General features: G+C 44.0%; 1 long non-coding RNA gene across 1 annotated transcript; it reads right to left on the bottom strand.

The window, feature by feature from the left end:
* Positions 1-11,805: 11,805 nt before the first annotated feature.
* LOC115078148 lies at positions 11,806-63,502 on the bottom strand. The gene is made up of 3 exons (XR_003853080.1): positions 63,223-63,502; positions 16,975-17,326; positions 11,806-16,432 (listed from the first exon to the last, which is right to left on the bottom strand). It is a non-coding gene; the product is annotated as an uncharacterized LOC115078148 (long non-coding RNA).
* Between the last annotated feature and the right edge of the window lie 8,587 nt (positions 63,503-72,089).

Genomic DNA, 72,089 nt, shown 5'->3' with positions numbered 1-72,089 from the left:
AGGTCCCGGGGTTTTTGGAAGGGGGGCGTGTCGGGGGTGTGTCAGGGGTGAGGCCCGATGACACTGCGTTTCAGGGGTGGGGTGTTTCGGGGCGGGGCCGGGGCGTGGTGCCGGCCCTGGGGCGTGGTCCAGGCCTCCGGACCAGCCCCCGGGTCAGAGGACGGCGCGCCAGCAGTCCGCTGGCGTGCGTAGATTTACGTCTGCTTCTCGCAGGCGTAAATTTACGGACAAAGGTAAGGGGGGGGTTTAGATAGGGCCAGGGGGTGGGTTAGGTAGAGGAAGGGATGGGAAGGTGAGGAGAGGACGAAAGAGAGTTCCCTCCGTGGCCGCTCCGATTTCGGAGCAGCCTCGGAGGGAACGGAGGCAGGCTGCGTGGCTCAGCGCACGCCGGCTGCCCAAAATCGGCAGCCTTGCACGTGCCAATCCAGGATTTTAGAGGATACGTGCGGCTATGCGCGTATCTTATAAAATCCAGCGTACTTTTGTTTGCGCCTGCTGCGCAAACAAAAGTACGCGATCACTCTGTTTTTAAAAATCTATCCCCGTGCTAATTGCCACGCCATTTTACTGTGCCCCCTGTGCCACCTGCTGCCACCTGCTGCACCCGCTCACTGTATTATTTGCTATACCATCTCTCGTACCAACACACGGTCCAACACCAGCCCGCTAACCTACATTAATCTCTCCACTCATACTCCCCCCCCCCCGCATCTCCCTCCTCTCTCTCCTCCTTCTTGCCCCTCTGCCCAACCTGCGTCCATAACTACCCAACCTGCGCCTGCAACTTCCACTCCCTCTCAGCCCGAAACCTCCTCCACGGTCTAACCCCCTCAGCCAACTCTTGCCCTTTTGGAATGGCAGCATACCCCATCCCTCGCATCCACCATTCAGGGACATTGGCCCTCGAGGAGCAAGTACCGGATCCCGTCCTAGCAATCTGAAATCAAGAAGAGAGAGAGAGCGGGGCCCCTGAGGAGCGGGTACCCCTGGTAAGGTGGTGGAGGCAGAGCAGCGGAGAAAGATTCCCCTTGCTAACTTGATTCGTAGTTGAAGGCAAAGAACTTTTAAAGTGGAAACGGATGATGTCACTACGGGGGGACGCCCCCGAGGTTCGCGCCCTTGCCGATACAAACTCTGGAGCACGTGCGCGCGCCTTCACGTCCTCAGGAACAACTTACTGTTTTTTTGCAGCCCTCCGGCCATCAGCAGGAACAGATCGTGGCTCCCCTGCCTCCCTGCGAAGATGGATGCCTGCACGGGGGAAAGCGGCCCCTGTGCGTGCAATTGGCCGCTCAAGACGTGACGTCACGACGTTTGGCATCACGGCATGTGACGTCACGTCTTGAGCGGCCAATTGCACGCACAGGGGCCGCTTTCCCCCGTACAGGCATCCATCTTCGCAGGGAGGCAGGGGAGCCACGATCTGTTCCTGCTGATGGCCGGAGGGCTGCAAAAAAAAGTAAGTCGCGCAGCGGGAGGCAGGAGAGGTCAGATGGGGGCTGCAAAAAGTAAGTTGCTTCGCCGCTTCACACTGTCAGTGTCTCTTTTTCCCTCCTCCCGAAGCAGGGCGCGAAAAGCATCCTTGTTCTGGGAGGAGGGAAGAAGGGGCTGGCAGTATGAAGCGGCGATGTGACTTACTTTTTGCAGCCCCCTCCAGACATCGGAGGGGGCTGCAACATTTTTTTCGCTTTTTTTTTTGCTTCGGGAGGAGGGGAGAGGACTGGGGCTGCCCCGGAGACCGGCACCCATGATCGCGGCCAGGGCAGGTGAGCGGGGGCTTGGGGAAAGCTTGCCGCCTACCCTTACCCCTGCCTCTACCGCAGGGGTAAGGGTAGGCGGTAAGTTAGCAGGTTAAACGCGCGACAAAACGGCAGGGAAAGATAGCGATAGTCGGGGCGCGGGTTACGGGATGCTAGGGAATAGCTAATTTGCTCGTTTGCATGCAATATACATGCCGCGTGCGGAAGGGGTTGCCCGGGGATTTTAGGACGCGGTAGGAGTAGGTTAAAGGGGATTCGGGATCGCAGGAAGGGCTAATGCGGCCGGAAAGTGAGTAGAATGCGGGTTAGGAGCGGGGGTAAACGTGGCCGCACTTTACTGGATTGACCTGTAAGGGAGATAGTTTCTTTTACTACCTTAATAGGGGAACGGCCATCCAGCACCTTCAAAAGGAGGGGCTGTACCAAATGGGGCTAATTATAGCCTGTACTGTTCTTGCTAAAGGAGTTAACTAGGGCGTTTTAGTAATGAATCATTGGGGATCATTACACCAGCATTAGCATTATTATCTTTTCCACAATCACACCTAGACCATCTCACTTAAACCAGCATGATGACATCCTTACCCTCTCTCCTGTGGAGTACCATAAAAATCTCTGCTATCACCAACTCAGTTAAATGTTTACATGCTCACCATTTGCAAACTCACCAGGAACTATCAGATTGCCATATTGTTCATCTGTTGATCCCTCTTGCCCCAAATCCAACAAAGTATTTTTCACCTGAAATAACTGCTTAGGAGAAATCTCAGACTGGCTCTGCCAAAACTCACAAAAAAGAGAGGTACTGTGGATTAGTGAAAATAAACAAACAACAACAACAACTCAGTCATATATACTCAATGGTGTCCCTCAAAGGGATAAACCTCCCCTTCAGTGTTCCATACTGGACTCACAATTTACCATCAAATCCCAAATCCTAGCCATAGACAAATCAGACTTTTTCCATCTTCATTAACTCTTTCCTTTCTTTGATTGCCCTGCCATTACAACTGTTATCCAGTACTGTGTAATCACCTGCTTGGACTCCTGTAATTCATTTTACACTGGGATGGGATCCCAAATGATCTCACATGAACAAAAGTGATGCTACAACTCAACACTGCATTGTGAATGATGCCAAAAATAAATACATTTGATATGATGAGATGACTCCAATCCTAAAAACACTACATTGGCCACCAACACCCTACCATTTAAAGTTTAAAATCCTAGTCCTAGTTTACAAAACTCTCAAATACTATCTCATCCCATATACACCTTATAGCTCTGTATGCTCACTATTTGTTTATTTATTTATTTAAAATTTCTTATATACCACACCCTCCAATGTTTGGGGTGGTTCACAAAGCACTACCACAAGACTGTTTAGTTGTGCTGGCTCACAAGGAGATAATACATTATCTGCACCAGAAAGAGAACTTTCTCAGGATCAATCCCAGCTCTATATAACACTTTGCCACCTAAGATAAACCTAGTTTCAGATCTCTTAGTTTTCAGGAAACTACAGAAAAACTTGGCTTTTTAAGAAGTTTTCAGTCCACAATTATAAATTAAGCCTCTTCACTGTGAATCCGCCAGTCATTAACCCTACTATCAAAACTGCTATATATTCTAGAGATGTGAATCGTGTCCTCGATCGTCTTAACGATCGATTTCGGCTGGGAGGGGGAGGGAATCGTATTGTTGCCGTTTGGGGGGGTAAAATATCGTGAAAATCGTGAAAAAAATCGAAAAAAAAACCGTAAAATCGCAAAACCGGCACATTAAAACCCCCTAAAACCCACCCCGACCCTTTAAATTAAATCCCCCCCTCCCGAACCCCCCCCCAAATGACTTAAATAACCTGCGGGTCCAGCGGCGGTCCGGAACGGCAGCGGTCCGGAACGGGCTCCTGCTACTGAATCTTGTTGTCTTCAGCCGGCGCCATTTTCCAAAATGGCGCCGAAAAATGGCGGCGGCCATAGACGAACACGATTGGACGGCAGGAGGTCCTTCCGGACCCCCGCTGGACTTTTGGCAAGTCTTGTGGGGGTCAGGAGGCCCCCCCCAAGCTGGCCAAAAGTTCCTGGAGGTCCAGCGGGGGTCAGGGAGCGATTTCCCGCCGCAAATCGTTTTCGTACGGAAAAATGGCGCCGGCAGGAGATCGACTGCAGGAGGTCGTTCAGCGAGGGTTTCCGGCGCCTCGCTGAACGACCTCCTGCAGTCGATCTCCTGCCGGCGCCATTTTCCGTACGAAAACGATTCACGCGGGAAATCGCTCCCTGACCCCCGCTGGACCTCCAGGAACTTTTGGTCAGCTTGGGGGGGCCTCCTGACCCCCACAAGACTTGCCAAAAGTCCAGCGGGGGTCCGGAAGGACCTCCTGCCGTCCAATCGTGTTCGTCTATGGCCGGCGCCATTTTGGAAAATGGCGCCGGCTGAAGACAACAAGATTCAGTAGCAGGAGCCCGTTCCAGACTGCTGCCGTTCCGGACCGCCGCTGGACCCGCAGGTTATTTAAGTCATTTGGGGGGGGTTCGGGAGGGTGGGGGATTTAATTTAAAGGGTCGGGGGTGGGTTTTAGGGGGTTTTAGTGTGCCGGCTCACGATTCTAACGATTTATAAACGATAAATCGTTAGAATCTCTATTGTATTGTGTTCCATAACGGTTTAAGACGATATTAAAATTATCGGACGATAATTTTAATCGTCCTAAAACGATTCACATCCCCTAATATATTCTGACCCCTAGCAGACCAATTCATGTGGCCCTCCATCAAATGTGTCTACTTCCTCAATATATTTCTCTTTGTTCTTGCAGCTGGTCTTATGTGTGTTTCTCTCAATAATAAACTATTGGACTTTCCATATTACATTATTTATTTCACTGCTCTATAGTTATTTATGTATTTAACTTCTATTTGTCGCAATCCTATTGCATTTTTATTGTACCTTATTTTATGTTAATCCCTATATCTGACTTGAGACTACACTCTGTAGTATACTATTGTGAAGGACCCTATGGCCTGGTCTGGGCCCTTCCTCTGAAACTCAGCCAGTACTTTCTCTAGCCATGTATATCCTGCAGGACTCAAAAAAAATGCTATGAAGCATAACATGACATAGGGCCAAACTTTAAAAGCCTGGTGGCATGTAAAAACTGGGAGATACGCGCTTGGTCGGGCAATATGGGCGCCGGAGAGCATTTTAAAAATGACCTGGCCATGCGCATATCTCCTGATATGTGGCAGAAAATGCCAGCCTCAATGAAAGGAGTGGGCCAGGGGGGCAGGGCATGGGCAGACACCAAGCCAGGACAGGGACCATTAGGCCCTGTCCCGGGGAAAGCACGTACCCATAGCCGGCCAGTGCGCGAAAATTACACCTACTAGAGGAGCTGATAAGTTTTAAAACAAAAAATTCTAGGATAGATAGGGTATAGTTTAGGGGGGTCAGGGAGGGAGGGGGGGGGGGGGAAAGGGAGCAAGGGTAGTTAGGGGAATAGGGAAGTTCCCTCCCAGTCCGTTCCTTAATTGGAGCAGACTGGAAGGGAACTGGGGAAGGCCTTATTGCGTCACCGCATTTTTCTATAGAAAATTTCACCCCTATTGTACATGTTAAGAGGACACCCACCTCCACATGAGCGCAAGCAATATTAAAATTGGGCATACATGTGCGTGTAGGAATCATATTTTATAACATGCACATATCGCCGCACGCATATTATAAAATTGGTGCGTCCATGTGCATGCACCAAGAACCGTGCACACATGAACAAGTGCGCCTTTTTAAATCTAGCTATAATACTCAAGCAGTGCTTAGTGGAAGGATGTCCTGCTGCCCTAGGTGGTGATATTGTCAAGTGATCTCTCTCTCTTTCTCTCAAATCAGTCACACATAACAAATGACCCCAGCTCCTCAAAGAAATAATTGTCCCAAAACAGAAAATGCCCTCCATCTCTGAACCTCACTTGCGCCACTTCTCATCTCAACTGTTCTTTCAAATCTCCCACCCTTACCAGCTACACTGCTGGCCTGCCCACTTCCTGTGCCCTAGGCCACTGCCTACCCTGCCTATGCTTCCATCAGCCCTGTACTTAAGGTGTGGTTGTACATAGATCTATCATAAGATTCAAAAAATAAGGGCATTTAGTGAGAAACAACCATAAAAATAAATTATAAAATGTTCTTCATTCAAAATTTGCAAAGTGTATGTAAATATTAAATATTCATTCAAACATCAATAAAAATTCATATATATATTATATATAGATAGATACCCCACAATTTTTCCTGAAATACACCAATTCAGACTATGTTTAATAGTTCCCATATAAAATACAGACTTCATTTAACAATTCTCCTATACAAACTCTAACATAAAACTATGTTTTACTTAATGACTGTTTTACAGGCACTAACCATATGGACACTACCTTATAGTGAGTATGCAATCCATTTGAAACAAAAACAAAAATCCTTACCTCATATCACATTTATTTATTTATTTATCTACATATTTACGTGTTTTGTATACCCGTCATTCGGTTTCGCCATCAGAACGTTTACATGCTCGTGAAATAATCTTGGTTACAACAATCAATGTAGCAAAAAGTATCTAGAAGGAAAGGTTTTGGGGTGTTGAGTGAGTTTTACCTCATTATCACATAAAACCATATTTATAAAATACCATTGGTCGCCCATCATCTGGAGAATCAAATTTCAAGGTGGCAATCTGGTAGTCAAGGGCATATAAAACAGCTAGCTTCAAAGTGGTTTAATTCCACCATTGAAGCTATACAGCCCTCTACCAGATGGCATGTCCAATTATTATTGGACATGCCATCTATTAACTGGTTATTACCTTTCAAGATTATGTATCTTGTTTAATTTTGTAAAATTGCATAAGGATAACATAAAAAAAAGAATTATAGTAGGCAGTTAATAAATATTTTGAATACATAAATAAATAAATGAAACATTCAAGTTAAAAATGAAAAAGTATAATTATTAGTCATGTCAGTAGAATTTAAACATATTACACATATCCTAATTACTTACATAAAAATGAATCACAATGATCAAATCTAACTAGTCTAATCCCAATCTTTTTCATTTTAGAAGCTCACACTAATACTTAAAACTAAAAATATACATCAAATCATTCTTTAATTCTCTGGTGCATATAAACCCCTCAAAGTTAACACCTACCATTCAATCATCTCAAATTCAAGGGAAAAACCCACAGGGATAGAAGCTTGAAAATGCAAAACTAGGCATATGTTGCACTCTCCACCCTAACCCAACCCATGGAAATGGCTCTGTTCTGTGTGAGTAAAACTACACACATTGTGGCACAACATACATACAGGGTGGGCAATTTTCAAAATTCCCCTTTTATGCAGGTAAATAGTCAATTACACAGGTAACCAGATTTTGAAAATTGCCCTCCCAAAGTGCAAGGGTGTTTATTATCTATGCCATATATTATTTGTTGAAAGTATGGAAGACTGGGTTTAGTACAGGGTGCCCATGTTACTAAATCTTTTCTCAAGAATTTTACCACAAGTATAATAATAGAAATGCTTATACATATTAATACTAGTAAACTGATTTTAATGCAGTAGAGGACTATGTTTATAGAATTCTAGCAGATTGTAAAATATCAATTATGATAAACATAAGGGCATTTGCAAATGATATTTGTAATGACCAAAACTTCCCTTTTGTATGTTTTTTTATAAATTATTTAGTAAGTCTCCCTACCAATAAATTGAAATTATGATCACCAGAATGATGCGATTAAAATAAAATAGAGTTAGATATTCATATTGTCGCTGTCATGCTTTGACAATGCACCAATTAAACAAACTTGCTGCTAGGAGTAAGTAAAACAATGAAGAATATGTCCTAATATATTTCCTCTTTGGTATCCCCTGTTAATAATTTTATGAGCCTCCTAAGCTTATCTAAGAGACGTTTAATGCACCAGGGTATATTACTAAACTTGTATTTTTGTCTTATATCATACATTTTAGTCATTTCACAGTGGGAACAATAAAATAACAGACCTCAAAGTATTAGCAACGCAAAGTAAATGTAATAAATGACTTTTAAGTTAGTAAAGTAGCAGGAGTTACCAGGAAACTGTAATAGAGATGTTGCGGACAGCAGCATTTTATGATCTAATGGTAATCAGTGGGCTGATAGCATTGTATGTGTTTGTGGGTGAGATACCAGCATTTTCCAAGGCCTGGATTTCAGTTCAGATAAATAATTGAAAGCACTTTTCGGACTTTTTCCATAAAATCTTTAATAAGAGATCAAACCTCCCTCCCTGTGACTGAAAATTAAATTGCTTTTTACCCAAGTCTTTTATGATGAAATTCTAATCTGCAGGAAAGCAGGAGTCTTTAAACATACTGTGGCAGTTGGGGGGGGGGGAAAGGTGTTTGATAGCGTGCTTCTCTGTATTCTGCAATCCTCTTGCCCTAACTAGGTGCTAATGCTTTAGAGCTCAATTTGCTCAAATAAAAGGCTTAGAAAAATGTCCAGCAGAAAGTCATTCATTGACTACAATGAGTAGAAATAAACACATACTATGTTAAAACAAACACAAGGAATAGTCTTCGCACATTTTGAGAAAACCAATAACTACCATTAAAATAAATGTAGGCAGGCCCTTACTCAGAATTGATAATTTCATTATTAAGGTCCATATTATTCAGTAGACCAGCATATGGCACAGTTATCCATGTTAACTTTCCTATATAATTTTAGTCAAACATTCAGTCTTCTGCTAAATATTATTGGCTAGAGTTATTCAGGTAACAAATAAACTTTAGCTTGTTCCTAAATATACATGAGTAAAGTTATCTAGGCATGTTTTTGTGAATAAATTTATACCTGACTGACTATAATCAAATATAGCCAGCTTACAAAAAAAACCCTTGCCAAGCAGGCCCAATTCTCCACTTCCCAAAAAAATAATTAAAAAAAAATACATCATGTTGTCCTTAGCCTCAGATCCCCATAATAACCAAAGCATGTGGTCCATTGTGTCCCAAGGTCTCCCATTCCCGATATTAAATTCAAAGCCCTGTCTTTGGGGCCCCCTCCTGCATCTCATCTCACCTAGGACAAGAGCCGGTGCTACAGGGTGTGCAAACCATGCATTTTGCACATGGTGGCAACTCTGTGGGGGCAAGTCTCATTCAAGAGTCGGGTTCAGTGCCATGTGCAATGGTGGAAGAACAACAGCTCCATTTGTTCCTCTTCTTACACAAAGCAGCATGGAGTAGCCGTGCACCACGGTAGAAATTTAACCTAGGTTATTGCCTTTATCTGTTGAAAGAAGCTCTCTTCTTGGGCGTTGAAAACTCTGTGGTATTTTAACGTCTCTGTCATGTCTCCTCTATCCCACCTAATTTCTTCTTGGGTAGGGATAGGCAACACACTGGTCTTTGAGTGCCACAACCAGGTCGGGTTTCCAGGATATCCATAATGAATAATATACATGAAACGATTTACATACAATGGAGGCATTGCATTCAATATATCTCATGTATATTCATTATGGATATCCTGAAATTCAAAGTTGTTTGCGGCACTCAAGGATCACAGTTGCCTACTCCTGCTCTAAGATATACATGTTTAAATCTTTAAGTATGTCTCCATATGCTTTAGAAAAAAACCACTCACATTTTTAGTAGTCATCCTCTTGGTTTATATCTTTTTGAAGGTGGCATTTTACAGAATTGTACACAATATTTCACATGAGATCTCACCAGGGACTTGTACAAAGGGAATATCACCACCTATTTTCCCGTGATCATTCCTCTCCTTATGCATCCAGGCTCAATATTCAAAGATATCCAGCTCTCGGGCCGATACAGTAAAAACGCGGGAGAGCGGGTGAATGCCCGCTCTCCCAGTGCACACACAGGCCACTCTCCTGTGTGCGCGATTCAGTATTTTAATTTATTTTAATTAGGGCAGGTGGTAAAAAGAGGCGCTAGGGACACTAGCACGTCCCTAGCACCTCTTTTTTGACAGGAGCAGCGGCTGTCAACGGGTTTGAAAGCTGACGCCCAATTTTGCCGGTGTCGAGCCCACTGACAGCCATGGGTTCGGAAACTGGACACCGGCAAAATTGAGCGTCCGGTTTTCAACCCGCGAGCAGCGGGCCTATTTCAAAAAAATTTTTTCAATTTTTTTTACTTTAACTTTCGGGACCTCTGACTTAAGGGGTAAAGCTAGCGCGTCCAAAATGCGCATCCAAGACCCCCCCCCCCAAACCAAATAGTGCCCGCAACATGCAAATGCATGTTGATGGCCCTATTAGGTATTCCCACGCGATACAGAAAGTAAAATGTGCAGCCAAGCCGCACATTTTACTTTCAGAAATTAGCGCCTACCCAAAGGTAGGCATTAATTTCTCCGACTTAATATCATGGTGCTTTTACCCCTTACTGAATAAGGGGTAAAGCTAGCTCGTCCAAAACGCGCGTCCAATTGCGAGGTAACAGTGCGCTCCACCGGAGCGCACTGTACTGTATCGGCCCATATGTGAGTTAGCTGGATAAGACTTAACTGTTCAACTCACAGGATATTCAGCAATAAAGCTATGCTGCTGAATATCTCCAAATAAATTGTTAGTTAGCCACATAAGTCTAACTTATTTGGTTGACATAGCTAGATAAGTACTTATCCAGCTATCTTACCCCTAGATTCACCATTATAATTATAACAGAATGATGAGCCATGAAAAAAAGGGGGTGAGGGGGGCGATAGTGAGCAGGCAGTCGTATCACGGCAGTGCGTTTTCACCTGCCATAGTTGCATCTGTGCTGCACACTATCACCCCCGTAGCACCAATGAAATAGCTGTAGCTATTTTCAGTGCTACTAAGGGCGATAAAGTGTAATACATTATTGCCCGCAGTGCTATAGGCACCTAATTTACCTGAACCTTACCCAAACTCCTCCCCTTTCCCTAATTTACATTTTCAAATAGCAATAACGGCCCATCGCAATTTGATGAATGACCACCTTAATCAGATAAGTGTTGAGAACATGGACCCCTAGTCTGAGGTGCAGTTGGCGCTACCTGCATGGAAGAACCCTGCAGGTCCCCACCATTGGTGGGAGGAGATAGCGGGAACAAAGGCCCAACTGAAACTTCACCAATACCAGCACACGTTTCCCTTAGGTTGAGCCCTTGAGATATGGGACTGGCTGGTCTTAGGTGTGTGCCTCTGTGGAGATGAATATCCATTGGAATTGAGTTGATATGGGCCAGCATGGAGGAAGAGGTGAAGTTGGGCAGGCAGTGATCTGGGCAGGCAGCAGACAGACAAGGTCAAATTCAGCCTGTGGTCGGTTCAGGCAGTGTTCAAAGAGTGCTGAGGTCCAGGCAAAGGCCATGGCAGGCAGAGGACAAGCAGATACAGTGAGAAGGCAGTGGTCGATTCTTATTCAATAAACATACACATGGTTAATGCAACTCCAACATTGCTCTATGCTTCAACGGCAAGAGGAAGTGTGGAAAAAAGGATTTGCATCCACATAAAAGCAGGGGAGTAGCTTGCTTGTTATGGCGGTTACTACCCCAAACCAAAAATGCCTGATACTTCACTTTCAATGCATATCCAGCACAGCTCTCTTCTTCAACAGCAGGGGAATGAAGAAAAGATTATTTATATTCAGACAACTACCAACGAGGTCTGAATTACATAGTCTGGGTAAAACAAATAAGCATGGGTGTAACTTGCTTGTAACGGCAGTTAATCAAGCCTGATACTTCACTTAGAATACATATCCAGCGCAGCTCACTGCTTCAATGGCAGGGGGTATGAAGAAAAGAGGATTTGTATTCAAACAACCAACAAGGACTGAGTTGCACAAGCTGGGTAAACAAGCGTGGGAGTAGCTTGCTTATTACGGCGGTTACTACCCCAAACCAATTAGCTAGATACTTCACTTAGATGCAGCTCCAGCACTGCTATCTACGATGGTGGGGGTGGAAGGGAAATCGAACCAAAAAAGTTATTTAAAGGGACAAGAGTAACAGAAAAGTATGAAAAAAAATACGTGTGAAAGCTTGCTGGGCAGACTGGATGGACCGTTTGGTCTTCTTCTGCCGTCATTTCTATGTTTCTAAGTTTCTATGAGATTAGGCAGCATCAGGGTCCAGTCTGAGGGTCAAGCCAGATATCCAATCAAGACAGAGTCAGAGCTAATCAAAGGTCAAAACCAGAATCCAATCCAAGGGGCAGAGAATTAGGAGGAAGACAGAGAATCATAGGAGCTGGTGAGATGTTGAAGATAGACAAGGAAATACTGACCACTGGGAGAAGTACTCAAGATGGACTGAATAGCCAACAGGAACAGGAACCAGAAACATGAATCCAGAAATGGAACATGGTAACAATGCACTTCTCAAGCAAGATGACCTATTGCCAAAGCACTGGAGCAGTTCATATAAGGCCACCATTGGAAACAGGATGCTGGGCTTGATAAACCCTTGGTCTGACCCAGTATGGCAACTTCTAATGCTCTTATGTTCTATGCGAACCTTGTCAAATGCCTTATTGAAATTGAAGCACATCTAGTGCTTTTCCATGATCCAATCAAAGAAATAGATCAGATTTACTTAATAAGACCTTTCTCTGGATTTTGCAATCCATTGGATTTCAGAAACTGCACTATTCTCTGTTTTAGCTACAATTTCATTTATTTACTCACTACAAAGTTCAGATTATCCAGCTTGTAATTCTCAGCCTCCTCCTTACTTTCTCTTTTGTGAAGAGTAATCATATCCACCTATCTCTATACCTCTGAAACAACTCCTGATTCTAAAGAAGCATTGAAAAAGTCAGATAACAAAGCTGCCAGAATTTCTTTGTTCCCTTGATACCCTTGGATGTATCATCATATGTGCCTCTGACAGATTTGTTCAATATGGCAGGTTATAGATAATCAGTGCCGAGGAAGGACTCAGACTAGCTCATTAGCAGTTAGGGACAAGCAGCCACATACAGCAATGTTATTTGAGGACAAACATTCCAGGAACGTACGCATTGGTCATGTGTAGGTGCAGGAAGTGCTATAGGTAGTGCGTACACAAAACATAACTGTGTGAATATGCGACTTGGTGAGGGACATGCTGCATTTGTCTCTGTCAATGTCCGTGTCTGGGGGTGCTGTTGCACTCGAACGTCCCTCCTTTGCCACAGCAATCCATACCTCAGAGCAGACAGTGTGTGAGCATTCATTTTGCATTTTGAAGAGCAGTGATTGAGTGCTTGCACTCTTGAGAATGGGCACCTCTGACAGTTGAGAATATAGCCTGTTGTGGGCTGCCTTTGGGATCTGGTTGCTACCTGTAAGGTAACCCTTACCTTACATGAAGTATTCATATCCACAAGCAATGCCAGTACAGGGATGGTAGTCAGTCAGTGGAAGTCTAACTGTTCTAATCAGCAGCAGCAGCCCTCTAGGCCCTATGCTCATCACTTGGGGCTATTGTGGACAAGACATTACTCCTTCACTCCTCCTCCCAATTTGTCACATATCAGCTGATACTGTTCCAACAGTCAGCAAGTAGAAATCATATTTGGTTTAGTGTGAAAGCTACAAATGTTTGATTACAGATAGCATTTCAGTCATGACAGAAGTAAGGGGTGCGAAGATTCAGCCTTGTGTGATGATGATTCTAACTTCCCCTTAACACCACACAAGTAATACATGTATACAACATATTGTGCACACCAACTAGCTACTGACCAACTCACATACAGGCCCATGTAAGCAGGAGTTAGCAAAGAGTATGCAGTGTGAAGGCGGCAAAAAGAGGAAAGATTGAAGGTCCCCAGTAATGAGCTTCTTCTTTATCGCTTACTGTCTTCCTTAGGAGCATACACCGAGTGTTCAATTGTATGGCCTAAACCATATAGTCTTGCTTGCTAGATAAGTGGCAACTTGGAATGTGCAAGGACATTCTAGCATGCAAGGTCATATGGAGGTCAAATCTTGTTCCCAGTGAACCATTAACACAAAAACATCTCAATGAAAAGAGCCAACCAGGAAGTCTTTTTCAAACCAGTGAACACTGTATTAGCGAACACATATAGTCCACTGTTTGAAATAAATTACATGTCTTAGGTAATCACATTCTGCAAGGACAAGGTATCAAATAGCACTAACCATTGTATATTGAATGAACAGCACATTCTGTGTAAACCAATTCTGTAAAGTGTGCTCAGCTGTACGCACTATTTAATATGGGTTTGGCTGCATATTTTCAAGGGGCGTCTATTACCCCTTATACTGTAAAGGGTTTATCACCTCAAAACACGTTGCCAAAACCCCTGAAAACTAATAGTGCACATCACATGCAAATGCATGTTGATGAGGCTATTAGTTAGTCACCTGGCATTTTGTAAGTAAAATGTGTGGCTAATCCCCTCATTTTATGAGCAGCCCAAAAAAGTGTATAGAAAAGCAAACAGAGCTACCTCTCCTGAGCCAAGGAGGCACTAGGGTTGTGTAATCATCTCTAGCACCTACTTTTAGCATGGCCCCTCAATTAAATATAGGATCACGCACCCAGGAGAGGTGACTTCACAAGTGCTGGGAGAGTGGGCGCTCCATACAGAGCACCCGTTCTCCTGTGATCCGTTCTGAATTGGCCTGATTGTTTGAAACGGCATCATTATATATACAAGCTTAGCATATTATCTTTTTGCCACAAACATGATTACAACTAAGAACATAGAAATTGGAAGTGCGCACACCCCCTTCCCCCCCAATAGGTACTGTACACCTTTAATGTTGTGGCTGATAGCAGCTTTGCAATGTGAATGCTAAGCAAAGGCCCCAGACAGTCCATGTTGAGAGATTGCACTCAAGGGGACAGCCGAAATGCCAAGTCAGCAGAGTTCAAGTAAAAGGCCCTTACAGTCCATGTTGAAAGTGTGCACTCAAGGGGACAGCCTAAGGGCCAAGGCAGCAGAGCTCAGATTGGAGGCAGCAGGACCAGGACCAAAGAGTTCAGCATGAAGGCTGCAGGACCAAAGAGCACAGCATGGAGACAGTAGGACCAGGACCAAAGAATGCAGCATAGAAGCTGGAGGCCCAGAAAGAAACCTAGCAGCATGAAGGCAGGAGGCCCAGGAGGAGAACCAGCAACATGGAGGCAGGAGAAGCAGGAGCTGAGATGAGACACCAGAGGCATGGAGGCAGCAGCAGCAACTGAGATGAGATGAGGCACCAGCAGCCTGGAAGCAGCAGCAACAGGAGTTGAAATGAGATGAAACACCAGCACCATGGGACACCAGCAGCAGCAGGAGATAAGATGAGATGAGACACCAGCAGCCAGAGCAGGAGATGAGACGAGGCAGCAGCTAGAGTGTGACTATAGCTGCTTCAAGGAGGATGGAATATGGCCAGAGCATCAAAGAGGGCTTTAGAGTTAGGCTGCTAGACATAAATGGTTGACAGTACACCATCCCTTCTGCATGCTGGCACTGAAATTCTGTAGTAAGGATGAGTCCAGCAGGCTTCTTCCATGGGCCCAGCAGGCATCTTCCATCTAGATGGCACATGAACTTTGTAGTGAGGATGGGCCCAGAAGTCTTCTTTCATCTAGATGGTTTGAGAACTCTATAGTGAGGATGGGCCCAGCATGTTAATTCCATCAACATGGCACAGGAACTCTGTAGTGAGGATAGGCCCAGCAGGCTTCTTCCATCTAGATGGCATAGGAACTCTGTAGTGAGAATGCGCCCAGTAGGCTTCTTTCATCTAGATAGCACACAAACTCTGTACAGAGGCCTAGCCAGGCTTGCCCTCCAAGACTTGTTCCTTAGCCTTAGAGGCCAGATGTTTCCGGTCTTCATGGCCTATTGCCACATCATGGTTTGCTATTTTGGGGAGGCATGGATTTTTGGGGCCTACTCTTCTGGCATCCACACCCTTCAGCCCGTGGACTACTATGGGGTGTGGATTCCAGTGATGCAAGGTGATGCATGATGGTGGCTCGGGCATCCTTTGTAGGATCTGCGTCAGAATGTTTGTCATGCTGTTCATTGTAGCAAACAAGGACATCATGTTCTATGTGTTAGCAGAGGTTTGCTCTTGGAGGACCTGATTCTCCCTGTTTATAGCCTTCCTGAGGCACAGTAGTTCTGCTCATGTGTCTGAGGTGTACCCCATGCCTCCTTTCCAGCTGGTCAAGCTGCTCATGCATGGACTCGTTTGTTGGTGGCAGGGATATTGATGCGGGTACAGGGGCTGGTCCCAGTCCTGGTGCTAGAATTTGAGCATCTAAATTTGGCATGACCGGGCTTGGGGCTACTTCTGCTGAGGGTGTGGTACTTCAGGCTGGTGCTGTGGTCTGGTGGCTCTAGGTTGTGCAGATTGTATAGGCTCCTACTCAAGGCTCTGTTCCTCCATGAAACCAGAGAGTATGAGGGACACATTGAGTGGACTGGGTGGACCCAGAGATTCCAGCATCACCAATGGCTCCTGAGCCGGTGCCTGCTGCTGTTCCTCCTCCTCGCTGACCTACATCTGGGAATCCATGAGGAAGGGCCTGTCCAAAGGGGGTGTTGTGCTTCCTGGCTGGTCCCTGGGCTTCCTGGCTTGGAACAGAAGCTTCATGGGTGAGAGCTGTGGAAACAAAACATAGCACAAGAGTATCGGAGATAAGTTCAATGCTCGATATGGAAATCAGCAAAAGAAAAAGAGCATGAAAATAATATGAATAGTCCTTACAAGTGTAATCACACAAGTTGTTAAACTTTATTAGTATACTGGAACTCTACAAGTTTTTAGTTAAAAATCTGTAAATCAGCTTGTCAGAATTGTACTTGATGGTCCCTCCCGATGGAGCCCATGGGGCGAAACATGGTGACTATGTCAGGGAACATCACTTTGTATCAAGTGGACCTTTTTAACTGAAAACGTGTGGAGTTCCAGTATACTAATAAAGTTTAACAACTTGTGTGATTACAATTGTAAGGACTATTCAAATTATTTTCATGCTCTTTTTATTTTGCTGAAACAAAACATAAGACATAAGTACCAATGGCAGTTACTATCCTTTTTTCTTTTCACATCAGAGGTGCACTTTGCTTCTTTGAATTGTTGGCATCTAATGCCGAATGTATACACCCATTGCTGCTGCCCATTTACAGGTGAGGTGAACTTACTGGCTGTGGCTTGACATGTTGTCCAGCTGCTCAGGAGTGCCCTCAAAGACATCCATCCCAGCCTTTCCACAAATTGCTCCTCCATGTGGCGAGGACAATGGGACTCCTCCTCCTGTCTTTCTCACCATCATCTTGGCTTTCAGCTGTGTGCCTTGATGTTCCAGTACCTGTGCACCACCTGCTTTCCCCACTTCATTGGACTCCACTGAGTATGGGTGATTCTCTATTCTATGTTGCTAAATTAGTCCCAACTTTAGTTTACTGGTTATTAATTACAAGCCTTCATTAACAAGAATGGAGTAAGTTGTCCTTTTCTCGCTGAGGGTCAGTCCTTTCGGCATTTGAATCAACGCTGTAAGACATGGAGGCAATGGGAAGGATTTAAAGCAGAACAAGAAGTGATGCAAAACAAAATAAACCTATAGGATATCAATGACATTTAAATAAAAGAACACCAATTAATAATTTCATTAAGACCATGAGGAGCTGCTGTATCCAATTAAAAAATCCAGAACTGTTCCATTTTATTAAAAAGTGCCAGTAAGACAGTTTGCACTCGTGGAGAACTAATTTCCAACATGAGGTAGGATTGCTGCCACTGAGAGCCTGTTAAAAACAAAGAGCACATATCATAACTCCCACACGGAAAATGTCCAGGTGCTGAATATTTAATATCAGCCTTATTAGAGGATCCCAAATCAGAATGAATCACAATATCACAGATGTTACTGCCATGTGAAAATGAAATTCTTGGGAAAGTATTAAAAAAATATCATGTACGGCCAGTATTGGCCAAAGTGTCCGTAGAAAATTCAAAATATCCTTTGCACAGTCCGTGTAACATAATGTGCATGTTAACTGGTGGTCAGTAGTTCTGGCTTTATAATATAACAATAAAGAGTGACTTGAAAATCACGCTCTTTTATAAGCCTTTTTTTTTCACTGGTCAAGGAAAATCGAAGGTACAGATCACTTGGCTGTGTTTTCAACTCCTCAGCTGAGGAGCAGATATGCAGCAGCCGAAGAAACTGACTGATTGGCAGACTGTCTTTCAAATTCTTAGGATGAAAACTGGAATAGGACAAACAATGGTTTCAGTCTGTGTTTTTCTTAAATAGTGTATTGGTAAAATAATTCACGTCTTAAGAGACTGTAACATCTAAAAACGCGACGGAACTATAATGGTAGCAAATGGTAAAATTCAAATATTGATCTTGTCTGTTCAGCCAACTTAAAAACTCTAGTAGATGTTCCACATTTGATGTCCAAATAAAGAATATATCATCAATATAGCAGCACCACAAGAGGAGCTTCTGGTACCAAGTGGAGGTATACAGAATTTTTTCTTCAAATGCCACCATGTATAAATTGGCTATATCAGGGGCTACTGTGGCCCCCATGGCAACCCCTTGAATTTGTAAAAAGATATTTAGAATCAAATATAAAATAGTTGTTAAACCATACCAATTCTCTCAGCATAGTAAGAAATAACCCATGCTATAATTACACAATGTTGGGTTCCATATTAGGTGCTACTACCCAAGAAAGAGGATCTAGGTATCATAGTGGATAACACATTGAAATCGTCAGTTTCAGTGTGCTGCGGCAGTCAAGAAAGCAACAGAATGTTGGGAATTATTAGAAAGGAAATGGTGAATAAAACGGAAAATATCATAATGCCTCTGTATCGCTCCATGGTGAGACCGCACCTTGAATACTGTGTACAATTCTGGTCGCCGCATCTCAAAAAGATATAATTGCGAAGGAGAAGGTGCAGAGAAGGGCTACCAAAATAAGGGGAATGGAACAGCTCCCCTATGAGGAAAGACTAAAGAGGTTAGGACTTTTCAGCTTGGAGAAGAGACGGCTGAGGGGGGATATGATAGAGATGTTTAAAATCATGAGAGGTCTAGTATGGGTAGATGTGAATCGGTTATTTACTCTTTTGGATAGTAGAAAGACTAGGGGGCAGTCCATGAAGTTAGCATGGGGCACATTTAAAACTAATCGGAGAAAATTCTTTTTTACTTAACACCCAATTAAACTCTGGAATTTGTTGCCAGAGGATGTGGTTAGTGCAGTTAGTATAGCTGTGTTTAAAAAAAGATTGGATAAGTTCTTGGAGGAGAAGTCCATTACCTGCTATTAAGTTCACTTAGAGGATAGCCACTGCCATTAGCAATGGTACATGGAATAGTCTTTAGGGATGTGAATCGTTTTTTAACGATTAAAATTAATCGTCCGATAATTTTAATATCGTCTTAAATCGTTATAGAACACAATACAATAGAAATTCTAATGATTTATCGTTAAAAATCGTTAATCGTGTTAGTGCGCACTAATGGGAGTTAGTGCGCACTAACAGAAAATGATACAAATTGACACTTTCCAGGTCAGTAAAGGAATGAATATGTATTCCTATTGGCTTGGCTGCCCTCCTATCTATTGATGTTACCAGGTTCCCAGTGAGGTGATGGTTGGGGGGATGGGAAATGGAAATGGAAACTCAGGAACACTAACAGAAAATGATACAAATTATTGACACTTTACAGGTCAGTAAAGGTCAGTTAGGAATGAATATGTATTCTATTGGCTGGCTGCCCTCTTATCTATTGATGTTACCAAGGTTCCAACTGAGGTGATGGTTGGGGGGGATGGGAAATGGAAACTGTTGGTAGTTGACATAAAAAGTAATGTGATCAGTCAATATGACTAGAACTTGTGCCCTATTCCTGATACCAGGGGTGTTGTGATCTTCCTCACTCAGTGCCCTATCCCTGATACCAGGGGTGTTGTGATCTTCCTGCACACAGTGCCCTAACCCTGACACCAGGGGTGTTGTGATCTTCCTGCACACAGTGCCCTAACCCTGATACCAGGGGTGTTGTGATCTTCCTGCATGCAGTGCCTATCCCGCCTGCATTACTAGTGAGAGGCTGGCTTCACAGACAGGGGGGAGCTGCCTGACCCTCACTCCTGACTTCCCCCATGTCCCAGCCAGTGAATGGTGTGTGGGTGAGGGGGGGGGGGGAGGATGGTGAAGTCTGAGACAGCTCCCTCCCTGCATTACTAGTGAGAGGCTGGCTTTACAGACAGGGGGGAGCTTCCTGACCCTCACTCCTCCCCTCCCCCATGCCACAGCCAGTGAATGGTGTGTGGGTGAAGGGGGGGGGAGGATGGTGAGGCTGAAACAGCTCCTTCCCTGCATTACTAGTGAGAGGCTGGCTTCACAGACAGGGGGGAGCTGCCTGACCCTCACTCCTGACTTCCCCCATGTCCCAGCCAGTGAATGGTGTGTGGGTGAGGGGGGGGGGGGTAGGATGGTGAAGGCTGAGACAGCTCCCTCCCTGCATTACTAGTGAGAGGCTGGCTTCACAGACAGGGGGGAGCTGCCTGACCCTCACTCCTGACTTCCCCCATGTCCCAGCCAGTGAATGGTGTGTGGGTGAGGGGGGGGGGGGGAGGATGGTGAGGCTGAAACAGATCCTTCCCTGCATTACTAGTGAGAGGCTGGCTTCACAGACAGGGGGGAGCCGCCTGACCCTCACTCCTGACTTCCCCCATGTCCCAGCCAGTGAATGGTGTGTGGGTGAGGGGGGGGTAGGATGGTGAAGGCTGAGACAGCTCCCTCCCTGCATTACTAGTGAGAGGCTGGCTTCACAGACAGGGGGGAGCTGCCTGACCCTCACTCCTGACTTCCCCCATGTCCCAGCCAGTGAATGGTGTGTGGGTGAGGGGGGGGGGGGGTAGGATGGTGAAGGCTGAGACAGCTCCCTCCCTGCATTACTAGTGAGAGGCTGGCTTCACAGACAGGGGGGAGCTGCCTGACCCTCACTCCTGACTTCCCCCATGTCCCAGCCAGTGAATGGTGTGTGGGTGAGGGGGGGGGGAGGATGGTGAGGCTGAAACAGCTCCTTCCCTGCATTACTAGTGAGAGGCTGGCTTCACAGACAGGGGGGAGCTGCCTGACCCTCACTCCTGACCTTCCCCCATGTCCCCAGCCAGTGAATGGTGTGTGGGTGAGGGGGGGGGAGGATGGTGAAGGCTGAAGACAGCTCCCTCCCTGCATTACTAGTGAGAGGCTGGCTTCACAGACAGGGGGGAGCTGCCTGACCCTCACTCCTGACTTCCCCCATGTCCCAGCCAGTGAATGGTTGTGTGGGTGAGGGGGGGGGGGGGAGGATGGTGAAGTCTGAGACAGCTCCCTCCCTGCATACTTGGGAGAGGCTGGCTTTACAGACAGGGGGAGCTTCCTGACCCTCACTCCTCCCCTCCCCCATGTCCCCAGCCAGTGAATGGTGTGTGGGTGAAGGGGGGGGGGGAGGATGGTGAGGCTGAAACAGCTCCTTCCCTGCATTACTAGTGAGAGGCTGGCTTCACAGACAGGGGGGAGCTGCCTGACCCTCACTCCTGACTTCCCCCATGTCCCAGCCAGTGAATGGTGTGTGGGTGAGGGGGGGGGGGGGTAGGATGGTGAAGGGCTGAGACAGCTCCCTCCCTGCATTACTAGTGAGAGGCTGGCTTCACAGACAGGGGGGAGCTGCCTGACCCTCACTCCTGACTTCCCCCATGTCCCAGCCAGTGAATGGTGTGTGGGTGAGGGGGGGGAGGATGGTGAGGCTGAAACAGCTCCTTCCCTGCATTACTAGTGAGAGGCTGGCTTCACAGACAGGGGGGAGCTGCCTGACCCTCACTCCTGACTTCCCCCATGTCCCCAGCCAGTGAATGGTGTGTTGGTGAGGGGGGGTAGGATGGTGAAGGCTGAGGGCAGCTCCCTCCCTGCATTACTAGTGAGAGGCTGGCTTCACAGACAGGGGGGAGCTGCCTGACCCTCACTCCTGACTTCCCCCATGTCCCAGCATTGAATGTTGTGTGGGTGAGGGGGGGGGGGGAGGATGGTGAAGTCTGAGACAGCTCCCCTCCCTGCATTGCTAGTGAGAGGCTGGCTTCACAAGACAGGGGGGAAGCTTCCTGACCCTCACTCCTCCCCTCCCCCATGCCCCAGCCAGTGAATGGTGTGTGGGTTGAGGGGGGGGGGGAGGAAGGTGAGGCTGAAACAGCTCCTTCCCTGCATACTACCTAGCTTCACAGACAGGGGGGAGCTGCCTGACCCTCACTCCTCCGGGGGTATTGTGATCTTCCTGCACACAGTGCCCTATCCCTGATACCAGGGGTGTTGTGATCTTCCTGCATGCAGTGCCCTATCCCTATTAATACCAGGAGTGTTGTGATCTTCCTGCACACAGTGCCCTATTCCTAATACCAGGGGTGTTTGTGATCTTCCTGCACACAGTGCCCTATTCTTGTTACCAGGAGTGTTGTGATCTTCCTGCATGCAGTGCCCTATCCCTGTTACCGGGATGTGTGCAAGAAGATCACAACACCCCCGGTATCAGGAATAGGGCACTGTGTGCAAGAAGATCACAACACCCCCGGTATCAGGAATAGGGCACTGCGTGCAGGAAGATCACAACACCCCCGGTATCAGGAATAGGGCACTGTGTGCAAGAAGATCACAACACCCCCGGTATCAGGAATAGGGCACTGTGTGCAGGAAGATCACAACACCCCTGGTATTAGGGATAGGGCACTGTGTGCAGGAAGATCACAACACCCCCGGTATCAGGAATAGGGCACTGTGTGCAGGAAGATCACAACACCCCTGGTATTAGGGATAGGGCACTGTGTGCAGGAAGATCACAACACTCCTGGTATTAATATGGATAGGGCACTGTGTACATGAAGATCACAACACCCCTGGTGCCAGGGTTAGGGCACTGTGTGCAAGAAGATCACAACACTCCTGGTATTAATAGGGATAGGGCACAGTGTGCAGGAAGATCACAACACCCCTGGTGTCAGGGTTAGGGCACTGTGTGCAGGAAGATCACAACACTCTTGGTATTAATAGGGATAGGGCACTGTGTGCAGGAAGATCACAACACCCCCGGTATCAGGAATAGGGCACTGTGTGCAGGAAGATCACAACACCCCCGGTATCAGGAATAGGGCACTGTGTGCAGGAAGATCACAACACCCCCGGTATCAGGAATAGGGCACTGTGTGCAGGAAGATCACAACACCCTTGGTATTAGGGATAGGGCACTGTGTGCAGGAAGATCACAACACTCGGTATTAATAGGGATAGGGCACTGTGTACATGAAGATCACAACACCCCTGGTGCCAGGGTTAGGGCACTGTGTGCAGGAAGATCACAACACCCCTGGTATCAGGGTTAGGGCACAAGTTCTAGTCACATTGACTGTAACATGCATAAATAAGAGGGCAGCCAATAGGAATACATATTCATTCCTAAACTGACCTAACTGACCTGAAAAGTGTCAAATTGTATCATTTTCTGTTAGTGCGCACTAACAGGAGTTAGTGCGCACTAATCGGAGAAAACGATTTTTAACGATTTTTTAACTAAAAAATCGTGCCTAACACGATTTTCTTCTCCTGCCAGACGATTTCTATCGTTAAGACGATATGGAACACGATTCACATCCCTAATAGTCTTAGTTTTTGGGTACTTGCCAGGTTCTTATGGCCTGGATTGGCCACTGTTGGAAACAAGATGCTGGGCTTGATGGACCCTTGGTCTGACCCAGTATGGCATTTTTCTTATGTTCTTATTCATTAGGAACCCTATGTGGTCTAAAAGTAAATCCAAATTTCTCTAACCAGAGCTAGAGCTTCGGTCTGTGGCATATTGGTGTACAAAGCCTCTATATCAAAGGTAACCAATACACAGTCTCTTAGGAAAGTTGGATAAACCTTGAAGTAAATTCAGAAAGTGAGATGTATCCTGTACAAATCAATGAGTTTGTTGAATAAACAATTTGAGAAAATAATCCAAAAAATTAGAAAGAGGTTCCAAAATGGATCCCTGGCAGGCAACTATCAGATGACCTGGAGGGCAGTCAATTCTCTTATGAATTTTAGGCACCGAGTAGAGCACAGGAACTACTTTTAATACATGGGCTTCCTTAGATGTTAGAAAGCCCTTCAGTTACTAGGTGGGCCTCCCATAGGGATAAAAATACCTATCTAGGGAGAGCCTATTATGGCTAGGTGCTCTCTCTCTCTCTCTCTCTCTCTCTACAATGGTCCAGGTCCTCTGGAAGAGAGTGGCGCCTCTCCTCCGCTGGGGATAGCTCAGAAGGAAGATCCTCAGATTTAGGGGGTCATTTATCGAAATGCGGTAAGGCGTTTTCACATGTGTTAAGGGCTTATCGCATGCGAAAAGCCCTGCTAATGCATGTGATAGCACTATATTGTATGGTGTGATGCAAATCCAAAAGAGAGGAGGAGTGGGCTTGCCAATCTGTGAAGTGCTATAGGACAGACTTAACTACACCTTTTTCAGTAGTGTTAAGCCATGCAATAGCTTGTGTTAGTGCATTTTGTGATGTCTCCTGAAAGGCCTGTTTTAGTAGGTTTGAAGCTCCTGGAGCACCAAGAGAGAGAGAGAGAGAGAGAGAGACTAGCTATAATGTCCTCTCCCATGATAGGTATTTGTATCCCTATGGGAGGCCCACCTAGTAACCCGAGGTGAGTTTTAAGTATTAGTGTAGGGGTTGGGGGCCACTTTGACATTCAATGTGAGACATACAAACAGAACAGTGGTCTCTTGTGAAGATTTGATGGCCTTCGGAGTGAGGAAACTCACCCTAGCTTGATGGACACTCTACCTGGGTAACATCAAGCTAGGTGGAGAGAACATTGCACAAATCTCATCTTTAGGTGAGTTTCCTCACTCCGAAGGTCATCAAATCTTAACAAGAGACCACTGTTCTGTTCGTACGTGTCATGTTGAATGTCAAAGTGGCCTCTAACCCCCTACACTAATACCTAAACCTCACCTCGAGTTACTAGGTGGGCCTCCCATAGGGATACAAATTAGAGATGTGAATCGGAATCGGTTCGGTTCCGGTTCCGATTCAAATCTTATAATTTTTATCGTCCGACCCGATTGGTTTTTTGTTTATCGGCTGCGCCCGATAAACAAAAAACCCACCCTGACCCTTTAAAACTGACCCCTTAGCCTCCCCCACCCTCCTGACCCCCCCAAAAATGTTTTAAAATTACCTGGTGGTTCAGTGGGCGCCATCCAGTGCTCCTACCATGTGACAGGGGCCGGCCAATGGCATAGATACCCTGTCACATGGTAAGGGCAAAGGGCCACCGGCGCCATTTTTATTAGTGGCAGCCGATGGCCCAAGAGTGGGAGATCACTCCCGGCGCCCCCACTGGACCACCAGGTAATTTTAAAACTTTTTTTTGGGGGGGGGGAGGCTAAGGGGTCAGTTTTAAATGGTCCGGTGGTTTTTTTTTTATCGGGCCATCGGCACCATTTTTATTAGTGGCAGCCCTCGGCCCGAGAGTGGGCAATTGGTCCCGGGGCTTCCACTGGACCACCAGGTGATTTTAAAATGTTTTGGGGGAGTTTGGGAGGGTGGGGGAAGGTAAGGGATTAGTTTTAAAGGGTCGGGGTGGGTTTAGGGGTTGTTTTGGTGTGCCGGTTTTCCCGCCCTTCCAAATAACTCCCGTTAGTGGACACAAACCCGATTAACGATTCTTCATGATAAAATCGGGGAATTTCTATTGTATCGCACTCTTTAACGATTTTTGACGATTTAAAAAATATCGGACGATATTTTAAATCATCAAAAAACGATTCACATCCCTAATACAAATACCTATCTAGGGAGAGCCTATTATGGCTAGGTGCTCTCTCTCTCTCTTATCCCTCCAATGGTCCCCAGTGGTTGAATGCAGGATATACAACATGTATGGCACTTATCACACTTATCTTCATATAGGTAATTAGCACAAATTGCAATAAACTGTATATTAGCATAAAACACTCCCCTTTTGCTATCACATTTTGATAAACCCAGGCCTTAGTTATGTGCATCTGTAATTGCATCATAGGATATTAATTAAGAAGACAATAATGTGTCTGCATTTGACATTGTGCTTCCTGTATATATTGAGATCTACTTTGGAGTATAATTGCTTCCCTTTGTCTGATGATTTTACTACTACGCCTGTATTATTAGCCAGCGCCATTAATGCTTGATGTTGAGAAACTGACCAATCTCGCAAGGTGCCCCTTCCGAAATCTGCAAACCTAGTTCTCCATCCATGAAAGATCATGCAATTCTAGTTGCATGAAAGTGGCAATATGTGGATCTATTGGTCCTGATGGTACCCAATTGAATTTAGGGACAATGATGGGACATTTGCTGCTTTTGTCCTCCTGGTCATTAAAAAAGGAAACATAGCTGTAAACATCTGAAAAAATGGTACGAGTCAATACGACTCTGAAAAGGACTGTGGTGACTAACTGGAACAAATGAGATTCCTTTGTTCAATGTTAAAAGGGTATCCTCCAAGAAGACAGTATCAGTAAGATTAATTACCATGGATATTGGTGAAACTGTGAATGAGAGGTCAGTCCCTCCCATTGGGATGGCTGTGGTCGACGGCATCCCCTTCCTGGATGTCCTTTGTGACTCCCTTGATAATGTGCTAAAAAAGATTGAATATCCTGTAGTGGTCTATCCTCATCGCTACTGCTATGGGAATACTCTGATGAATCCTGAAAGGTAACCCATGGGCAATGATTAGTAGGGATGTGAATCGTTTTAGGACGATTAAAATTATCGTCCGATAATTTTAATATCATCTTAAACCGTTATGGAACACAATACAATAGAGATTCTAACGATTTATCGTTATAAATCATTAGAATCGTGAGCCGGCACACTAAAACCCCCTAAAACCCACCCCCGACCCTTTAAATTAAATCCCCCACCCTCCCGAACCCCCCCCAAATGACTTAAATAACCTGCGGGTCCAGCGGCGGTCCGGAACGGCAGCGGTCCGGAACGGGCTCCTGCTCCTCAATCTTGTTGTCTTCAGCCGGCGCCATTTTCCAAAATGGCGGCGAAAAATGGCGGCGGCCATAGACGAACACGATTGGACGGCAGGAGGTCCTTCCGGACCCCCGCTGGACTTTTGGCAAGTCTCGTGGGGGTCAGGAGGCCCCCCACAAGCTGGCCAAAAGTTCCTGGAGGTCCAGCGGGGGTCAGGGAGCGATTTCCCGCCGCGAATCGTTTTCGTACGGAAAATGGTGCCGGCAGGAGATTGTTCAGCGAGGCGCCGGAACCCTCGCTGAACGACCTCCTGCAGTCGATCTCCTGCCGGCGCCATTTTCCGTACGAAAACGATTCACGGCGGGAAATCGCTCCCTGACCCCCGCTGGACCTCCAGGAACTTTTGGCCAGCTTGTGGGGGGCCTCCTGACCCCCACGAGACTTGCCAAAAGTCCAGCGGGGGGCCGGAAGGACCTCCTGCCGTCCAATCGTGTTCGTCTATGGCCGCCGCCATTTTTCGGCGCCATTTTGGAAAATGGCGCCGGCTGAAGACAACAAGATTGAGGAGCAGGAGCCCGTTCCGGACCGCTGCCATTCCGGACCGCCGCTGGACCCGCAGGTTAAGTCATTTGGGGGGGGTTCGGGAGGGTGGGGGATTTAATTTAAAGGGTCGGGGGTGGGTTTTAGGAGGTTTTAATGTGCCGGTTTTGCGATTTTTCGATTTTTCGATTTTTCACGATTTTTCACGATTTTTCACGATATTTTACCCCCCCAAACGGCAACAATACGATTCCCTCCCCCTCCCAGCCGAAATCGATCGTTAAGACGATCGAGGACACGATTCACATCCCTAATGATTAGAATATTTTTTGCATTTCCAAAAATGCACATGATCCCCTTTATAATCCTGATCATCTATCTGGAACTTTTGTATTTTAAATTGCTTCAGTTGATTTTGAATTGTACAATGTTGGTTTCCAATATTTTGTGTGATGCCTGAAAGGTTTCTAAATTGATGCTAACTTGCAATCGGGTTGTGATGTCCTGAACTTCCTTCTTTAAAGCCTTTATAGAAACTCCTGTGCATTCCACCACCAATACCATTAAATCAAGGGAACACTTGTTTAGAATGGCCAATCATTTAGAAACAAAGTCAGGATCTTCCTGAAAAACTCTATGCTGCGCCATATCTGGCCCTTGGCTGCCTTACAGATTTTGGCCACCCAGTAGCAGAAAAGCATTGCATAATGGTGCAGGACCCCTGCAATGACCATGTTGTATTCCTGCACTCTAAACTTGATAGCCCTGAGATAAGGGGCATCCTGCTGCTTGGCTGACAGCAGGAGGTGCCACTTCCATTTCCAGAGAGGTATTCTCCCTTTCCTCACTCTTCCTCCCATTCTTCTCTCCCCTCCCTTCCTCCTCCCCTGCCAACTCCTTTTCCCTCTGCCCTCTCTCTCTATCCCTAGCTTGCTGTCCTCCTCCCTATGTCCTCACCTGCCTATCCCCTTCCCCCTCCTCCTATCTCTTCCCTCCTGCCTCTCTCTACTCATGTCCCTGTCCCTACTCCTCCTTCTCCTAGCACTCCTGCCCTTGTCATCCCATTTCCTCTCCTCCCTCCTCCCCCTCCTCATGCCTCTTCTCTTCTCTCTCCACACTTCTAACAATCCATCCTCTCCTCAACCTCCTCTCACCCTCTCACTCCTCCTCCGCATACCTCCTCCCTCCTTAACTCAACTCCTCCACATTCTTCCATACACCTCCTCCATAAAAATAAAAAAGGACAAATGTGACAAACAAAATCTTTCACCCACACAGATAGACAAAAGACAAAGGTCAAGGTAAACCGAAGGAAAAACATTAAAGAACAGGACAATGCACTCAGAAATCGCAATACCAGCTAACTCCTAATCCACTGATCACTACTCACCTCCCTCCTGTAACCTATGCCTCGACACACCCTCAAAGAGGCAGCTGCAGGAAGCGTGCATATATAAACTGAAAAAAAATAATGCACTAACAAGTCACGTCAAATGACGTGGCATGCACTGCCGCAATGCAGTGTGCTCTGACTGTACGCCACATGCGGTATTTACCTCTGTGATGTGGCAGGCTGCACATTTGCCTCACCACACCCCTTTGTCCATCGTGGTCTTCGTGGATGCTATTTTAGCTATATTTATAGTGATCTGATGAATCTAGGTCTTAGTTGGTTATAGCTTAAATTGGCTACATTAGCCACTAGTCAGATAACTTAACTTCTCCCCAAAATGCTCCTGGAATACCTCTTTGTTATCCAGTTAGATTTTAGCCAGATAATCTAGCTGGAGAAGGTGCTGAATGTACAAAACCTTTCCTTTTAGAAGGATAACTAAGTTATTTTCTAAATGGCTTTTGAATAGTCTCCTCAGGTTTGCCTCCTCTCCTCTTTCCTTCATGCTGCCTGGTTACCTGCTGCTCTGCCTCTTAAGTCTGAAAAGAAGCATGTAAGATCATTACAGGTGATTTCTCCACAAATTAAGCCCTGCATATCCCCACAGAAAGATATAGGAATCATGTTGGGATAATATGCATCAGGCTGAATTCAACAACCTGACTGGGTCATTCAGTCATTTCTGGTTTTTAAGCTCTTCAAGGCAGCAGGCATTTTTAGCTAGTAAAGTCTGAATTGACTCAACATTCTACTAAAAAGCTATAAGGAAGAGCTGAAATAATATTTTGAATAATCAATTGTTGTTTCAACCTTCACTGTTCCATACTGTACCATTTTATGTTTTCCTTTATATTTACAATTCTAGTAGTATTCTGTAAGCAGTCCATCTTTCTCCTCCTCTCCAACTCCCAGCTCCATGCTTTCCACCTTCATGTGCAGTATGCCTGGAATAAACATCCAGAGTTGTGCCATACTCCTTCTCTTGCCAAATTCAAATCCAGTCTATAAACTCAACATTTTGAGGCTGCTTTCAAATTCTAACCACTTCACTACAATAAATATGCTTCCTGTAGACTCTTTAGTCATGGGTATTTGTCTTGATGGGATTATAAACTCCATGAGCAGGGACTTTCTCTTATGTGTATCTGTGCAGCACTGCGTATTTCGAGAAGTGCTTTAGAAATTATAAATAATAGGGGTAGTAGTACTTCCCATTTAAAGTGTTCCTGTCATTGTTGACCACCAAATGAATGAAAAGTTACTCCTGTCCTGGCTTTTTTTTGCCTCTCCCAAAATCCTTTGGTCTTTTCTAGTCTGCAGAATAAAAGCTAGAAAATACTGGCCTGGATTAACATTCTTGAGGGCATGACAATATTATAATACTTTAAATATTGAGCCCCTTGTGTCTAAAGGCATGCCATATTTAGTTTTATTAGCCATGGTTATTCTTATAGCACATTATGAATATGGAGCACCTCCTTTAAATAAGGTTCACTAGTTTTCAGTACATTTTCATGCTACTAGAAAGAAAAATCTTCCTGTTTTTCAATTCCATGTTAAAGAAGCTTGGCTTAAAAATAATATTACAGTATGGGATAGGAAAATTCATTCTTGGATCCTGACAGCAATTCTTTGTTCCTTTTTGTCCTAACTGATACTTTTACTTTGAATATATAGGTCTTATCACTAAGTTTTCTTTGGCTTGTTTGACCTTATTGCTTCTTTGTATCTAAAGTATAGGAAACAAATATGCTAACACCTGCAACTAGATGAATTTAATTTAAACATTTTTTGTGTGTTATTCTGATTCCTAATTAAGGTGAACCACTGTCCCTGAGCACAAGAAGGAAGACTAGTCATGCAAAACAGTAAGCTGGTGGCACCAATATTAGACATAAGGAAGATTGTTTTATAGAACAGGCTAAGAGACTCTAGGGAGCAATGATATGCTAGGAAACAATACTAAAGTACTGCAGGCAGAAAATTTCTGGCAATAGACAGATGGATGGGCTGGCTGACAAAATATAGAAATCTGTAAAATGGCTAGTTTGCGGCAATTGGCAGAGAAAAAGCTCAAAATGTATGCCCATTGGAGCAGAAGCAACCATGAAGAATCACTGGTGTATGATAGCAGGTGAGATTTAAAAGACCTTGATAAGTTAGTCAAAACAATTGCTCTTCAAGGAAGGGTAATCCCAAGTAAACTTTATAACCGGAACATGATTTGAGTTTCATTTAATTGAATGTTTAGTAGGAGTGGGGTACTGTTACAGCCAGTCAGTCAGTGAGACAGTGTTCTATCATCCTCTTAGGTCAGAGCAGAGGGTGCTATCTATCAAGTATATAGGGAGATCCATATTCAGTGTCAGTTAGAGGACAAGTTATCCAGCTAAAGTTAACCAGTTAATTTATCCTGCTGATATTCAGCAGGATTAACATCCCACTGAATATTAGGGGTGTGCATTCGGATTGACCGCATTAGTAAAACGCAACTCATATTTTTTTTTAACTTAAAAAATTGATTCGACATAAACGATCGGATTTCCCACATATCGAACATAGATATGTTCGATATGTGGGAAATCGCGATTGTTGAGCCAAAATAAAAATATAAACCCCCTCACCCCTCCTTAATCCCCCCCCCCCCCGACTTACCACAACTCCCTGGTGATGGAGCGAGGAGTGAGGACGCCATTTCTGCAATCCTTGGCGAGAAGCATGTGACGTCGGCGGCACGTCGAGTGACGCCGACGTCACGTGATTCCCGGCAAGTTCGCGCCCCCAAGCTGGCCAAAAGTTCTTTTTGGGCCGAACGAGCCGTCCGGCGCGAACGAGCCGGGAATCACGTGACGCCGCGTCACTCGACGTGCCACCGACGTCACATGCTTCTCGCCAAGGATTGCAGAAATGACGTCCTCACTCCTCGCTCGATCACCAGGGAGTTGTGGTAAGTCTGGGGGGGGGATTAAGGAGGGTGAGGGGGTTTAAATTTTTTTTTTGCACATATGTACATATACCCAACTCATTGGATTTTTTTTATGTCCATATTGGCCGCAAGTGGGACCCCCTTTCGGACATAAAAAATATGAACATAAAATTTTGCTCTGCACATCCCTACTGAATATATTCGCCTAAAGTTATCCAACTACATGTAGCTGGATAACTTAAAAATCTGTCTAACGCCTAGGTTCATCAAGCCGTAATATATTTTTGCAGGAGGGATCCCCCTATCATGGGGGATGTTCGCTGCAATAGAGGTCCCCTCCCCTGAAAATACTTTGCAGCTGTTTGGAGTGTTCATTTGTGTCGCAGTCAAACACCATGGCACAAAAGAACATGGCAAGTGGCCTTTTAATTCGATGTTGGCCCCAACCTCACAAGACTGCCATCATCTTAAAGGTCCACTGCCCCCCCCCCCCCAAAAAAAAAAATGGCCAAACGAGAAGGTTGAGTGGGAGTCAGTTTTGACCCCCATTTCAACTCAAGGCCAACTGATGAGACGGCCCTGACTCCCCAAAAATTAAAAAATGTCAATAATGCACATAGTGTGCCTCCCTGAAGTCCAAGCCCCCTGCCCCTGATCCCCCCAAAGTCACTCCAAGCCCACCTCCACCTCAACCCCCCCAATGCTAACCTACCCAGTCCCCAGCCCCCCCAACATGACTCCAAGACCCCCCCCCCCCCATATTACCCAGCCCCTGAAGTTACTTCAAACCCCGTCAGCCAAATCAACCACCAGGTAATCATACTAAGTATCATCAGTGAACTGTAAGTGTTATCACCGTGGAAGCATTCTTTTGGCGTGATCCAGTTACTGGATATCATGTGAAATGTAAATCTGTCACCAATTGTCAATCATCTAATGTCATTTACATCATTATTTTTCCATGCCCCAAAGTGATGTGGGTTGGACCAGTTGTCCTGTGAAGGTTAGATCAATGGAACATCTTTCACGACTTAATACATTGGTATTGATGGCGACTATTGTGTCTCATTGAATTACTAATCAACTTCGTTTTGAGGATTTACAATGGACTGTTCTTGAACAATTAAATTTGCTTTTTCGTGGTGGCGACTTATCAAAGAGATTAAATTATTGTGAACAATTTTGGATATTCACCTTACATACAATATCCCCTGCAGGTTTAAATGAGAATTGTGATTGGCTGTCCTTATTGTGATGATATTTAATTTTATTGGAGTGTTTCTGAGTCCCATGCATCTGATATATATGGATATCTTCATATGCACAAGGATGTCAGCTAGGGAATCAGTCTATAACATGTAGAATCTGTGATTGATGATTGTAAGTATCAAATTGTAGCTTCAGATTGTTCCTTTAAGCAGCTGAATTGCTTGTGATTTATATAACTCCAAGATCATGCTAAGGCTGCCGGCCCTACTCTCAGTGACATCACAAAGCCCGGTATTTAAGGCCGAGCCTAGTCCTTAGTAGTTGCTTTCGCAACTGGTCTAGCCACTCATTGCCTTGGGCTCTGTTTCTGGATTTCCTGCCTTGCCTACGTCTGCTCCAAACCTCAACCTCTGGCTTGCCTGACTTCGCCGGTGATCCCCTCAGAATCTGACCTCTGCATTGCCTGACTACATCGCTGATCCTCTCTGAACCTCAACCTCTGCATTGCCTGACCATGCCGCTGATCCTCTCTGAACCTTGATCTCCGCATTGCCTGACCACGCCGCTGATCCTCTCCGAACCTCATCCTCGCCTGACTACGTGTGACGCTTTCACCGGTCTGTATACTGCCGCTTGCGTCTGTTCCCAGGATCCAATCCCTGCGTGAGCTTCCCTGGTCGCTTGGAAACTCAAAATAGCAATTTAGCCATATTTATCTTACAAGTCCCCAGGTGGGATTTGAACCCTCACCACCTGGATAGAAGGCAGATACCTTCCCCATTGAACCAGCAACTCACGTTCCAACCACTGGCTTCAGAAGTCCTTCTCAAAGTCTATAGTTCAAAGTCCGGCCCCACTGGGCCTAACTGCCGCCTCCCTCCGTATCTCTGGGAGCTCAACACTTCCCCAGAGATACAGCCACCCACCGGCAGTTCTCCAGGCAAAGTATCCTTGTTGTATGTTCAAACAACAGAAGTCCCCACGCTCACCTTCCTTGTGATAGTGGTTGCAGTCCTTCACACCGTCGGGGATATCCAGTGTCCAAGTTTCCCAGAGCAGCCAGTCAGCCCATTCCTTCCTCCTCAGTCCCCGGCAGGAGACTGAGACTGCTCTACTAGGGAGTCCTTTTTATCATGGGGAAACTCCTCCTCCTCTGACCACTGATTGGCTCTGGGAAGGTTCCACCCTTAATCCCCCACACCTGTGGTTCCTCTGTCCTTTTAACATCCGGGTGGGGGGGGAGGAACCAAGGGACATCTCTTGCCTGGTGTTGCTGTATTTTCCTTCCCCCCTTTTCCTTGAATCTTTGGTTCCTAGCTTTAAGTTCCTATCTTAGTCTAGCATAGTGACCCCGTCACACTATGCTATTACCTATCCCTTGCCCCAGATCTCTGCTACGTCCTGGACTTGGCCCACTCAAGCTTTGACCTGTTTTTACGTATATGCCTCCAGTCCATCTGTACTCCTTCTTGCCACCATTGTGCCTTAGGCTGACCCTCTTGATCTCTTCATCAACGACGTCGCACAGAGGCCCACCTAAGTCCTGCTGGCCCCAGCACCCAAAGGCTCAACAAACGGGGAATGAGAGCTGATATACGTGAAACTCCAGCGGCTTCCGTCCTCTAGCCCACTCTGCCTGCTGACAGTGGGGACCCGTAGGTCCCTACCTATGGGTTGCACCAACCCCATCTCGGCTGAAGGGTCCACCTCCGGTGCAACAGTTTCTAGCACTCCTCTAACACTGAAGCTGTCCATCACATTTGGCACACATGTCATTGCAGAAATACAGCAACTTCATGGTATGATTGTGCCTGTCCCTGCCTGTTCTGCAGTATATCCTCCAGAGATACGCATTTCTCTGACATGACACATTGACTATAATAGAGCCAAAATGCACAGCCCTCAGCTTCTCTTTAACCTGTATGATGGTCAAGACAAACTGAGGCTGTCATCCTGATTGACTAATTACTATCAGGGTATACCTGACCTGGGAATCCCTGCATGGTGGATATAAAAATTTTTTATTTACAAGCGACATTTCAACACCTCCAACTGGGAGGATTTGAAAAGCCACTTGCCTAAAGTAAAAGAGTAGAAATTGTGTAATGCCTGGTCGCACACAGAGCTTTGTGGCAAGTGCATTGTTTGGGCATGCAACATTAGCAGGCCTCTCTAGCATGGAGAGAGAAAGCAAGGCTCTAGCTTGATGCCTTGTAACCTAACTGTACAAGCCACTTGTCATGTCATAGATGCTGTTACATCCCTGACAACCCCCCGTGTCAGTGCCATTTGCTGAAAAAACATAACCAGAGAGGGAGTATAGAAAGAAGCATTTTTCTTTCCTATAGAGCAGTGGTTCTCAACCCTGTCCTGGGGACCCCCCCAGCCAGTTGGGTTTTCAGGATATCCACAATGAATATGCATTAGAGAAAATTTGCATGCACTGCCTCCATAACATGCACATTTTCTCTCATGCATATTCATTGTGGATATCCTGAAAACCCGACTGGCTGGGGGGGTCCCCAGGACAGGGTTGAGAACCACTGCTATAGAGGCTATCTTCAAAATATTCAAACAGGGCCAATTTCCTAAGTATAAAGGAATCATGCACTGCTCCTGGTAACCACGTCGAGGATGTGAATTCGAGCATTATAGACCACTTGCATATTGATGGAGTGGAAGAGCTTTCTGTTGCATTAGATTACCTCCCTATGATGAGGTGGGATGATGGCTATGTGAGTGCAGTCAATAGCTCCAAGAATATTTGGAAATTTAGCAATGGCATAAAACCCTCTCTTCAATTCCATTGTCCTGCCTTTCATGAGGAAATGTTATGTACTGATTAATATAGCCCAGTACAGTTGTTATGACCTGGCCCAGGCAGTGAGATAAAGATGCTTGGGACATTCCCCCGACAACCCCAACTGTAGTTTGGAAGGAGCCAGGGTACACAACAGTTCGGTGAGGCCCAGTATAGCATGGGACCTTTCCATGACTGGATCCAGATACCCTCTGAGTTCTTGATATAATTCTATGATAGCCTGAGAGCTGAGGCAATACCTGGTAACAACTTGTTCCTCCAGCATGCCCAGCAATGTGGTTTATGGATGATAGATGTGCTCCCTGTATCACCACCATACCCTCCTGTGTGGCAAGCCCTGCTGTGGACCAGGATGCTGTATTACCAGGGCTAACAGTTCTGGCTCCAGTGCAGTGAATTCCCTAGGAGGGTTTCAAACTTCCCTTGGCTGATGTTGTGGTTCTTATAGTTCTTGTTGTTGTCATCACCAAGCAGCCTGAAGAAGCCAGTATTCCACTACTATTAAAATTACCCCTAACATTATAGCTTTAGGAAGACAGGCCAGGTTAAAAAAAGGTATTTTTATTGGCCCAGAAGGACTTTGTAGGTGTGTCTGAGAGAAGGCCTTATTTTATCACGTGCGATAATAGCCGCAATATGATATAACAGCCGCTGTCGCATAATAAAAACATTTTCCCCCTCTACCATAAAAAAAGGTGTTATTTCCCACATTAAATCCCATGTTATTGTGCATTATTTCACTGAAAAATGCCTTAGGAGGCCCTAATTTGCATAATTTTCTAGCTTTTGCATACTCACTATTATATTTGCATACTAATCTATGACGTGATAAATATTGCACATTTATTGTGCATTAAACCCTATTTAATGTGTGATAGATCCCTAACTCAATTTGATGAATGACCCTGCTAGCTGGTTGCAATTGAAAATCAGATAAATGAATAGTATAACTTAGATCCACCCAGGAACGCCCCCAGGCCACCTCTCATTTATTTATTTATTTAATGTTTTTCTTTATACCGTTATTCGAATAAACATCATAACGGTTTACATAGAACTGAGTAGAAAATACAAAGAACAGGGGGAGGGAGAGGGGGCAGCGAGGAAGCGAGGAGTTCTAAGGTGAAAGGGCGGAAAAAGGATAGAGCAAAACCAGAAGGACAGCTGTCCAAGGCTGTAAAAAAGGATTAACAACAGGATAATACTAGGCATGAGAAGTAAGCATCAAACAGTATACAATATAGTAAGCAACAACAGTGTAAAATGCAGAAATACAGACTGTATACAAACTAGTAAGCATCAAATGATATATAAACTGAAATAATCCTGCTTTGTTTGGGATAGGATTAAAATAGTTTGACTAGAGGAACAGAGTAATACAAAAGGTAAACTGAGTGAAATGAAGGATAACATGCTTTTCTGGATCTTCAGTTGAAAAAGGGGCACACATTCAGGCACTGTTGAGGCCAGGCAAAACTCAACACTTGCCAGATAAGCGGCCAAATATTCAAAATATTGCCATTTAGCCAGATAACTTGTGAGTTATTTGGCTAAATGGCTTTGAATATTGACCCCATGCAGTATATACAAATGGTGAGACTGAAAGACAGGAGCAAAGCTATTTTCTGCTGTTGATGAGGGTGGAACTTCCTGCACTACCTTAAAAAAAAAAAAGATTCCTTACTTTGTACCTTTTACCCCATCTGTCTTTTCATAGGGTCTCTTATGTTTCCTCAGATATGCATTAACTTCCCTAGACCTTAAAGAAGGGATTCCAGCATTACTTAAATAGAATCTCTAGGGAAAGGGAGACTTGAAAAGGAGAGATAATGTGAGCAATGGCCTGCTGTCTAGAAGAGAGACAGCTGGAGTCTGGTCTGTTTTCTGAAGAGGGTTAGACAAGGAGGTCCTTCTGACCAGCGATCCAGAAGAAACATCTACTATCTCTAGATTTCTGATGACATCTGTAATTGCAGCCTTCACTGTGTAGCCCCTCCCAATCAAAGGAGAGAAGAGACGAGCATAATGCCTGAAGGGCTGCAGAAACTACAGATACCAAGAAAAGTCTGTAATAGCAACAGAGGACCCTACATTACTCTGAGAGAAGCCTTGGAGGCAAAGGTGACTAAAGGGACCCTTGGCACCTTCAGTTCTGGTTGTCTTTGTGTGTTTTGTTGGACTGGAATTCTGATTTGACAATCATTTTGGAAGAAGAAATTTATGTCAATTCATGCAATTTTACCAGTTTCATTATTAAAATTGTATGTGGTTGGAACCACTATCCAGTGTGTGAACTGGACTGTAACCAGATCCTTAAAGGCCTAATAGCAACTGTTTCTTCAAAGCATTCACCAGAGTGGAATCTGTGTTGTGCCTGGCAAGTGTTGAGTTTTGCATGTCCTCAACAGTGCCTGAATGTGTGCCCCTTTTAGAACTGATTTTCCAGAAAAGCATGTTATCCTTCCTTATTTCACTCAGTTTACTTTTTGTATTACTCTGTTCCTCTAGTCAAACTATTTTAATCCTATCCCAAACAAAGCAGGATTATTTCAGCTTTTAGGCCTTTTCACTATTTTCCCCTTTCCTTCGGAATCAACTCCTTTCTGACATTCAAAGTACATCTTCCTTTAAATCAAATGTGAAAATGTTTCTTTTTTTCCTACTTTAGCTATGATGCCATGAACCATTTCTGTCCTCTTATCTTGGGTACCTCTCTGTATTAGGGACTCAATGTGCCTATGTGCCATTTTTTTTTTTTTTTTTTTGGTGAAACATACTGCTTTAGGGTAGTAAACAGATGCTGGAATAAACATGCTGCATATAGAACTAAAATTTTCTATGAAATGACTGTTCATCTTTGAAGTATATTCTATCTAGCATTCAACATCATGCAGCCTCCTCAGACCCTGCACAGATGACGTGGGATACACCCTGCTCTGCTAATTTATTTATTTTATTTATTTATTTGTTTAGCTTTATATACCGTCATTCGGTTCAGCCATCATAATGGTTTACAAAAATCAGAGAATAAACCATTAAAAACATTGATGCATAAATTAATAGGTGAAAAGAAGAAGGGATCGGGGAGAGGTTGGTGGTGAAAAAGGGAGCATAAGGAAAAGAAGGGAAAAGGATAGTGGTAACAGTATTGGTATTTAAACATATTCAGGATGGTCTTCTAGTGTTGTTAATTATAAGTTCATATTGCTATTATGATGGTCGTTGCCAGACGATATTTCATTATCTCTTTTGCATGAGTATGGTTGGTAGTCTTGGTTAAAATTAGATTGTTGAAATAAATAATCATTAACGTAGACTTTATGAAAAAGAAAAGTCTTTAGATCTAATGTGGAGGAAAAGATATTTCTATATCCGTTATCTTTAAAAACATATCTTATCCAGTGGTTTCAGAATCCATTTGGCATATTCATATTCTCCTGGGCTCTGTTCTCTTCTATTTCATTTGTTACGTAGTCTGCTACTTTCCCTTGATATCAGTTTCTTTAATTGCAGTTGATCTTCCTCCATGTGAAATCCAGATCATTTAATCTTATTTTGTTAGCCTTCCCTTGCCAGCTTTGTAGAAGGGGGGCAATGTTTTTTTCCTCTTTTTGGATGAAATGACTCCTCTGCTCAGTTTGGTTCTAACTTGATTCTCCTCCTTCTGAGGACTGGGTTCTTTTAGGTGTTCCTTGACAGGACTTCTAGAAGATAGGACAGGTCGGGACATTTTCTTGACCAGGGAATTAGTTCCTCCCTCCTCTGACCCGCTTGTTTTTTTTTTGTTTTTCTTCTGAACTTTTCGACTGAATAAATTTTCTCATTTAAATCTAACAGCAGCATACCAAAAGTTTTCATTTCCTTTACCAGTAACCTACAGTGCTTCAAGAATTTTCAGGTAAAATTAATCTGATATTGGCATCTACCTCTGTTTGTTCCGGAACTATGTGAGAGCTAGTCTTTCGATTCAGGAGCATATTACACTAGTGTTAGCGCAGTTGCATTGGCTTCCACTTCAGTACCAAAATAAATTTAAAATTGATTTGCTAACTAGAAATCTGTTAACTCGACCAGTAGCTGCTTGGATCACAAACATGTTAAAAAAAATACTGCCCCATGAGAGCCTTTCGCTCTTCGCTTTTGGCACTACTTGAAATTCCTTCTCCTTATTTCATCCAATTATTTCAGATTTGTAAGAGTACTTTTTCGGTTGCTGCTCCAGAATTTCTGAACCTACTACCCTACAAGTTAAGAACAGCACATTTTTGGATATAAATAAAGGAACCACATAACCCTATGATGGTTTATGGTTTATTCCACTTGCTGAATCGCTGGTTATTACAACTCGTAATCCAAAACAATGTACAAATAAACTTAAATGTTACTAACAGAGATAACTAACCAAATTACAAAGCACATGATATAAATTTAAAAATATTCCAAATTAAAACCTAACAAGTTAATTTTAAAAGGAGCACACGTGTGCCATAAACACGTGTTTAGGGCATGCGAGCAAAAATATGCTCAATTTTATATTGTGTGTGCAAGTACACATACCATTTAAAATGTCCTTTCTGCATGTATTGGAGCCTTTATGAGAGAGAGTGAGAGTGAGAGATAGAGAATGTGAGAGAGTGAGGGAGAGAGAGAGAGAGAGAGACTGAGAGAGACTCTTTTAAATGGCCAGTTTGACACTTTATAAATAAACCACTGTAAGAGTGGCACTTTCAACGAGTGGGTTTTGGGGGGCAGTGTTACAAGGGTCTACAGACGCTTGTGCCCTAGGCAGACCAATGTAACACCACCACCCCAAAAAAAATTCACCCTGAGTTGAAAGTGCCCCTCTTATAGTGAGATATATATAGAGAGAATCAGATTAGACTTTTAAAAGAGTTTTTCTCTCTCTCTCCCTCCCCCCAAAAAAAATCACTAGACTTGGACCAGTAGTAAAGTTTCACAAGTAATATGGTGTGCATATTACTCCCCCTTCCCTTTCCTGTTTACTGTATTTCACTCTTGTTAATGTGTTACAATGTAAACCAGCATGATGTTCAGACGAATGTCGGTATATAAAAAGCAATAAATAAATAATAAATAAATGTTCAGTCTTAGAAAATTTGAGGGATACGTGCATACTACTCAGCCCAACCCCTTTTCTGTCTCCTTATTCTTGACGTGTCTACTTCCTGGCTTCCTAAAATTTGCATTGCTAAAGCATGTATGGGGCCATTTTTGCACAAGCAATGCTTTTAATTCAAATTTTTATTGATTTTTCATAAAAGTATCAATTGCATACTTCATCAGGAAAAATAAGGCATGTAATATACAAATCAAACCAAAAAAAAAAGATACAAATATTCTTGAACAAACCAAATTGCATACATGTGCTTATATTCGAGGAAATAGAAACATGACTCTTAGCTTGCTATATAGAGGAGCTCTAAAGTAAAACTAATCACCAAAAAAACCTGGTTTAACGTGTGATGTCAGTTAACATTCTATGAATTGACGTATTAGCCTACTGCGATGGAAGTAGTCACAGTCCTAGCATACAAAAAGTACTTAAGTTGCTCTACCGCTATAAACACATATCTCTCCTCTTTTCGACTAATTAATCATCGACAAGGATATTTAAGCATAAACGAATATCCTAATGCTTGAACTTGAGACCTGAAAGTAAGAAACTCTTTTCTTCTGACCTGGGTCGGCCTAGACAAATCTGGAAAGATTTTTACTGTTTCCCATGAAAATCTTGACCCAAATTTAGGAAATAATTCCACATAACCTTACTATTGTCTACCTCAGAAATGAAAGAGACCAATAAGGTACCCCTGTCTAATACTTCAACCTCAGAGTTTTCAATAAATTGGGTCAGGTTTTCTAAGGCACATATATGATTTTCCCAGTATTTTTTAATGATCTTGTCAGGAAAAAAGCCTTGTTAACTAATGGCATTTGTCCACATTCAAACTTTAAATAATCCGAAAAATACTTTTTTAACGTGCTTAGAGTGCTTTCACCCAAAGCTCTAGGGAAATTAGTGAACCTTAAATTTAAATGTTTGGAATAATTCTCCAAATGTTCCAGTCTTTTTCAATGGACTCCAATATCTTTAATAAGGTTCACATTGACAGTCTGAATTTGCATGACTTTACTATCCAAATCCGTTAGCTTTTCTCCCGTCTCTTTCTTTTGTCCGTCCAGGTTTTGTTTGTTTGTCAAGAGTTCATTCTCCAACTTATTATTTTTTTTTTAATTCTTTATTTATATTTTCCACAATACCTATTTTAATGCAATTAATACATATATTCAAAATAACACTTGAATATTCTTAGGAGCAGGATAACTTCAATCTAATTGCCAATACATATTCAAACATAACATATATTCACCTAAACTCCTGTTACAAAACAAATGGGGAGCTTAAGTTGAGCAAATAAGTTTTACCATAATCTTAACTAACATACAGAACACGGAGTTTATTTCTATTGCTTATCCAATTTACCTGGTGTTCAAGAAAAATTAAGTGCTACTACTCTCCTTCTGCTTCTTGCACTCATCCAAAAATCTTTCTAAATGTTCTGGATCGTAATAAACAAATCTTTTCCCTTCTCTATGCATAACACATTTACACGGAAATCTGATAATTATATTTATACCATATGTCCTTGCCAAATTGGCTAACATTATAAACTTTTTCCGTCTCTGCTGTGTTTCCTTAGAAACATCAGGGTAAACCCATATTTTTTGTCCCAGGTAGAGAGTGGCTCTATTTAACATAAACTTTTTTAACACTTTGTCTCTATCTGTTGATAGAGCAAATTTCACTAAGAGAGTGCCTCTTCTCTCTACCTGGGAACTAAATGAGGTCTCAATTAATTCGGTTACGTTAAGAGATGTTTCTTGTACTACTGGGGGGGAACTTATACACTGATCTTTATTTATGAAATAGACACTTACAACCACCGGTAATTTATCCAAGGGTATTTGTAGAATTTCAATAAAATAGTTTTTTAATTGTTCTTGCAAGGATATCATTTTACATTTTGGGAAGTTTACCATCCTCAAATTCAAATATCTAATAGAATTTTCCAAATTCTCCACTTTTTTTAAAACTAACCCTTCACCTTGGATGATAGTAGACTGAACTTCCTTAATAGTAGCTATCTCATCCTCAACTTTTTTCAAGGTTGCCCCATAATTTGTAACAATAGGGTTTATATTCAGCAGGACTTCTTGCATGTCTTTAATATTTACATTGAGTTTCATTATATTATTTTGAAGTACAGACATTGCTTGCCATAACATTTCTAATGTCACAGATCTTTTATCAGGCATTGGTGTAAATAATAAGGCTTGAGGATTTTCCTGTTTCTGGTTTGAGGCAGACTCCATAGGGGGAGAGGCACTCACACCAGGTGTCTCATTACTTCGGTCAGGGCCGAATATATTCCCCCTGACCGAAGACTCTCCCTGGGCAGGGGGAAGTTCTTCTCTTCTTCCCCTTTCATACACTTCCTTAAAGTCACAGCTCTCCTCAATCAGGCTCGACTGAAGAAACGATATACGTTCCATTGACGAGCCTATTGCTGTGGCAGTGGAAGCAGTCACAGGTGGTAATGGTGTAATTGGGGCCCCGGGACTAAGAGTCACATCTCCCATCAGAAGAGAAGTTTGCTCACCTACCCTTCTGTTGCGGGAACCTCCGGGGTCACTGTCTCCGATGCCGGGTAGAAAGTAGTCAGCGTTGTTTGCTTAGGGCTCGATCTGGCAGGGGTTGAGGCTTCCTGCCTAATTTTACCCTTACGCTTTGTATGCGGCATAAGGAAAATCTGTCACTCCAAATCTTTACCAAAAGAAAGCTGTAACTTCCCCCGACTTCTGTATTTTTCTATATAATCCTTACGGAGGCTTAAACAGAGTCCAAGCTAGCGAACTGGGCAGCCTCTCAGCCTTCGCCGGCCTAAGCCGGACCAAGCCGACGCGCCCCTTACGGAGCGCGCGGCTTAGGCAGCGCGCCACGACGGCGGGGCGCCGCCCGCCTTTTGATTTTATAGGGCAAGGACCACCCTTCCGCCACTCACATCACTTGGCTCCGCCTACTTTCACCGTCCTGGGGTCAGCCGGGTCTCTCGGGCTGATTAGGGGTTCAAACACAGATATTCCGGGGGAACCACGCCAAGTGCAGGTAAAACTTGGGCCTCTCACCTCCTCCTTGGGCTCCCAAAGTTCGGCGTCTGCCTTTTGATTTTATAGGGCAAGGACCACCCTTCCGCCACTCACGTCACTCAGCTCCGCCCACTTTCACCGTCCTGCGGTCAGCCGGGTCTCTCGGGCTGATTAGGGGTTCAAACACAGATATTCCGGGGGAACCACGCCAAGTGCAGGTAAAACTTGGGCCTCTCACCTCCTCCTTGGGCTCCCCCAACTTATTATTTTTAATCTCACAAACATTCATCAACTTTCCAATTGCAACCATTGTCCCAAAGTGTATCTAAGGTGACTACTGCTGGGTTTGGGGGTGGTACAAACAACTCACCCCCTTCCAGGACAGTTTGAAATCCTCCGGCTTCCTTCATCTGGATTTCCCACAGCCTGGTTTCCTCCTCGGCCGTGCAGACTGGAGACCATGATGTAATAAGCCTCTCAATTCTTTCAGGCCCTCGTGTTTGTATCAGGCTGGATGAGAGCTGTTCTCCAGGAGCAGTTCCACTCCCTCGGCATCCCCCTCCCTTCGGGAGAATGAAATCATCTCTCTGCATCACCTCTGAGTATCCTGCCAAAATTGTCAGCGCCGGTGGGGGCTTGAAATCTGGAGGGCTTAGAGTAGTATCCCCAGGTGGCGAAAGGACTCCTCCTCCCTTTGCTACAGCAGGGTGTTCGCTCTCCTTTTCTGCCGACATCGGGGTGGTGAAGGTATCGATCCTCTTTTGTCCCAAGGGTAAGTCGGGTTCAGGGGGGGACACCCGAATCTTTCCCTTACATTTTGCAGGCATATACAGGAAAACAATTTCAAGTGAGGAGCGACTTCTCCACACGTCCTCTCACGCCGCCATCTTGGCTAGGAGCGAGAAATGATTTTAAAATCTACCTGTAAAAGCTGTAAAAGAACTAAGGATGTGCAGCAAAGACGGATTCGTCCCATTCGGTATTTGTATTCGTCGGGACCCAAATCCGTTGCATCCGTTCTCAAGTGACCACGATCCGTTCATTACTTACATATGTATTCATTTCCCAAAAAAAAACCCATCCCAACCCTTTAAATTTAATTTACTACAACCCCCCACCCTCCTGACCCCCCAAGACTTGCTAAAAGTCCCTGGTGGTCCAGCGGGGGTCCTGGAGCGATCTCCTGCACTCAGGCTGTCGGCTGCCAGTATTCCTAATGAAGTGACAACTTCTTTAAGAGGAACTGGATTCCTATCTATAATTGGTGGGGGAAAATCTTGTGCCTAATGCTTGCCAGTGAACCATAGAGCTTCAGACTTATTGGAGTTCTCTTTAAGTTTGGATTGTCTGAGCAATTTGCAATTTCAAATAAGCAATGATTAAATCTTTCCAGAGGATTTGTAGATTCAGGTTCAATGGTAGCAACCACCTGTATTGACATCTGCATATAGATAGCTCTTAAATCCTTGGCTCAGAGGAAAAATGTTAACAACTTTCGTTTCTACATGTAATAGCTTTTGTTGCTCATTCCCATTTACAAAGAAACTGTGAAGTTTCATATTTTTCTCATTCCTTCTCATAAGAAAATGTGGGGTTTTTTTTACCTTGTCAGATAAGAATATTTACATATTTAAAGAGTAACCAGAAAAAAATCAGACCATGGTAACTACCTTAGGGTAGTCCTGAAAAGACCAAGTTGCATTTCTAGTTTGCTTTATTTTTACTTATTTGTTTCTGTATTTTAATTTTGTACTTTGAAACTGATGCACTAAAGGGAGATACATTTCACAAAAGCCACTTTGTGAAATTATTCCACCCTTCCTACCTCTTGCTTGATTTTTCCCCTTTTTGGGTTCCTTTGGGAGCTGATGGCCCTTGCTATCTGGACCTCGGTATCCAAACCATTGGGAGAATGGTATCTTTCACCCTGAAAGAACCTGAATAGTGGAAGAATTCTTCTGGAGAAGAGGGAAGGAAATGAGAGGATACAAAATTGTGAGGAAACGAAGGTAACAAGAACGTTGTTGCTGGTAACTCAGATAGCATACAAGTGAGAGTAAAGGCCCATCTGGTTCTTGCTTGAACAAGAAACAAAGCTGTAAATATTTTTCAGTCATCCAAATCAACTATGAGTAAATGAAGTTGGAAACCACTTTATTATTGGTGTAATTTATGCCACTAGAAACTGGGTGCCAGCTAAAGGAACTGTCCTGCCCAGGGGTACATGAGGAACCCAGCTCAGCATACACACACACACACACACACACACACACACACACACACACACATTTAAGCCTGTTTGGGAGCAGATGTAATATGTATGTGTACATTTAATCACATATTTTAAAAATTAAAAGTATTTCTATAAATGGTTTCCCCACTCCAATTCCACTCCAAGAATGCTTCTTCCAAGTGAGCATAAAAGTGCACATGAAATGCTTCTGCACTTAGGGGTCAATTTTAAGGCACAAGTGCATTCATCCATGTCCGTGTGGTTCCCAGCGCACGCATATGGACGCGCCTATTTTATAACAGGCACGTGTCGCTGCGTGCATGTTATAAAATACGATGGCCATGCGCACATGCTTGCTGACTTTTGACATCCATGCGCGCATGTGCGGGCGGCCTGCAACTTGTGCACACGTGATAGGATTTTCAAATTATGCACGGTGATGTGATCACCCTTTTTCCCAGTTCCCTAACCCTAACCCTATCCTTCCTCCCTCTTCCCCTCTCTTCCCTGACCCCTAACCTAACCCTACCTAGCCCCAATTTTTTTATTTTTATACTTACTGCTCCTTGGGAGCACAAGTAAACCCTGTGCACCGGCTAGATGCCGGTGCGCGCTTCCCTGGGACAGAGTCTAATGTCTCTGTCCAGGTCCACACCCCACCCTGCCCCTCCCCGCCCAGACCCCACCCCTTTTGAAAGGTCCAGCACTTCGGCGTGTAAAGGGGATTACGTGCGTGGCTGGGCCCTTCCGAAAATGAAAGCAGCACGCGCAGGGTCCAGACATGCGTGTAACCCCCATTATTCACGCGCGCAGGACTTGTAAAATTTACTTGATATTTTTATGAGCACAATCCCCAGGGTATCTTTCAAAAAGGTTATGTAAGTGCATATTGGCGAGCACAAGGGGGTGCACAATTGTGTACCTTGCACGCGCCGAGCCCGCACAAGCAGAACTGCCTTCCCCCGTTCCTCGGAGGGAACTTCCCTACCCCCCCATCCCACTTCCCTTCCCTTTCCCTACCTCCCCTGCCCTTTCCCCCTTATCTTTTTCTTGTTTTTAATTTTGTTGTAAAACCTTCTTCAGCCGACAGGCTGCGCGCAATCCACGGCACAGCAGCAAATGGCCGCTGTGCCGGGAGCCTCTGACCCCAGCCCACCCTGCCCCCAGACCGCCCTGCCCTGCCCCCTCCCCGCCCCTTTTTGCAAGCCCCGGGACTTACATGCATCCCGGGGCTTTATGTGCGTCACTGGGCCTTTTGAAAATAGGCCCAGCGCTTGTAACCTTCTGAAAATCCAGCCCATTATGGGGTAGATTTTATAATTTTGCGCGAGCACGTACTTTTGTTAGCGCACCAGGCGGGGTTGGCGCACGCAAGGGGGTGCACATTTGTGCAACCTGCGCGCGCCGAGCCCAGCGCGCGCTGGCTGTTCCCTCCGAGGCCGCTCCGATTTCGGAGCGGCTTCGGAGGGAACTTTACTTCGCCCTCCCCCACCTTCCCCTACCTAACCCACTCCCCCCGGCCCTATCTAACCCCCCTTACCTTTGTTGCACAATTTACGCCTGCTAAAAGCAGACATAAATCTGCGTGCGCCAGTGGGCTGCTGGCGCGCCATTACCCGACCCGGGGGCTGGTCCGGAGGCCTCGGCCACGCCCCCGGGCCGGCGCCACACCCCTGGGCCCGCCCCCGCAACGCCGCGTCACACCCCTGAAACGCCGCGTCATTTTAGGACACGCCCCCGACATGCCCCTGACACGCCCCTTTTACAAAGCCCCGGGACTTACGCACGTCCCGGGGCTCTGCGCGCGCCGGCGGCCTATGCAAAATAGACGTGCCAGCGCATGAGGGCCCTGTGCACGTAAATCCGGCCGGATTTACGCGCGCAGGGCATTTAAAATCCGGCCCTATTTGTGATAGCTATTATTTCTACTTTTACTATTGATCTTTTCCAAACCAGTGCTGTACAGCTCCACATATAGTCCCTGCTCTATTGAGTTTACAATCTAGTCACGACAAGCATTCATGATAAGCAAAGGTCTATGGAAAGTTTAGTTAGTATAGATAACTGATTGATATTTAAAAGCATTCTCACAAAGATGAGTTTTTAGATTGGATATGAATTTGGCCAGAGACATAGCATAACACACCAACTCAGGATGTCTATTCCAGTCATATGGTTCAGCAAGGTGGAAAGTGAAAAGTCCAGGGTTGGTTTTGAAGGCGAGGGGCACAATAGTAACTTTCCCTATAGAGTTCACAAGGAAGCGTATAAGAAGAATGGAGAAAGCTAATGAGGAGCTACAGAGCAAATGCATATGTAGGTAAGAAAGAGAAGCTTTAACTATGACAAAGAAGCTAATGTAGCAACCTTAGGGGTTTCACGATCATAGTGACACTGAAGTAAGAAACGCCAAGCAGCTGAATTTTGAGTAGATTGCAGTGGAAAAAAAGGGTTCAGTGGAAGTTCTATGAAGAGCAAGTTACAGTATTCCAAGTGGGAGGTGAATGGAGAATGGATCAGCATTTTAGTAGCATGCTCAGAAAGGAAGTGACAGATTTTAATAATCCTATAGAGATAGAAATAGTACATTTTAACAGTATTTTGGATGTATGTTGATAAGAATGCACAAAAATCACTCTTTGAGCATGCAAAATCTAGCTATTTGCTTTGCAAATAGCTATTTTTCATGCATAATTTTATGCATGTGAAAATAGTATTTAAATTTGAAGTTAAATTTTGTAGCCACACAAAATTATGCCAAACAGATCATTAAGTCAGACTGCATAGTAAACTTAATGTGCAAAAATTATTTTGCAAACCAGATTTCTCAAAATGTTTAACAATACCTCAGTGAAGTGTAAATAAAGTTATTATAAAAGTTTGAAGCAAAACTCTGCACACTATTTTTTACTGGCCTTATATACATATAATTTCAGGAAGAAAAACAGTGCATGCAAAATCTAAATCATGTGTTTCTAGCTCTGTTCTAAAACTGGACATGTTGAACCCAATTTTATGACATAGTGTTTATGTACAAAGTATAGGTGGACTTCAGCCATCATTTTCAAAGTGCACTTATGCAGACCAGTCTGCTTTGAAAACTAGGGGGAACATGCAAACCCTTGCACAGTATACACGTGCACTGTTATGTCTGCATGGGAGCAGGTGTAAATGCTCCCATGTACATTTATGCCTATAATGGTACTGGCATTTTTAGGATGTTGCTTGTGACTGTTGTTGTTAATGTATTAATCGTGTTAATTCTCTAAACTGCTGCAACCTATAGAGTAGGTGGTAAAGAAATGTTTTTAAATAAATAACTGATTTTAGAAAGTGTGTGCAGAATGGTTTCTCTTCCTTAAAACTGTCTCCAGGCTGCCTCTTTCAAGAAAACCTAAAAGTGCACATGATATTGCTTCCATGTGTACTTTTATGAGTATAATTCCCCGGGTAATTTGAAAATGCCTATATACACGTAAAACAGTGTTTTGCTTGTGTGTGTGTGTGTGTGTGTGTGTCTGTGTGTGTGTGTGTGTGTGTATAGATAGCTAGATAGATTGATAGATCGATATAGATATATATACATGTCTGAGTTCTGAGTAGTGGGGTGTGATTCTAGGAGTTGGGGCTCCAAAGTGACAGGATGCTTCCTGGGTTCTGGGGATATCTCTTAAGGCCTGCTGTTTCTGTCAGTCCTGAAGGGTCTCCCATTTAGGATGAATGCTAATGGGCTAAAAGATTGTTCCTAGTCTTTAAGGCCTAATGGTTTAGCAAAAACACTAGGAGGAAGAATGGATATCCCTGATTATAGGAACAATTTCTAGCTTGAGCTGATGAACTCAGGGCTGTGCGTTAGTAATCTGTTCTGGGATGAGGCTAGATGTTTTGTTCTTTGATGTGTGTGAATCAATGGAGCTGTTGAAGTTCTAATGGCTGAGATGCTATAGAGTATTGGGATCTGTTTTCCCAAGGCTTTTTGTTGTTTTTTTTCCGTGGTATGATCCTGTTACTCACTGCTGTTTTATGAGTACTAGAATTTTTAAGACTAGTGCCCAGGAGAACAAATATATATTTAATAAGTAGGAAAAATACTTTGTATTGTGAAATTACATTTATTGGGGAGATTATCACCCCCCCCCCCTTAAAGAAAAGGACCCATTTCTTTCTGAAAAGGACAGTGATGTCACTCTTTTTCTTTGGAAGGAAATGGAATCCCTGTCAGTGGTAATGTTTTTACAGTATTAAGGGAGGCTGGGAAGAAGAGAAGAAAGTCCCCAACATGCTGGGTACAATATTTTCATTTTTAAATGGATGGAGATTGGGAAACAAGGGGGTCTCAGCTTGTGGGCAAAACTGTATTTTTTTTTAAAGGCTAAAAGAGGGCATCAAGGAACAGCCGTCATACGGGTACATTTAATCATTTTTTTTAAGGGTGGTGGGAGGGATGGAGAGGGTTGGGAAGCACCAGAACCATTTTTATTAAATATTTTATAGAGCTGGAAGAAGGAAGAAGACAGGCTGTATAGGCATGTTTCGTTTTATATATTGCATGAGCCAAAGGGAGAGTAAATAGCCAAATTAAGGTTTGCTTTTGCTGCAACTAATTTTGTCCTGTCAAATTGGGTGGCTAAGACTGAACATAAGCACTAGCCACCTAACTTTCTGGCCCTACTCTAACCCTGCCTTCAGGCCCACCCAGAATTTTCCCAGCTAAATTTAGTCATTTAGTGAAATTTAAAGGGTTAAATTTAGCCAGTTAAACTGCCCAGCTTTTAAAGACTTTAATCTAGCTGGCTAAGTCATTAGCCGGCTAGATCCCATTGAAAATTGACCCATTTAGGTTTAGTTGATCAAGTATTTATCAAATTTGACTTTCAAATTTCACATTGATTAGGAAAGCATTTCCATATAGGACCGGTAATTTTCAAACCTGTGCGCGGGTGTTCTTTGGTGCTTGTATGTAGGTAGGTACGTGTCCAGATAAGCGGACATTTTGTAACTTGTATGCATATATGCGCACATGTTATAAAATAGCCTGACAGCCTGCATATCTGTACCCAGTTTTAAGTGGGTGTGCACCTATGTGCATAAATCCCACGTCTACCATGTAAGTCGGGGAATTTTAAAAAGGGCACTCATCCATGCCATTGTCAGCTTCAGCAGTTCATCCACCAGTTCACCCATTTAACAGCTAGCTCCTTCAAACTCTCCTGGTTTGATAGTCTGTACACTCCCCAGTTACCCCAGACTCTTTAAAGCCCTGAGAAATAGTGCTTTCTTTTTATATTGTTAACTTATACCCTGTCCCTAGCAGAAGTAAACTTAGGTGGCAGGGGATCCAAGCATGCACTAGGTGCACACATCTCTTGGCCATGCCTCAAATCGCCCATGTCCCACCCAGACCATGCCACGCCCTGCCCCTTTTTGAAAACTTTTGAGATGTGCGCTCAGTGGGAGATATGTGTACATCTAGGCAGCATTTAAAATTTGCTGGGTGCGGAACTTGTGCGCATTTCTTCTGATTTTGGCACACATTGAGCTTTTAAAATGTACCTCTATGTGATTCAGGGTTTCAGAGAGGTATTTGATGTGCTCCTGGACCTGGAAAAATTCACTCCATTAGGGGCATATCGACCATAGCCTAAAACATCTACAAATGGTAGCAGTATTAATAAGCACTATCATTATAACTCAGGAAGTCTGCTGCAGGAACATCTCAGCTGAAAAATGTCTGCCAGCTAAGATCAGAATGCTAAATTACAAAATGTTTGAAAACAGTGGTAAGTGAAACTGCTAAAAAAACCAATTAAACACGTTAACATCATCCCATATAAGCATTTACTTAAAAACATATTTGATTATGTGGATCAGTTTCCAAGCTACTCTTGGGTACAAAGTGGTCACTTTCCTTTGGATTGTCCCTCTTTAGAGGTAACGCATGCAGCAGTGACCTGTCTTCAGCAGCTGATGGCTCTAAAAAGCTCTAAGTGGGTTGATAATGAGACCAATAGTCAGTAAGAGCCAACATGAAAGGGAGTTTGAAAAAATGTGCAAGAAGGCATGAAACTTTTAAAGATAACTGGATACGTTTTCTGTAAATCAATAGATTGATATGGGAAGAGCAAGAGTTGGGAAGTACCATAAGTGAATGAAATTTTGAAAAAAAATCTCCTTGAAGACAGCTGAAGCAGAGGAGGAATCACCCAAAGGTAGCAAGAGTGGTTTGGAGCAGCAAGGGTGGTGATTAAAATCACAAATGATAGGTGCAGAGCAATGTAGTAAGAAGAGTGGCAGCAAGGCCCTAAGATATACAATATGAGCTGAAACAGGGTGAAATCAAGCCCTGGGGACGAAGGAAATCAGTATCTTTGTGCTGAATGATCCCAACAGCCAGGAGAACAAGGAAACAGCAGCTGTAGTCAGAAAATGTCTTTCCAAACTGGGGAAGGCAGTGGGAATCTCCAACAACTACTGGCTCTAAAAGGCCTCCAGGTGATGTGATGATATCCTTGGAGTCACACTTGGGGACAGAGCCAGTAAAGTAGGCAGTCAGCTCCAGCAGCCCCTTCCAAGCTGGGGCAGGTAGACAGTTATCTTTGACCCTTAACTGGGTAATTACAATTCTTTAACTCCATAGATTTCTGTTTGTGAATTAAAGCAGCAGTTTTGATGAATTTTGTGCATATGCTTCAGTTAGAGTGAAGTATTAATTAAGTTGACTTAGATAATAACCACCGCTATTACTAGCAACGGTAACATGGAACAGACTTAGTTTTTAGGTACTTGCCAGGTTCTTATGGCCTGGATTGGCCACTGTTGGAAACAGGATGCTGGGCTTGATGGACCCTTGGTCTGACCCAGTATGGCATGTTCTTATGTTCTTATGTACATTTGAGCATTGAAGCTGTTTGTTTCTTTGTTATTTTTGCTGATTTTCCCTCAGTTAACAAGTCTTTCCCTAATTTATCTTGCTCACTGAGGAATTCAGAAAGAGGTTTTGGGGTGAAGTACACCTATGCAGGGGTGTTACATACATGTTGCTGTCTGCATTTTTTTTTCTATTTAAGATGCCAATGTACTAATTCATGAAGGGCTCCCCAGGAAAAGGCTAGTAACAAATATTTATTTATGTGCTACCTGTCCAATTAAATATGTAAATCAGTTTTTTGGTAACATTTTTGCAATTAAGATTGTGTGAAATCATGGACTTTAACAACCAAAAAACTTATCACCTCCAAGAGGTGTTCTTAAGTTTCACAAAAAACTGCCAATTTGTACAATTTTCCAAATTAAACTTAACTATGCACACATAGGTAATGAAATAACTTGCATGATTTTTCAACTCATTTTCTATTTTGCATGGTTTCTCCATGGAGCTTTGCAGATGCAATAGTTCTAGACCTGTGGTTAGAAATGTTCTAAAAAATAAAAACAAAACTATGTGCAAAAAAGAAGCAAATAGCGACTGCAACAGCTTGCAAATGAATTTGCATATGTTATTTGTCATTTTTTTAATGCATTTATGCTTTTGTGAAGCCCAATTCTGCTTAGTAGGCCTAGAATCATCAAAATGTGATGTTTGTTCTAAGGAGGGATCCCACTATCTTGAGAAGGTGTTGCCACAATAGTGGGGCCCCTCTCCTGAAAACACATTGTGGCTCAATGGTGCATTCTTTTGTATTTCGGCCAATTACCATGACGCAATAGACCACGGTGAGTGGCCCTTTAATGTGATGGCGGCCCCAAACTCATGGGACTGCCATCATCTTAAAGGGCCATTGGCTGCCCCAAAAAAATCCACGGTGAAATGAAGAGGTTGAGCGGGCGACTTTGCTGACCCCTGTTTCAACCCAGAGCCGCAAGTTGGCCCCCAACTCCCCCAAAATAAAACTAAATTGTAAAATTTAGTTTACACTGCGGTGGCAGCAACCCTGATGTTCAAATCACCTCTCCCCCCAATGGAGGCAGTCACCCTGATACAGAATCCTCCCGGCCCCCAATAGAGGAATCCCCCCCTTCCCCTGGCCTCCAATAAAGGAATCCCGGCCCCCCCCCAGCAGACAGATTCCCTTCCCCCATTCTCCTAACCCCCCTATAGAGGCAGCCCCGCAGCAGACAAATCTCCCATAACCCCGGCCCACATGGCAGACAGCCCCCCTCCCACCCCCTTGGTCCCCTAATAGAGGCAACCCCACACTCTGGCCCCCCAATAGAGGAATCCCCTGATCCCTGGACCTTACTCAAGGCACATGACTGGGGCAAGGTGAAGCTGGTGCCAGTTTGGCAAATAGCGCCCAAAGGACAGGTGTAAGAGTGCACCCATCCCTGATTGGGATCTATGCTAAGGTAATGGGGTCTCTGGGGGGGCTGTGGGGTTGGAAAGGGGGATGTGGCTGCCTCTAACAGGGGGCCTGTAATGAGGGGGTATTTTTCTGCTTGGGGGCTGCCTCTATTGTGGGCTGGGGGGCAGGGGAAGGTGGGCTGCATCTATCAGCAGGGCCAAAAGGCAGGGGGGGGGGATTTGCACTAGGGATGTGCAGACCAAAAGTTTATGTTCATAAGTCCATAAGTCGAAAGGGGGGGTCATTTGCGGTCAATATGGACATATGGAGAATTCCATAAGTTGAGTCTATGTCCATATGTGCAAATAAAAATTTAAACCCCTCACCCTCCTTAATCCCCCCCCAAAGACTTACCACAACTCCCTGGTGGTCCAGCGAGGAGTCAGGACGCCATTTCTGAACTCCTTTGCGAGGAGCACGTGACGTCGGCGCCACGTCGGAGTGACGCGGCGTCACGTGATTCCCCACGCGTTCGCTCCGGGACCCTCGTTTGACCCAAAAGGAACTTTTGGCCAGCTTGGGGGGGGGCCTCCTGACACCCCCCAAGCTGGCCAAAAGTTCCTTTTGGGTCGAACTCGGGTCCCGGAGCGAACGCGCGGGGAATCACGTGACGCCGCGTCACTCCGACGTGGCGCCGACGTCACGTGCTCCTCGCAAAGGAGTTCAGAAATGGCGTCCTGACTCCTCGCTGGACCACCAGGGAGTTGTGGTAAGTCTTTGGGGGGGGATTAAGGAGGGTGAGGGGTTTAAATTTTTATTTTGGATCAACAATCGCGATTTCCAACGTATTCAACATAGCTATGTTGAATAAGTGGCAAATCCGATCGTTTTCGCCTCATCACTTTTTTAAGTTAAAAAAAATAAATAATTAGCGTTTTACATTTAAGTTCAAAACGAATGCACACCCCTAATTTGCACATTGGGGGGGCATGGGGGTAGGATGATGGGGCTGCCTCTATTGGGGAACTGTGATGGATTTACACATTGGGGGCTAGAAGGAGCAGGTAAGGAGATTTGCACATCAGGGGGCCTAGGAGCCACCACCACCACATGCATACTTTATACTTTATTTATATTTCAGGGAAGTCAGGGCTGTCCCGATCAACGGCCCTGGGTTGAAATGGGGGTTAGCAAGACCCCAGCTCAACCTCCCCATTTGGCCATGTTTTTTTTTCCCTGCCTCATTAAGGGCCGGATTTTAAAAGCCCTGTGTGCGTAAATCCGGACGGATTTACGCGCGCAGGGCACTCGCACGCCAGTGCGCCTATTTTGCATAGGCCGCCGGTGTGTGCACAGCCCCGGGACGCGCGTAAGTCCCGGGGCTTCGTAAAAGGGGCGGGGGGAGGGGGCGTGTCCGGGGGCATGTCCAGGGTCAGGGGGCAGTTCGGGGCAGTACCGGGGGTGTGGCGCCAGCCCGGGGGCATGGTCGAGGCCTCCGGACCAGCCCCCGGGTCGGGTGATGGTGCGCCAGCAGCCCGCTGGCGCACGCAGATTTACGCCTGCTTTCGGCAGGCGTAAATCTGCCAACAAAGGTAGGGGGATTTTAGATAGGGCCGGGGGGATGGGTTAGGTAGGGGAAGTGAGGGGAAGGTGAGGGGAGGCGGAAGGAAAGTTCCCCCCCGAGGCCGCTCCGATTTCGGAGCGGCCTTGGAGGGAATAGGCAGCGCGCGCCGTGCTCGGCGTGCACAGGTTGCACAAATGTGCAGCCCCTTGCGCACGCCAACCCAGGATTTTATAAGATACGTGCGGCTACGCGCGTATCTTATAAAATCAAGCATACTTTTGTTCGCGCCTGGTGCACGAACAAAAGTACGTGCGCGCGTAAATTTATAAAATCTATCCCAGCATGTGTGGTGGGAGTCTTAGGATCCAGATTAAGGTCCTGGGCCTCCTGCTGCACATTTAATGCATTCCAGGGAGGTGTTGTTATTTTATCACAGCTGACTACCTTCTCGATTGGCTTTAATTAAATATTTTAATCTAATTGTCTAGTAATGACCTTCCTTGGATGCATTTGCATTATTCAAGCATGCAAATTGCATGCAAAGAAGGTCATTGTAACAGGGGAGATTATCAGGTGGGGACATGCAGAATATTGTGTATATGGGGCAATATATGCAATATAGCAAGTGTTAGAGCCTATTATCATGCCATAAGACTGTAGCGAATTTGATGAATGACCCAGTTTGTAACTAATACTATTTACTTATATAGTCATTTTTAGTATGTAAAACCTGAGTTCTTACTGTTTGCCTTTTCTCTAATATTGAAGATTTAACTTTTGTTTTTGTGTTTTGAGTTCAATATATTTTTAATCTGGTAATTTTTTGAGCTAGTGTTTCTTGTTCTGTGTCTGTTGTGAATTCTACCTAGGCTTGAGAGATTTTCTACTATTATGTAGTAAACAAAAGTAAGAGAAATAAGAACCAATCTGATTCTCAAAGGAGGTGGCTGACATAATAAAAGCAAAAAAAAAAAAAAGCAGCATTCAAGAATTATAAAGGATCCCAAAAAGAGGAACACAAGGAAGAATATCTAGTAAAATTTATGGAGAAAAAGAAAGTAATCAAGAAAGCAAAAAGTCTGGCAGAAGAAAGGATTGCCAAAAAGGTAAAGCAAGGTGACAAAACATTCTTCAGATACATTACAGAAAGGAGAAAGGTCCAAAGAGGTGAAATTGAAAGGTGAGCAGGATCATTGTGTGGAGAGAGACAAAGAAATGGTGGAAATATTAAACAAATACTTCAGTTCAGTGTTCACTAAAGAAGACCTGGGAGAAGGACCGCTGTTAGTAAACAAGACTGTGGAAGGGGTTGGAGTAGACCAAACTGCATTTACAGAAGAGACTGTATGGAAAGAGCTAGGAAAACTGTTAGTGGACAAAACCATGGGGCCTTATGAGGTCCATCCCAGGATACTGAGGGAGATTAGAGCTGTGATGACGGGCCCTCTGTGTGACCTGTTCAATAGATCCTTGGAAATGGGAGTGGTGGCGAGTGACTGAAGAAGAGCGATGGTGGGAGCAGAGAGGAGGCTGGAAAGTTCAGGCTGGTTAGCCTCACCTCAGACTTGTTCGATCTGAGACAGTATGGATTCACCAGGGGAAGGTCCTATCAGATGAATCTGATTGATTTTTTTGATTGGGTGACTAGAAAAATGGATCAAGGTAGAGCGCTCAATGTGATTTACTTTGATTTTAGTAAAGCTTTTGATATGGTACCACATAGAAGACTCGTGAATAAAATGAAAAGCTTGGGAGTAAGCACCAAGGTGGTGGCATGGTTTACAAACTGATTGACTAATAGAAGATAGCATGTGATGGTAAATGGAACTTGCCCTGAAGAGAAAACATGTTAAGTGGAGTGCCACAGGGATCGGTGTTGGGACTGGTTCTGTTCAATATCTTTGTGAGCCACATTGCGAAAGGAATAGAAGGAAAAATTTGTCTATTTGTGGATGATACTAAGATCTGCAACAGAGTGGACACAACGGAAGGAGTAGAGAGAATGAGACGTGATTTAAGGAAGCTTGAACAGTGGTCGAAGATATAGCAGCTGGGATTCAATGCCAAGAAATACAGAGTCATACATCTGGGATGTGGTAAACCAAAAGAACTGTATGTGATGGGGGATGAAAGTCTGTTGTGCACAGAACAAGAGAGAGACCTTAGGGTGATAGTTTCTAACAATCTGAAGATGGCGAAGCAATGTGACAAGGCAATAGCAATAGCCAGAAGAATGATGGGTTGCATTGAGAGACAAATAACCAGTAAGAAAAAGGAGCTGATAATCCCCTTCTACAGGTCCTTGGTGAGGCCTCACCTGGAGTACTGTGTTCAATTCTAGAGACTGTATCTCAAAAGGAACAGAGACAGGATGGAGGTGGTCCAGAGAAGGATGACCAAAATGGTGGTGGGTCTCCATGAAATGACTTATGAGGAGAGGTTGAAAGTTCTAAATATGTATACCCTGGAGGAAAGGAGGTACAGGGTGATATGATACAGACCTTCAGATACCTGAAAGGTTTTAATGATGCACAATCAATGACAAACTTTTTCCATTGGAAAGAAATCAGAAGAACTAGGGGTCATGAAATGAAACTCCAGGGAGTACGACTCAGAACCAATGTCAGGAAATATTTCTTCACAGAAAGGGTGGTGGATGCCTGGAATGCCCTTCCAGAGGAGGTGGTGAAGACAAAAACAGTAAAAGATTTCAAAGGGGCATGGGATAAACACTGTTGATCCCTTAAGGCTAGAGGATGGGAATGAAGAAAAGAGTGAATGGGTAACTTGCTGGTGTGGCGGTTACTACCCTTAACCAATAAGCCTTTATACTGTTGATGCAATCCATCATTACTCTCTGCTTCAATAGCAGCAGAAAAAGAGGAAAAGTGGAATAATATTCAGACAGCAACCAATAAGGACATTGAATGCACAATCTGGGAAAACAAATAAGCATGGAAGTAACTTGCTGATATGGCTGTTACTACCGTTAAACAAGAAGCCCTTATGCTCTTGATGCAACTTCAACATTCCTCTCTGCTTCAATGGCAAGAGGTAATGGGGAATTGGATTCAAACAGCAACCAACAAGGGCCCTGACTTTGACAGTCTGGTAAACCGATAATTATAAGGGTGGCTTGTATTGCCCGTAGTTACTACCATAAGCTTGCTGGACAGACTGGTCCTTTTTTCCATCATTTCTATGTTTCTATGTTTCTATTTTTTTCTGCAATGTAAAAGCTTTTTCTGAAAGATACTTGCAGTTCTTCCTTTCTTTTCCAGTTACTAGCTTAAGCTTATTAAGCACTACTTTGCTTTCAGCATCCCTGCTGAGTCTATAGTGATATTTGAAATGTGAATCTTTCCATTTCTTCCTCTTCAACTAGTTTGCTTTTCCCAAACTGAGGACTATAGCTAGGTCCAATTATCTAAATATTATTCTATTTTTTAAATTACAACAAACATGCTTGTATTTTCTTTGCCTGTTAATGTATGGTTAACGCTTATATATATTGCCTACAATGTTTATTTCCCTATTATAAATCATGATCCATGATTCTTAAACTACAAGTAGCCAAATTAAATCCCAAGCAAATCTGAATTATCTAGTCTCCAGCCATTTGTTAAATCATCATTAAAGATGTGTAGAAACTTTGAAGATGTACTCAAACTATGCCAATTTCAGCCAATCTATATCATCTATCTCTTCCACATCCTTACTGAAGGCTAAGATGCTATTGCTTAAATGTCCCAAATTCTATTCAACTACTAGGTATTAGGGATGTGCAGAGGGAAGTCATACGTTGCATTCGTGATTCGGATTCGTCGGGGAGCAAATGCGTTGCATTCGGCCGTATGGCGCCCCGATGCGTTAATACGGCGAGTTATACTCGTGTCCCAGCTAAAATTAAAATTAACTACAACCCCCCACCCTCCTGACCCCCCCCAAGACTTACCAAAACTCCCTGGTGGTCCAGCGGGGAGTCCAGAAGCCATCCCCTGCACTCTCACACCCTCGTTTGCCGGTTTCATCATGGCGCCGATAGCCTGTGTCACAAGGGCTACCGGTGCCATTGGTCAGCCCCTGTCACATGGTCACTGGCGCCATCTTGTGCTCCTACCATGTGACAGGGGCTGACCAATGGCACCGGTAGCCCCTGTGACATAGTATGGGCAAAGGCTATCGGCGCCATTTTGAGTCCTGGCACCGGACGGCCGGCGTGCAGGAGGTCGCTCCGGGACCCCCATTGGACCCCCAGGGACTTTTGGCCAGCTTGGGAGGGCCTCCTGACCCCCACAAGACTTGCCAAAAGTCCAGCGGAGGTCCGGGAGCGACCTCCTGCACGCCGGCCGTCCGATTCCAGGACTCAAAATGGCGCCGATCGCCTTTGCCCTCACTATGTCACAGGTACCGACGGTCGGCCCCTGTGACATAGTGAGGGCAAAGGCGATCAGCTGCCAGTGTTCAAAATGGCGCCGATCGCCTTTGCCCTAACTATGTCACAGGGGCCGACCGTCAGTACCTGTGACATAGTGAGCGCAAATGTGATCAGCGCCATTTTGAGTATTGGCATCGGACAGCCGGCGTGCAGGAGGTCGCTCCCGGACCCCTGCTGGACTTTTGGCAAGTCTTGTGGGGGTCAGGAGGCCCCCCCAAGCTGGCCAAAAGTCCCTGTGGGTCCAACGGGGGTCCCGGAGCGACCTCCTGCACTCCAGCTGTCCGATGCCAGGACTCAAAATGGCGCCGATAGCCTTTGCCCATACTATGTCACAGGGGCTACCGGTGCCATTGGTCAGCCCCTGTCACATGGTAGGAGCACAAGATGGCGCCGATGGCCATGTGACAGGGGCTGACCAATGGCACCGGTAGCCCCTGTGACAAAGGCTATCGGCACCATGATGAAACCAGCACTGAGGGTGTGAGTGCAGGGGATAGTTCCTGGACCCCCCGCTGGACCACTATGGAGTTTTGGTAAGTCTTTGAGGGGTTCAGGAGGGTTTGTTTAAATTTTTATTTTATTTAGGTGGCCGAATAAAACAGAAATCCGTTAAATACGTGGGGAGTCACGATGCATTTCTCCTCCCCACATATTTAACAGATAGGACAAAATACGTTGCGGATTATAAATACGTGGAAAACGGATGCACACCCCTACTAGGTATTCAGAGTTTGAAGTTTTATTTAGATATTCACAAATTAGTTCAAAAAAACCCACAAGAAATTTGAGGCTTGTCATATGTTTTATAGACTTGCCCAGCTCTTTTTTGAATGGATGGTATAAAAGTTGAAGAAACAAAATAAAATTAAAAAAAAATACATACATAAATCAAATGTAAGACCTTCCAATTGTCAAAACTGTGCTAAAGTTTGAATAAAGTGAACTGATTCATAGAATTTGGGAAAGGCAAATTCAATGTGGATTGCTGTGAATTAATGTTCATTGTTAGAGATGTGAATCGTGTGATCGATCGTCTTAACGATCGATTTCGGCTGGGAGGGGGAGGGAATCGGATCGTCGCAGTTTGGGTTTTTTAAATATCGTGTAAATTGTGTAAATCGTGTAAATCAAAAACCGGCACACTAAAACATCCCTAAAACCCACCCCGACCCTTTAAAATAAATCCCCCACCCTCCTGAACCCACCCAAAATGCCTTAAATTACCTGGGGTCCAGTGGGGGGGGGAGGGGAAGGGGGAGGGCGGGAAAACCGGCACACTAAAACAACCCTAAAACTCACTCCGACCCTTTAAAATAAATCCCCCACCCTCCCGAACCCCCCCAAAATGCCTTAAATTACCTGGGGTCCAGAGGAAGGATCCCGGTGTGATCTTTTACTCTCGGACCTCCAGTGTGTTGTAGAAATGGCGCCGGCGCTACGTTTGACCTGTCATATGACTCTTCCTGATCCTTTCCCTGTCTAGAGAAATATCTTCAGGAGGCATAGCAAGAGTAATTTGTAAGGGGGTATGCAGTCAAATTTTTTTCTTTAATTTTCTTTATTTTTCTTTTTTCTTTATTCTAAACATATTTGCCACATTTCAATGTATACATATTCTATTTGACTTTGAATTCAAATTTTGAAAATCCTAATTCCAGTTCAAGTTAGTTATTCTACTTTCCTTCTCCTGCAGTTTCTGCATTAAAAATGTTTTTATGCATGAATGCATATAATAAATCCATTTAAATAAATAAATTAAATATAGATTTAAAAGAATTCAAATGACCCTTTATTTGATTGTGCAAATGATCAAGTTCACACTAACCAGAAATATCTGAATTGTGTCAGAGCCCTATTATGGATGAAAATGGCAACTTTAAAAATATTTCAGTCTGGACACCTAGCATTCGATAGTCTAGGTATGATGAAATTAGAAATCTAGACTTTTACTTTCAATCAGTAGAATGTATTAGTTTTAATAATACAGCTGTTACTACAGTTGGTCATAGACGTGTTTAAACATGTATCTGGTTTATCATAGGTCTTCTAATCTATGGTAAAAAATAAATAAATAAATCACTTTACTGGAAAACTTTGTAAGAGTTTGGCAAATATTAATCAGCAAATAATATATGTAACAAATTCTCATTAAATACGCATATGTATCTATATTCTTGATAAGCCCTCTATCTGATTTCTCTTTCTTTTTTTCTACCCTTATCGGAAAGATGTCTTTAGATTCTTTGTTTACTGAATCCAGTCTTACATTTTGATTTTGTACTATTACTATGTTGTTCTGATGTGACCCACCTTGAACAACAGATGTGGGATATACATTATTTTAGATAATATCAAATTATTTTTTGCTTAATTTTATTTTTGTGCCTCTGTGGTAGCAAGAAGAGCTCTCATAATGATTCGACAAGTCATAGATCCTTCTCAAATTGTTCAAAGAATCCAGGCTCTTTTAATAATGGCATGCTTACAATGCTTTCCATTTCTCAGGAGAGCAATAAATCAAATTTATGAGGGCATTTGGGGAGAGTTTTATATTAACACTAATAGCAGAAGTATTTAAAGACTTGACTGATCAAAAAATTAATTATGTGAGATGTGTGACACTTATGTCTTGTGATTAGTGGTGTGCTAGGGTTTTCAAAAATGTATCTAACCCCATGGTAGCGATTTCAATTGAGATATGTGGCTTGAGTATTAAATCAGATTATAATTTTACACAAATTTTAAGAGCTGGCCAGCCCTTTTAATAAGCAAGCAAATAAAATCTAACCATTTGGATTTGATACCTGCCCTTGTTCCCCACAGGTTGAGCCCTTGGGTACCGGGGCCAGCAGGACTTAGGCGAAGGTCTCCTGGTGAAGAAGAGTCCGGTGAACAGTCAGAATCGAGGCAGGCTGAAGACTTGGGAAGTCGGAGATGGTCCAGGAGTCGAGGCAGGCAGCGGAGGTGCAAGACGAGGAGGCAGGCCAGAGGTCAAGGCATTCAGAAGAAACACGAAGCCAGAGAACATGCCAAGAGTCAGGACGGGCTGCAGACAGAGAATACCAGGAATCAAGCTGAAGTCAAAACCGGAGAAGCAAGCAAAAGCAGGAGCCGGAACATGGGAGCAGGAATGGAGCTGGAGCAGGCAGAGACACAATCAAACTACAGTGTTTCAAGATAGTGACTACCACATTTCACATACCACTCTGTCTGTAATGCCATGTCATGTCACTTTCTAAAGTTCTGGTATTGATAGGTGATTCTTGCATTGGACTGTGTATCAAGAACAGACTGCAAAGAGATTTAATGAAAAGACAAAATATGACAGGGAGCCCTTTGTACTTTTATTTCTTTGTGAAACTGTAAACTGTAATGTATTTAGTATGAAATATCTAAATTGTTCAAGTAAAAGTCTCAATAAGATATACAATATTAGGAAAAGGTCCAAGACAGCATATTTTCAGAAAAGCATAATAATTCTACTAATACTAATTACTGGGCAAAGGTAGTAGAATTGCCCAAGATTGCAGTACCATTTAGAGATTTTTACTTGAGGAATTTAGACATTTCATGCTAAATAAGTTATTTACAGTTTCACAAAGAAATGGAAATACAGAAAGCTCCCTGTCATATTTTGTCTTTTCCTTAGATTTCTTTGTAGTCTGTTCTTGATATACTGTGCAATGGAAGAATCACCTGTCAACACAGGAACTTTGGAATAGGACATGACATGGCATTTACAGAGTGGTATGTGAAATGTGATAACCATTATCTTGAAACACAGTAGTTTGATTGTGTCTCTTTTTGTTTTCTTCCTGTTCCCTAAGCTCCTGTTTTTTTCTCATTTATTCTGTGGCTTGTTTTTTCTTCTATCAACTTGCAGAACTGTCAGCTCCCCTCTGCAGTGATAATATCGTAAGAGGTATTTTAGCTGCTAAATAAAATTCCAGTTGTTTAAAATAAGTAAACATGCAGATACTGAGCAAGCCAGAGTGCAGGGAAGTTACCCAGTTGAGTATAGCTGGATATTCAGCAAAACTTATAAGGTAATTTATCAAAATGCTAGAAGGCATTTTCACATGAGTTAAGGGCTTATTGCTTGTGAAAAGTGCTGTTAACACTTGTGTTCTCAACTGCCTGTTTAGTACTTTTGAGGATCCTGGTGCACCAGCCGAGGGGAGGGAGAGAGAGAGTGCCCAGCCGTAATGCACTAATACCAGATAGGTATTTATATTTCAATGGGAGGCCCATCTAGTAACTCGAGGTGAGGTTTAGGTATTAGTGTAGGGGTTAGGGGCCACTTTGACATTCAAAGTAAGACATACAAACAGAACAGTGCTCTCTTGTGAAGATTTGATGACCCTTGGACTGAGGAAACTCACCCAGAGATGATATTTGTGCAATGTTCTCTCAAGCTAGCTTGATGGACTCTCTACCTGGTTAACATCAAGCAGTATTTAAATATTTCACATTATATTTCCCCGTACCACAAACATGCTAATGAGGTACATGGCCCCCACCCAGTCCCCCAAAACCATCCCATTTGGAGACCCACCCAGACCACAGATCACTAACCACCACTGACACCAATGGTCCTTCTGGCCCTCCCTCAGTAGGGCTCAATACCCAGAATGGCTATTATCAAAATGGCAAATAGCATGCCTTTGCCCCTCTCATGAAACTTTGATTTTAAATGTAACAGGGTTTCAAATTCTGTTCCCTATAAGCAGTTTTGTTGTTCGCTTACATGGCAGCAGTGGCATCAGCTGGTTTGGGCACTCTCAGTTTGAGTCAGGGGCATCAACCAGACCCATCCCCCATTGTGAGGTCAGTGTATTGTAGGTGTATTATGGAGGTGTGATATAATAAAAACCCTTGCATCTTGTTATGCAGAAGGATTTAAGATGAGAATTTGAGAGTTAGCCTTAGCACAGAGCTGAAGGAGTGAGAATCTCTCCTTGTGGAGGACTTTTGAAGAGATATTTCTCTAGGCAGGGAAAGGGTCAGGAAAAGTGGACTCCCTCTCATCCATAGGGGTGTCTGTATGTTCCTGGTCAGGGAAAATGCTGGGACTGAGGTAAGAGTTTGTACAAACCTTATTGAGAGGAAAGTAGAAAAGTCCAGGAGAGGAGAAAGCCTGGGATTCCAAGGTGTGCTGAGAGAAGTTTTCCAGTGGATGTTCTGAATCTGAGGGTCCAAGAAAGACAAAGGAATTCCCAGAAAAACAATGTGAGGTGTTGGGCCTTGCGAGACTAAATCTTGTCTGCCAAAGAAGGCTCCAAAGAGGTACATGACTGTCAAGGAGATCAGAAAGGGACTCCCTGAGTGTGGCTGGCAAGTGGGAGAAAGAGACAGAGAAAAGCGACAGAACTCTGCACTACCGAAAAGGCACTAGAAGGATACAGAGAGGAAGGATACCTTTGTAAATGAGCTTATTACTTTTTGTGAGTTTCAGAGGAGTTTCAGAAGAGTATGAGCAAGTACTTGTGTTACTTGCTCATACTACTAGAAAAACCTTTAATTTTAAACAACAGATCTACATGTTAATGTTAACTAAGAATGTTAGGGATGTGCATTCATTTGCAACATATTGGCAATCCGCAACCTATATGCCATATTTGTTGTATTCATGGGGGTCACAAAATGAATGGCGAACCCCCATGAATACAACGTATCACTAACGAATAAACCCCCACCCTCCTGACCCCCCCAAGACTTGCCAAAAGTCCCTGGTGGTCCAGTGGGGGTCCTGGAGCGATCTCCTGCACTCAGGCTGTCGGCTGCCAGTATTCAAAATGGTGCCGATAGTCCCTGTGACATAGTAAGGGCAAAGGCTATTGGCGCCATTTTGAATACTGGCAGCCAACGGCCTGATTGCAGGAGATTGCTCCAGGACCCCCGCTGGACCACCAGGGACTTTTGGCAAGTCTTGGGGGGTTAGGAGGGTGGGTAGTTGTAGTAAATTAAATGTAAAGGGTTGGGGTGGGGGGTTTTTTGGGAAATGAATACATATGTAAGTAATGAATGGATCGGGGTCCACAGGAATGGATGCAACGGATTTGGGTTCTGACGAATACCGAATGGGACGAATCCGTCCCTGCTGCACATCCCTAAAGAATGTGCAGCAGAAAACAATTTTGTTTCATTTCAAAATTCAAATTTGTTTCTTTAGTTTCAAAATGAAGAAAAAAATGCTTTTTTTTTAGTTTGATTCACTTTTCTCTTTTCCTTTAAAGTCAATGGGGGAGCATTACAGCCTATATTGGGCTCTAGAATTGGGGTTTTCTAATCTCAATTGCCTTAAAACCTGTGTGATGAAATTAACAGAAGTGAGAAAGAACTCTAAGGTACCTAGAAAGACTGTAAGTAAAAGTGGTTTGAATAGCCTAAGATTCCGTAAAGGGGCAAATGGGTACCAACATTGACAGGAGTTCACCAAGTCACTGTGAGAGGAGAAAAGAAGCAGGAAAAGTTGAAGAGCACTGCAAAGCTCCAAAATTTGGCACCAGTAACAGTGACATGAAATCGTGATGGCATCTCAAGTGGTAAACTAGCACAGAAAGTGGCATCAGAATCCTGAGGCAGCATGAAGGGGGAATGAAGCAGAAAAGGTGGCAGAAAACTCCAAAGCAGGCACTGATAAAGGCACCAAGCAATACAGAGAGTGGCTTCAAGACTAGATCTCCTAGCATCCTCCCTTAAACCTATCCAACTTCTTCAAAACGCTGCTGCCAGAGCTCTCACAAACAGCAGAAGATCGGAGCACATCACACCCATACTCAAAGAACTACACTAGCTGCCCATTCATCAAAGAGTCCAACCATCGTACATAAAATTCTACAAAACAGCAAATCCAACTGGCTAACTCCACCCCTTCACCTCCACACTCCACCAAGGAACCTACGATCATCAAACACCGGATTCCTACAAACACCGTCCCCGAAAGCAAGACACAAGTTATCAACAAGAGAACGAACACCATCACTTGCCAGACTCACCTTGTGGAACAAGCTCCCTATAGAACTTAGAACAGATCAGTCAACTCAATCTTTCAAGAAAAAAACTTAAACCTGGCTATTTCACAAAGCCTTCGCAGCAATAACGTGACCGAATCCTATACCAGACCCTAACCCCTACAGCCATGGAAAATCTCTCCATTACCACCTTAGTTAGTTCCTAGTTAGTACCTACCCCTACAACACCCTCCCCCCTCCCAATTCCGGCCTAATAGTTCATCACCATTCCCTGCTTCCCTGCAATAACTACTCATTAGATTTTGTACAACTGCTTATCCATTTTATATGTTACTTTGTAATCGACAAGAGGAGTCCCTATTCTTACCTACTCCTCAGCTCCCTGTATACTGACATGGTATACATTATCTATACCTTGTAGGGATGTGCATTTGTTTGCAATGTATTGGCAATCCGCAACATATATGCGATATTTTTTGTATTTGTGGGGGACACAAAATGTAGGGCGAACCCCCACGAATACAACGTATCACTAATGAATAAACCCCCACCCTCCTGACACCCCCAAGACTTTCCAAACGTCCCTGGTGGTCCAGCGGGGATCCTGGAGCGATCTCCTGCACTTGGACCTTCAGCTGCCAGTATTAAAAATGGCATTGGTAGCCTTTGTCCTTACTATGTCACAGGGGCTACCGGTGCCATTAGTCGGCCCCTGTCACATGGTAGGAGCACAAGGTGATGCCAGCCATCATTTGCTCCTACCATGTGACAGGGCCGACCAATGGCACCAGTAACCCCTGTAACATAGTAAGGGCAAAGGCTATTGGCGCCATTTTGAAAACCTGCAGCCGATGGCCCGAGTGCAGGAGATCACTCCAGGACCCCCACTGGACCACCAGGGACTTTTGGCAAGTCTTGGGGGGGTCAGGAGGGTGGCGGGTTGTAGTTAATTAAATTTAAAGGGTTGGGATGGGTTTTTTTGGGGGAAACAAATACATATGTAACTAATGAACGGATCAGGGTCCCTCGAGAACGGATGCAACAGATTTGGGTCCCGACGAATACGAATACCGAATGGGATGATTCCGTCCCTGCTGCACATCCCTAATACCTTGTTATTTGGTTAACCTTTCATCAATCATAGAGGTTATATTGTAATATATAATATATATATAACCCTGACTATTGTTTAACGTTTTTCTTTCTTTTTTATCCATTTTCCTGTTATAGATGTTCCTTGTATTAGATAAAAGGAAACGCCTGATTTCCTGCACCAGTCATGTTGACTGTAAACCAATGTGATATGTAAAATAGAACACTGGTGTATAAAAACAAAACAAATAAATAAATAAATAAATAAGACACCAAAACAACATGGGAGGTTATAGCTGCCCACCAGACTAGCAAGAACAACTCATGGTGTTAGGTCTGGGGCATAATAGGAAGGCACAATGGTAAAGAGAGCTCCAAGGTATAAGATATGGGCATGGAAGCTAATCTGAGTGGCACAAAGACCCCCAAGTTGCAGGGTAGAATTTTGATTTTATTATAGAACGGGCTTTCTGAAGGAGAATGTTATCACATGTAGGGCAACAAAATTGTTTCTCTAATGATTGTGGTGTAGTTTTCCTGAGGGCTGTTTTATTTGCAAACCATTTTCCATATGATTTAGCTGATTTCAGGCTGTTCCATTTCCTGATTTTCTGGTTTTACATGAAATCATTCTCACATTCTAACTTTTATCACATTCAGAATATCAAAATAATTAATCTTGAGCATCGTTTGACTTATGCCAGTTTTTTGTCCTTCTGAATGAGGGCTTTTTTGGACAAACCACCCCAGTGTAATCAGCCATTCAACAGGGTGGGAAAACCAAGCTGAGATCATTGGAGGAAAGAAAGAATTACAGAACAAGTGCTGTGCCTTGGTAGTGAAACATGTCTTTTATTGAATTTTTCAAATTTTTGTTCTGGGAACAAAACACCCCAGTATAACAAGCCAAGAAGAAATCAAGAGTGGGAAGAACACCCCAAGGCTCCAAAAGAGGGCACAAGCAATAGTGACATAAACTCCTGATGGCATCTCAATTGGCAAACTGATATCAAAACTGGCATCAGCAACCTAAGGCAGCATGAAGGGGGAACAAAGCAGAAAAGGTGAGAGAAAAAAATAGCCAAAACAGGCACTGATAAAGGGGCCAAGCAGCATAATGAGTGACTTCAAGACTCCAAAACAACATGAGAGGTACAAAGCAGCCCCCTCCCCTCCCCCCACACACACACATACACCACACACTTCCACACCAAGACTGGAAAGGTGAAAGGTCTGGGGTATGACAATAAGACACAGTCTCAAAGAGAACTCCGTGGTGTAAGGTCTGATTCTGATCAAATCTTCTTGAGCCCTTACCAAACAATTCATTTTCTTATGGCTACACACTATTCAAGAATGGTTCAACGCAACAAACTTTCTGTGAATGTTAATAACACTGAAATCATGATAATGTCTCACTGTAATTCTAAGACTTTTCCAGAAAACATTTCCTTTGAAGGTCAGTCCATTCCTGTTTCTAAATCAGTTCATAACTTTGGGGTTCTTGTTGACCCCTCTTTGTCAATGCATGATCACATAAAATCCTTAACACAGTCTGTTTTCTACAAATTACTCTTGCTATGCCTCCTGAAGATATTTCTCTAGACAGGGAAAGGATCAGGAAGAGTGGACTCCCTCTCATCCATAGGGGTGTCTGTAGAAGAAACTGTTCCTGGTCAGGGAAGATGCTGGGACCGAGGTAAGAGTTTGGCCAAATCTTATTGAGAGGAAAGTGGAAACGTTCAGGAGAGGAGAAAGCCTGGGATTCCAAGGTGTGCTGAGAGACGTTTTCCTGTGGATGTTCTGAATCTGAGGGTCCAAGAAAGACAAAGGACTTCCCAGAAAAACAATGTGAGTTGTTGGGCCCTTGTTGAAACCCAAAGATTTCAGGACTATTCTTCAGTCCTTTCTCTTCTCAAGCCTGGATTATTGCAATGCTCTGTTTGTTGGCTTGCCTACTTAAGTCACTCGCCTTTTACAAATAATACAAGATTCTGCAGCTCATCTCTTAACCAACACATCTATCTGTGAACACATTCTCTGGAATTCCATACCAGACCTGAAATTCTTCTGGAAAGCATTATAAACATTTCTCTTTCGAAAGGCATATGGCACAACAGACTAAATATCACACCAGCAGAATCTCTGTGTGGCAATGAATTTGTCTTCTGTATTTTATTGTTATACATGTTTGTTTGTATCAACTTTATGAATGTATTATTGCACAACACCCTGAATATTGGAATGGCTGGCAATAAATCTGTTAAATAAATAAATACATGGGTTAGATTCTGGGAGGAGATGGTCCCTGACATTCATAAAAAAAAAGTCACAAACAGAATATACATTTAAAATCATCATTATATGGCCCTATTCTAAGATAGGAAAAGTAGTGGAGGGAGGGGTGAACCATTCAGAACAGCTCCTCCACTGTAGTTGCTGGAATGGCCAAACCCCTGCTGTATATAAAAGCAACCTGTAGCATTTCACAATGGGCCACTTTGAGTTAGAAACCAAGAGTAGTTTCTCCTAAGTTAGAGTTTGTTCCACTGTTCTTGGTACTGGGCCTCAAGTCCAGAATCCTACCAGATGTGGGAAGGGGATCAGTCCCATGTGAGATTGATATCAGAGATTTAGTGTCTGATTTTTGAATTTATCTTTGAGGTCTCTATCCTGTAAGAGCCTTGCTACCCCTGGCTGGAAGATTTCTGAGTAAGTGAGTATTTACCAGTTAGGTTAGATCAGGAGATATGAAATATTCCATTGTTCTCCAGCTCACACCAAGGGTCTAGATCAGAGGTGACCCTCTGAGAAAGGATTCCAGATTTGCCTATTTTTAAGAAGTTTTTTCCTTGAATTACCAGGAAGGAAATTTGTGGCAACCTTTCCAGCCCTGAAGAGGGAATAACTTGGCAAAGCTTATTTCTGTACCTTTCCCACTGAAAGACCCATCTTTGTCATTGAAGAAGAGAACATTGAGCAAGGACTTTTGTTACCTTTAGAGGCCCCCAACAGAGTCTTCACCCTGGGGAGAAGAAGTAAAGAGAGATAAGTAAAGTGAGATATTTGTGCAAAGTCTGTAATCTTTTTGCCATCAGAATTTTTAGAAAGATTTTTTTTTCCATTCAACTAGGGAAAACCTGCCCAACTGGGGACCTTACATTTCCAAGTCCTAGAGGGTAAATGTTACCCTGTCCTGGAGGGCAAAAGTCCTCCTGTCCTGGTGAGTGAGAGATTCCCTGCCCAATACTGAGAGACACTTGCACAGATAAATTGTAGAAATGTCAAATTCACCTTTTCATGCAAGATCTGATGTAAATGTAGCATTCCTACTATTTAATTATTCTGAAAATAAGATTTTCATTTGGACACTCACTCTGAGCCTCCAGTGTATTTTGTTGGCACTCACATCCCCTGAAGCTGAAAGAGACTTGATACCCTGCCAGGGCATTGAAAGAAGAGTCATCCTTGCCATTCTTGGTCTTAGAGGATTTATGCCTCCCCCATCCCTCCGGCATTAAAAAGAACCATTCTGGGGCCCTTGGACTACATTGGAATGGGAGAGAATAAAAGGGTTGGTCCCAGGACC

Source organism: Rhinatrema bivittatum, chromosome 1 (assembly GCF_901001135.1).
Source record: "Rhinatrema bivittatum chromosome 1, aRhiBiv1.1, whole genome shotgun sequence".
In the NCBI taxonomy this organism is placed as follows: Eukaryota; Metazoa; Chordata; class Amphibia; order Gymnophiona; family Rhinatrematidae; genus Rhinatrema; species Rhinatrema bivittatum.
The sequence above is the reverse complement of the archived record's forward strand: the minus strand, read 5'-3'. Positions and strand labels throughout refer to the sequence as shown.